Genomic DNA, 72,089 nt, shown 5'->3' with positions numbered 1-72,089 from the left:
TAATAACACCCAACTCACAGTGTTGTTGTGAAGATAAAATTTGATATTTTGTTTGAAGAAAGAAATTGAAATAACATTTGACTATTTTGTGGTCTCACAGCCAGAAAGTGCCCGAGTCAGGTTCTGACGTTTGAAGTCAGCTCTTGAATATTGAACCAACACCAAATGACACTGTCTAATATACCTAGAATATTTATAAAGTTTGGAATACAGTGTACTCTTGTATGCCAGATCTCCTCTGGGATCATGAAAGGCAATCATCAAGATTTGGAATGATGACAATCTCTTACTGGACTTCCCCACTTCCCCATCATTTGTCACTATTGCAATTCATTATGACATGTGTGGGGGCATATAGACTATAAAAGACTGTAAAACAGTTTCAGTTGATCGTTAAACGATTTTGTAGTTTCCTCAAGGCAAAAACTACCCTGCTACAATCCCTAGAGATATTATTCTGAAGAGGTCTTTGAAGGTTATCTAGCCCAACTCTCATTTTGTAGATGAGAAAACTATGAACCAGACAAATTAAGGTCTTGGAAGTAGTAAATGCTAGGGGCAGGATTTGAACCAGATTCTTTACTCATACTTTATTGATAACTACAACCTTTTAAAAAAGTAAAATAAAATGTATTGATAACTTTTTCCCCATCACCTTAATTTCCCTTTGTCTCCCTCCCTTCTGCCTTTCTTACACCATAACACCTTTTAACAAAGAGGGAAATAAGTAGTTCAGCAAAACTGACAAATATAATTGTCATTACATTACTATTTCATTCATAATCTCTTATTTCTGAGAAGCTAAAATATGCGTGCTTACTACACTGGGAGGAGGAATTTGGGGAGGATAAAGGAAAGGGGAGGACCAAAAAGAGAGAGGAATTTATAAAAAGTATGTAAGTTAATACAAACTTCTTAAAATATGAACATGATTGCAAAAGAGGAAAGACATTCCCAGGTGTGATAAATGGGAAGAGACTTACAGAATAACCCTCTGAATACCCTTCTCCACTCCCCTCACCTTTTGAATGAAAGGTTTAGGGGAATTAGGAGCACCTCCTTCATCTGGGTGGTTCTCATCTGAAAATTCCTTTGGGAGTGACTGAGGCTTAGAGGAAAGCTGGTTCATCTCCAAAGTGTTCTTCACTACTGGGTTTTCATTTGTTTCCAGGAAGACCTTCATGTGTGACGTGGTACTGAGTTCCACAATGTGGTCTCTCTTTTCCATCACTCTTTCCTTGGCTTAAATAGAAAAACATACAAATGAAAGGTAAATAGTTGAGCTTCAGAACAAGCCCCTTTCAGAGTTTATATGATAATTTGCTAGAAAAGCAAAGACTCACTCAAACATGGGAATAGATCTTTAGAGCTGGCAGGGACCTACACTCCATTCTACATCCTCCAAACCCATCTTGGTCTTAAGGTCTCTCCCAATCTTGGAATCCTACCCAACAATGATATAGGAGATATACGATTCCACTGACAAGTTCTAGAGTACATCATTTAATTTGTCCTACAAAATGAAGTAATTATAAGAGAGGAGCAGATTATGGGATATGCCATTGGAAGAGATAACAATAGAATGCAAAACAACAGATATGGAAAAAATAAAGATTTTTACTTTTAGGATGGGGTCAAAAGAGGCTCTGCAAAGGGTCCAAGTTGGGGTTAATGCCCCTAAGTTATGTCTCTTTCTCCCATGGAAGAGTTATAAGAAACTAGAGATTGAGTTGAGTTAGAGAAACTTATGTTCCTGGTATAACCTAAATCAGATTATTTGTCATGTAGGAAGCAGAGGGGAAGAAGAGAGTCTAGATTGCAAAATACCAGAAAAATTGTTTTGACATGTAATTGAAAATTTTTTAAGCATTTTATGTTCCCTCCAAAAGATTATAGACTTAAAGCTACAAGGGACATTAGAGATCAGCTAGTCCAATTCATTCATTTTACAGAAGAGAAAATTGAGGTCCACAGAATGAACCTTTTCTAAATTCTTTTTTTAATTAAAAAAATTTTTTTTAACTCTTACCTTCGATCTTGGAATCAATATTGTCAATATTGTGTATTGGTCCCAAGGCAAAAGGGTGGTAAGGGCTAGGCAAAGGGGGTTAAGTGGCTTGCCCAGGGCCACACAGCTGGGAAGTGTCTGAGGTCAGATTTGAACCTAGGACCTCCTATCTCTAGGCCTAGCTCTCAATCCACTGAGCTACCCAGCTGCCCCCTCTAAATTCTTTTTGACAGAAATACAAACTGGAATGAGATTTGAATAAGACAGTTAACATAGGCTTAGTTGAATAAATTAACTCAGATTTTGGGATGAAATTATGTAAAGCATGTCTTATTTTGCTTATCTTTAGGTCAGTGTTTCTTATTCTGTTTACATAAACTTTAACATAACTGTTCCACTATTAGTAATGCTATAAAACAAATAAGCCATTTTGCTGAAAGTAGGAATCTATCATCCTTTTAGAGAACTACCAGTTCCTCCCTGAATCGGCTTTCAGTTTTGCAGTTTGATCTTTTTTTATCAGTAGGTGATCTGGAATTATGCCCAGAGAGTTATAAAACTACATATACCCTTAGACCCAGCAATAACATTGTTTGGTCTATTTCCCAAGGGTATCAGGATAAAGGAAAAGAACCTCAATGTTCCAAAAATATTTATAGCAGCTTTCTATATGATGTCAAAGAACTGGAAACCAAGCGGGTGTCCATCAATTGGGGAACGGCTAACTAAACTGTGGCATATGATTGTGAAGGAATATTACTGCATCATAAGAAATGATGAACAGGTTAGTTTTTTAAAACTGGAAAGACCAGTGAACAAATTAAAAATCCCCAGATGAAAACTAAATTAGAGAACCTAAAAATTAAAGGAAAAATTAATAAAATCAAAAGTAAAAGAACTACTGAATTAAAAAATAAGACTAGAATCTGGTACTTTGAAAAAACAAATAAAATGGACAAAGAACTGGTCTATTTAATAAAAAAAAAGAAAGAAGAAAATCAAATTAACAATATCAAAGATGAAAAGGGAGACCTCACCTCTAATGAAGAAGAAATCAAAGCAATCATTAGAAGCTATTTTGCCCAATTATATGGCAATAAGAATAGTAATCTAGATGATATGGATGAACATTTACAAAAATATAATGTCTAGGTTAACAGCAGAAGAAATAGAATACTTAAATAATCTAATATCAGAAAAAGAAATTGAACAAGCCATCAAAGTACTCCCTAAGAAAAAATCACCAGGGCCTGATGGATTCACAAATGAATTCTATCAGACATTCAAAGAACAACTAATCCCAATAATATACAAACTATTTGACATAATAAGCAAAGAAGGAGTCCTACCAAATTCCTTTTATGACACAAATATGGTACTGATTCCAAAGCCAGGGAGATCAAAAACAGAGAAAGAAAACTACAGACCAATCTCCTTAATGAACATAGATGCAAAAATCTTAAATAAAATACTATCAAAAAGACTCCAGCAAGTGATCACGAGGGTTATTCACTATGATCAGGTGGGATTTATACCAGGAATGCAAGGATGGTTCAGCATAAGGAAAACCATCCATATAATTGACCATATGAAGAAGCTAACAAACAAAAATCACATGATTATCTCAATAGATGCTGAAAAAGCCTTTGACAAAATACAACACCCATTCCTATTGAAAACACTAGAAAGTATAGGAATGGAAGGACCTTTCCTAAAAATAATAAACAGTATATATCTAAAACCATCAACAAGCAGCATATGCAATGGGGATAAATTAGAAGCCTTTTCAATAAGATCAGGCATGAAACAAGGATGCCCATTATCACCTCTATTATTTAACATTGTACTAGAAACACTAGCAGTAGCAATTAGAGAAGAAAAAGAAATTGAAGGTATTAAAATAGGCATTGAGGAGACCAATCTATCACCCTTAGCAGATGATGTGATAATCTACCTAAAAAATCCTAGAGCATCATCTAAGAAGCTTGTAGAAATAATCAACAACTTTAGCAAAGTTGCAGGATACAAAATAAATGAACAGAAATCATCAGCATTTCTATATATTTCCAACACATCACAGCAGCAAGCATTAGAAAGAGAAATACTATTTAAAATCACCCTAGACAATATAAAATACTTAGGAATCTATTTGCCAAGACAAACACAGGAACTATATGAACACAATTACAAAACAATTACCGCAAAATTAAAACTAGTCCTAAATAATTGGAAAAACATTAATTGCTCATGGTAGGACAAGCTAACATATTAAAAATGGCAATCCTACCCAAACTAATTTACTTATTTAGTGCCATACCCATCAAACTACCAAGAAACTTTTTTACCGAATTAGAAAAAACAATAACAAAGTTCATTTGGAAGAACAAAAGATCAATAATATTAAGGGAAATAATGAAAAAATATGTGGAGGAAGGTGGCCTCACGGTACCAGATCTTAAACTGTACTATAAAGAAGTAGTCATCAAAACAATATGGTACTAGCTAAGAGACAGAAGGGAGGATCAGTGGAGAAGACTTAGGGTAAGTGATCTCAGCAAGGTAGTGTATGATAAACCTAAAGATCCCAGCTTTTAGGACAAAAATCCACTATTTGACAAAAACTGCTGGGAAAACTGGAAAATAGTATGGGAGAGATTAGATTTAGATCAACACCTCACATCCTACACCAAGATAAACTTAGAATGCGTGAATGACTTGAATATAAAGAAGGAAACTATAAATTAGGTGAACACAGAATAGTATGCTTGTCTGATCTTTGGGAAAAGAAAGATTTTATGACAAAGCAAGAGTTAGAAAAAATTTAAAAATATAAAATAAATAATTTTGATTACATTAAATTAAGAAGGTTTCGTACAAACAAAAGCGATGCAACCAAAATTAGAAGGGAAGCAACAAATTGGGAAAAAAATCTTTAAAACAAAAACCTCTGACAAAGGTCTAATTACTCAAATTTATAAGGACCTAAGTCAATTGTACAAAAAAATCAAGCCATTCCCCAATCGATAAATGGACAAGGCACATGAATAGGCAATTTTCAGATAAAGAAATCAAAACTATAAATAAACACATGAGAAAGTGTTCTAAATCTCTAATAATTAGAGAAATGCAAATCAAAACAGCTCTGAGGTACCACTTCACAGCTAGCAGATTGGTTAACATGATAGCAAAGGAAAGTCATGAATGTTGGAGGAGATGTGGCAAAATTGGAACATTAATGCATTGCTGGTAGAGTTGTGAATTGATCCAACCATTCTGAATGGCAATTTGGAACTATGCCCAAAGGGCTTTAAAAGACTGCCTGCCCCTTGATCCAGCCATACCACTGCTTGGATTACACCCCAAAGAGATCATAAAGAAAAAGACTTGTACAAAAATATTTATAGCCGGACTCTTCGTGGTGGCAAAAAATTGGAAAATGAGGGGATGCCCTTCTATTGGGGAATGGCTGAACATACTGTGGTATCTGTTGGTGATGGAATACTATTGTGCTCAAAGGAATAATGAACTGTAGGAATTCCATGTGAACTGGAACGACCTCCAGGAATTGATGCAGAACAAAAGGAGCAGAACCAGGAGAACCTTATACACAGAGACTGATACACATGTAATGGACTTCTCTACTAGCAGCAATGCAATGATCCAGGAAAATTCTGAGTACTTATGAGAAAGAACGCTATCCACATTCAGAGGAAGAACTGTGGGAATAGAACACAGAAGAAAGACAACTGCTTGATCACATGGATTGATGGGGATATGATTGGGGATGTAGACTCTAAACAATCACCCTAGTGTAAATATCAATAATATAAAAATAGGTCTGGATAATTGACACAAGTAAAACCCAGTGGAATTGTACATCAGTTATGGGAGGGAGGTAGGGATAGGGAGGGAAAGAACATGAATCTTGTAATCATGGAAAAATGTCCTAAATTAATTAATTAAATAAAGTTTTAAAAAACTGGAAAGACCTACATGAAATTATAAAAAGCAAAACAAGTAGAACCTAGGTAATATTATGTACAGCTATAGAACTAATGTTTGGATAATTTGTGAATGTCTACCTCCAGAAAAAGAAATGATAAATAAAAACATGAAAGACATAATACATATGCACATATTTTTTCTGTTGACTAATGCCTTCTCTAGTTAAGGGGGAAAAACACTAGGTAAGATATTTGATATACAAAGGTATTCCATATAAGCCCAGAGGCCCTTATTTATAAACTCCCTTCAACACAAATGAGTCTCAGGTCCCAGAGGGAGGCTGCATCTCCTTCTTCCAAGTTCTAAAGGTACTGCTGAGGAATCAGGGCTGTCTCTAATACCATTAGCCCCTGGCGTCTGCCCATGTGCTCTGCAAGATGATCAGTGAGAATCATAGTCAGACCTAAGAGGTATTTACTACAGTGATACAGTAAAAACATCTGGTATAAAACATCCCTTCCCTAACCCCAGAGAGATGTAACATACATCCCATGATTACACAGAGGCTAGGGGAAATGAGTACAAGTTTAGAGAACACCATGTGAGGTAAAGGGATCCCTTGTAAAGCTATAAATCTGTGTTGATTTTGTCTTTGGCTCCCAATGTAGATGCTACCTTCACCTAATTTGGAAGTAAATGCCTATAGGACACCAATGGGAAGACTGGAAAACCAGCATCCTTCTGAAACCTCTTCAAAGTTCTTCCACCACCCAAGGGAGGGGTGAGGGTGAAAGGATGATGACCTAGGCTAACCCCAAAGTCAAGGACTCACTTTCCCCCTAAGCAGTTTTCTCAGGAGTTAGCTTTAGTTTAATACTCACTAGCTAACTCTTTTTTATGAGCTTTTATGGAGGACTCAGAGGACATGATAAGACTAGGATTATTTCAATTCAGTGGATTTCAAAGATTTAAAATTTTTTTAAATTTATTTTGTAAATTAAAGACCAAAAAAGTATTATTTTCCTATACACAGAACAAAAAAATGATGAAATTGGTAATCTATATCATTTCACTTATTTTAAGTATATATTGAATTCTACTCATTACTTTCAAAATCATCCTGCTTATCTCTACTTTCTGAACTTCTTTCCATTCATTTCATTGTATTTAAAAAGGTCAGAATACCATTTTTTTTATCATGATTCTTAACTATCCCCAAATAAAAAACAAACTAAAAGAAAGAGGAGGAAATCCTGAAAAAGCATAATCAAGGGGACAGCTGGGTAGCTCAGTGGATTGATAGCCAGGCCCAGAGATGGGAGGTCCTGGGCTCAAATCCTGCCTCAGGCACTTCCTAGCTGTGTGACCCTGGGCAAGTCATTTAATCCCCATTTGCCTAGCCCTTACCACTCTTCTGCCTTGGAACCAATACTCAGTACTGATTTCTAAGATAGAAGGTAAGAGCTTTTTTAAAAAACATAATTAAGGAAAATTAATCTACTCAGTGGCCATGTCCAAAAACGTCTATCTCTTCTGCACTTTAAGAACATCACCTCTCTGCCAGAAGGTAAATATGTTTTACCATATGTCCTCTAGGGACAAGGTTGATCATTGCACAAATCTGATTTTTAAGTCTTTCAAAGCTGTTTTTCTTCATAATGTTGCTGTCCTTTTATAATGTGTTCTGATTCTATTTAGTTCCTGCTTCTTCAATCTATCCTAAGATTCTCTGAAAACACCTCTTTCATTATTTCATATAGTGCAATTAACATTTCATTTTACTCATATAGCACAATTTGTTTAGTCATTCCTCAATTGAAGAGCATTCCCTCAGATTCTATTTCTTTGTATTCCTTTTTCCACCTTTTAATCCCAACCCCAAATCATGATCAGAAAGTTTGCTGAGTTTGAGATAAATCTATATTTATATCTATATCTATATATACATATATATACACACATTGAGTTCTTTGCGTATACATACGCATGTGTTCAACCCTTTTATTTGTTTCAAATAAGACTGAGACTGATTTTATGCCCATGTTGCCAAATCCTTCTACTTTCCTATATTCTTCTCACCCCAATTTTGGCAAAAAAAAAAAATAAGTTCCATTCCCTTCTTTCTTTCTATACTTTCTACACTATACTTCCTCTACTATATATTCCTTTTACTCTTCTTTCTTTTAGAATATTCAGAACAGAACGAATCTACTTTCAGAGCCTCTTTTTAAAAATTTTTGTCATTTATTTTATTTATTTTTATCTCTAATATTTTATTTATTTTATTCTATTTATCAACACTCTAAAGACATTAAGATTCTGAAAAGACACTTGCTTCTCGACTCCTATTAGAATGTTGTCACTGCATCATTTCTAAGTTTCTCTGAACATTTGAGTTTGTATTTCAAAGTGCCTACTTGGCTCTAAGTCTTTTCATCAGAAATGCTTGAAAGTCTTCTTTCCCATTAAAGATCCATTCTTTCCTGGGTAGTATTATATTCCGTTTTGGAGGACAGATTATTTTTGGTTGCAGGCTATCTCTCTTGCCTTGTGAAAAATTGCATCCTAAATTATCATTTATGTTAGAATCTCTCAGGCCTTGTATGATCCTGACTGTGATCCCTTGGTACTTGAATTACTGCTTTATGGATGCTTCTTTGTTTTTTGTTTGTTTGTTTGTTTTTTAATGTGGGAGTTCTGGATTTGGACTGTAACGTTCCTCAAACTTTTTGTTTTGAGGTTCCTTTCAGGAAGTGAGAAGTGAGTTCTTTGTATCTTCACTTTCCCCTTTCATTCTAATAGATCCGAGTAATTGTCTTTTATGGTATCTTGCAAGTAGTGGCCAGGGCTTTTTTGGCTGGTTGGTTGTTTTCAACCAGATCTTCCAGATTGCAGATACAAAGCTCTAACCACTCTGCCAATAGTGAACTATTTGCTCAGTTTCCTCTTTAAAACGAGGAGATTGGACTAAATGTCCTTTCCGACTCTTTAGGGATTTTGATGCCCTTCCAATGACAAAAAGTTGTCCGCTTCTGCTTCAGGGACACAGCGTGGACACTGGCAAGGAAGGAGGGAGTGAAGTAGGATAGAATTAAAAGTGGGAGGAGGAGAACCAATCAGTTCCTTTCTTAGCACTGTGGATAGAGCTTTAAGCCTGGAGTTAGGGAGATCCGAGTTCAAATGTGATCTCAGATCCCACTAGATGTGGGATCCTGAGCAAGTTAAATAATCTCTGCCTGGCTCAGTTTCTTTAACTGTAAAATGGGGATAACAATAGCATCTACCTTACAGGAATGTTGGGAAGATTAAATGAAACAATATCTGTAGAGTTTAGCATATCTGGCACGTAGGATTTACGTAAATGCAAGCTATTATTATTAACTCCAAACCCCGTTTCCCAGAGTCCCTTCTCCAACTCTGTTTCAGCTGGCTTCCATCTGGACGCCCTCTCCCAGTTCATCCCATCTCCCAGCCTCCGCCTTTCCTCGCCGGCTGCTCTCTATCCAGCCCCTCCTCCTCACCTTGGCTTTCCAAAAACTCTACCCAGTAAGTGCCTTCGCTAGGGCCGGCTTTGACCGTGCACTCGCCTCCCCCGGACTTCTTCAAGCTCTGGAAATACTTTTGTAACTTCTTCTCCAGGCCAGAACGGTTCTCGGCCACCCGGACCAGGACCCGCCACGGCGGGCCGTCGGCAGAGCCACCAGTGGCCATCAGGACAGGGTCAGGATTCGCGAGCGAAGGGGCAGGCGCTGCGACGTTTGTTCGCTGGGCTTTCGAAGGGGGAACTGGGGAGCAGAGAGAGGAGAGAGAAGGGATCAGTCGGTTTTCTAGCCCCACCTCTAGAGGTGGCCTGAAAACTTTCGGTTTCGCTTCCTGGAAAAGCCTTGCCTGTTCCCAGCTTCGGGCGGCCTGAGGAGTTTAGGGTGGAGAAAAGAAAGAAGACAAGTCGACCTCTCTTTCGCCATCTCCTGCCCCCCCGCTCTGCTTGGAGACCCAGCTAACTGTCTAAGCAGGGGCGACAAGGAAGGGGCTTGAGAGATTATATCTCCTCATATTTTCGGTCAGTCAGATGGAGGGCTGTAACATTTCCAGAAAACTTGAAGCCAAGAAAAGCACCAAATTTTCTTTGTCTCCCTTTAAAAAAGACATCTGGGAATCAAGTTATAACACTTATAATAAGCCAGTGAAATTGCTTGTCAGCTCCGGGAGGGGGTAGGGAAGAGAGAGGGAGAGAACATGAAAGATGTAACCAAGGAAAAAATATTTTAAAATTTAAGAAATTGTAATAAAAAAAATAATAAAATAGACATCCAGATGTCTTCAGAGCACACTTGAAACCAGGAAATAGTTGTCTTCAAATGATCCTAGAGCACTTTTCAAGCTCAGAGCCTTGAGTTTCATAGACTTGCTTAAATTTAAAAATCCGAAATGACCTTTGAGATGATCTGTTCTAAGAATTCTTAACTTAGTGTTCAGAGGTAGTTCCGTGGACAGATTGGGGGGCAAAATTTGAGTTTTTGGAAAAAAATACATTTTTGGTATAACTATTTCAACATAATTGGCGTCCTTTGTATTTTATGTGATGTAATTCCAAGAAGGGGTCCACATAGGTTTTAGTGTCTGCCAAAGACTATTAAACTATTCCAACATCCTAATTTACAAAGTAGGAAACTGAACCCTATATAGACTAAATAACTTGTTCGAGGTTCAAAAGGGAGGAAGGAGCACAGCTAGGATGCCTCATTTTAGCCAGGTAGTGGAGACAGCTGAAATTGTCCATGATCGTTAAATATGCAGGTAGTGTATTTAAACCTCAGAAAGCAAAATCTGCAAACACTACAGAAGAGAACTAGATTTCTTCTTTAGCTGATTGTCTAGGCTTAAGAATATGATGCAGAAAATGTTAATAATGCAGATGAAACTTAAAAGTTTGTACTGCTTTTGTGGCAGCCAGGATTTAATCCTCTTTCTGCTTTACAAGGGGGTAACTGTGTGCCACAGTGGATAGAGTGTTGGGCCTGGAGCTAGGAAAGCTCATCTTCCCTAGTTGAGATCTGGCCTTAGATACTTATTAGCTGTGTGACCTTGAGAAAGTCATTTAACCTTGTTTGTCTCAGCTTCTTCATCTGTTAGATGAACTGGAGAAGGAAATGGCAAACTACTCCAGTTATCTTTGCCAAGAAAACTTCTAATGAGATCACACTGACAGGCCTGATCAATGACTATACAACTAGGCCTGTGAACTTGGGTGTGGGGGGATTTCTGTAAGAGTAACAGGAAATTTATGTAAATTCTCTGGTTAATTTTCTTGACCAGATTTCATCTGGTCAAGAGGGAAAGTATATATCCACCAACACTTAGGAAAGGCTGCAAATTACAAGAGCTAGCATTTCTGCTCTGCTTGAAGATTAGCAAAGCGCCTTACAAATATTTCAATTTATTCTCACAGCAACTCTGGTAGGCACATGCTTTTAATATTCTTATTTCACAGATGAGGAAATTGAGGCAGAAAGAGGCTAAGTGACTTGCCCAGGTAAGTAAATGTTTGTGGGAGTATTTGAAATCAGATCTTCCTGATTCTAGGTCCTTGTGTCATCTGGCTCCCTGACTTTTCATGTAGTTTTCATGTAGAGTGTTAAATTTTCTCTCTTTTTGTTTTCCAGGTCAGTTCATATATACTCCTATCCAAAAATATATACATATACACAAATACATGCATGTTACATGCATGTGTCATTATGTGTCCACATTCAGGTGTGTGCATATCCATATGTATGCACATGTGTGTATGTGTGTATTTATGTGCATAAATATGTGTACACATATATAAATATATGAGGAAGCTTACATTTTAATTTTTTCTATCTTTGGACTTGTTTTACTATTTCTTATTGTCTGAGAAAATCATTAACTTCTATTTAGTCTATTCTAATTTGCAGGGAATCTGTTACTTGGATACATTTTGTTGTTGTTAAAAGCCTTAGCTTCCATCTTAGAATTAATACTGTGTATTGGTTCCAAGGCAGAAGAGTGGTAAGGGCTAGACAATGGGAGTTAAGTGACTTGCCCAGGGTCACACAGCTAGGTCCTCCTTTCTCTAGAACTGGCTCTTAATCCACTGAACCATCCAGCTCACCCCCTTGGATACATTTATAAATCTGTTGTGATAAGCTATTAATCTTTATTCTAAGACTTTCTTCCATGGCTGTCATTCATTTCCCAGTTCTTTTTTATTATCCACATTTCATTTATAATGTCATTTAGAACTTCCTGTATCATTTCCCCCAGAAATTCCAATTCATGTGGTTTTCTCTGAAATTTTGTTAATGGGAGTTTTGGAATTATTCTCTTCCAGGTTTGTGTTTTGGAGATGATTGGTATCATACCAACTTTTTGTCTTCTACTGCTTAACTCATTCTTCAGGATCAAGACTGCTTTGAGTTCTGCCTCCACATTTAAGGGACAACTGTCAGATTCCCTTATACTCCAGGGATTGGAATTCCTATTCCTGAATGCATGTTCTTTATCTGGTTCTAAATCTCAGGGACCATTCCAAGATTCCAGTCCTCACCTAGAAGTTCCAGATCTTCCTTCCTCTTGTAACACTTGAAAATTCTTTAGAGACAGTATTTCTTCATTTTAAAATAATTTATTAACTGACCAGAAAGACATCCAAACTGGCTGGCTGACTCTCTCCATGATCCAAAGGTACGAAAGAGTAGGGCAAAAGATGTCCAACTCCTCTCACAAAAGCCAGTATATACCCTCTGAGGAGCTTATCACTCACCCTCCCCTGGACCTTTCAAGACATCTTTGATGGTAAATAGCCACTGAAGAGATGGACTTAGAGACCCCCAACTCCTCCCTCATACTTCATCACAGGAAAAGGCAAGCCTTTGTCCATAAAAGAAGGATGCCAACCCATTCTTTCCTCCCTTCCATGTGGCTAATCAGGATTCACCATGGCTGGTCAGCCCTACCCTTAATTCTTTTATCCTTAGCAAAGCAAACAATCTCAACCTATTTTCATAGCTTTGGGAAGAAACCGGTTCATCCTGACCCTAGAATCAGATTGTCCTTTGAGGGAGGATGCTAAAGGGAAGATTATTTCACAATTCATTATAAATTTTCTTCAGTTAGAAATGAGATCAGACTGCTGCCAAGGTCCTGTTTCTTGCCTAGGAGTTACTCAAAGTTGGGGACCTAGACAGGGTCAATACTACTTTGATGCCCTCCAGGAACAGGATCAGACCCAAGGACTTCTTCCTGAGGCCAGATCTTTGCCTGGATGTTGTATTCCAGATCTCTTCTCCTTAGGGGAATAGGATAGGAGCAACCTCACTGAGAGTCTTTTCTTCTTCCCAGGGGACTGAGCCAAACATTGTCTTGACTTGCAAGGATGCCAGTGACAGAGTTTCAGAATCTTTGCCAGAGACTGAGTCCTGTAACATTGGGGGCTAAATAGTATGGTGGTCATAGAGTTGCACTATTTCACTCCCCTCTACTCTGCGATCTTGGTATCTATTTAAATATGTTGTTGTGACCTTTTTGCTAATGCTTATTTAATATTGATATCTATATTCATCAAAGACATGAGTCTTTTTTCCTCCTTCTGTCTCTCTCTGGCATATTTGTATGATCAATAGAATTTAATAATATTCCTTTATTTACTATTCTTGCAAACAGTTTGTATAATTTGGGAGAGAATTCTTCTTTGAATGTTTGCTAGAATTCACTTAGAAATCCACCTGATCTTGAGTTATTTTTAGTTTAGGAGTTCATTTACAACTTCAACCCTTTCTTTTATTTAAGTGGATTATTAAATAATATATTGTTCCATTGATCTGGTTTTTTATATTTTTGTAGATATTTATTCATTTCAACCAAGTTATTGATTTTATTGGCATATAATTAACCAAAATTTTTTAAAATTATTTCTTTATTTCATTTTTGATTCTGGCAATATGGTTCACCTCTCTCTTTTATATTAGATTCAATAGTCATTTTATCATTTTTCTTTTTCAGTAATAAGCTTTTAAATCACTTATTATATCAATAGTTTTTTCTTTTGTTTTTCACAATCTTGTTTGATTTTCAGAATTTTATTTAGATGTTTAGTTGGATTCTGTGATTTGTTGTTTTTCTTCTTAAATTACATGTCCAATTCATTGGTTTGTTAAAAAAAAAAAGACACAAGAAAATAGAGGGAAATTTTCAGAGGGGCATAAATAAGCAAGACAACTTTGAAGCCTAATGCTGGGTTTGTTCTATGCTTTATAAAAATTGAGAAAGCTCATTTAAAGTAGATTCACAGTTTCATAATGCAATCTCTTTTTTTCTGTTGTTTTTGTATGTAAGAATACCCATATTTATTAGTGTTATACACAGAATAGTGAAAAAGAATTAAAGATTGTTTAAAACAAAAAAGTTACATAATTCTTCAAGTTTGTTAAGGTTTTTTTTTTGTTTTGTTTGGTATATACCTAGGAATTCATCACAACAGGTCACCTATGCAGCTTTCCAACTTCTCTATGGTTAGAGTATTCCTTAAAGACACTAAGAGGTTAAGTAACTTGACCAAGGACACACAACTGATGTGTATGTGTGTATAAGAGCATGTGTGAGAGCATATCTGAGTGTGTATGTGTATGAATGTGTGTGTATGTGAGGGAGAGGAGAGAGAGAAAGAGAGAGAGCATGAGAGAGAGGGAGGGAGAGAGAGGGAGGGAGAGAGAGAGAGAGAGAGAGAGAGAGAGAGAGAGAGAGAGAGAGAGAGAGAGAGAGAGAGAGAGAGAGAGAGAGAGAGAAAGAGATTTGAATTACCCATAGGTAATTCACATTGTACAACTGACCTTCTATCTATTAGTCCAAGTTACTTATTAGCTCTTATCTCATTTGATCCTCAGAAATACTCCTATAAGCACAAGTATTATCCCTACTTTAAAAATGAGGAAATTAAAGATCCTCAACTTTTTTTTTTAACCTCTTTGCAGCCGTGGAGACAGCCAATCACCCTCATCTCTTCTCTGTAGGCTTTTGTGATATTGCTCTCTCCTGAGTCTCCTCCTTGTCTGATTGTCCAACTAATTCTTCTCTTTCTCTTTTGTTGGATGTTCATACAGGTCATGTGCACTAACCATGAGTGTCCCCCAAGGATTTGTCCTGGGGCCTCTTCTCTTCTCCATTAATACGCTTTCACTTGATTTTATCAGTTCCCATGGTTTCATTTATCCTTTCTATGCAGATGACTCACTGATCCACTTGTCCATCCCTAACATCTCTTTCCCTTTCTCCAGTTGTGTTATCTCCAGTAGTCTTTTAAGCTTCTCAAACTGTTGGTCCTCTAGACATCTTAAACTCAATATATTCCAAAACCACTCATATCCCTCCCACCCCCACCATTCTTCTCTTTCTAACTTCCCTCTTATTGTCAGGGACACTACCATCTTCCCAGTCACCTAGGCTCACAACCCAGGTGCCATCTTCCACTCCTTACTTTCTCTCACTCCTCACATACTAGTTAGTTGTCAAGTTCTGTAATTTCTTCTTTTATAGCATCTCTCCCTTATGCTCTCTACTCTGACACTGCTGCCACCTTGGTGAGGGACCTCATCACCATATATCTGCAGTACTGCCATAGCCTATTGCTTGGTCTTCCTGCCTCAAGTCTCTCTTCATTCATCTGTTTCCCACTCAGCTATCAAATTGAACTTTGTAAAATGAAGATATGACCACATCATAAATTTAATAAACTCCATTGTCTCCCTATTACCTCCAGAATATAATATAGAATTCTATTTGTCTTTTTTCCCTAAGCATTTTTTAACTTTTACTTTCATTCCTAGTATTAGTACTTAAAAAAAATCCTTACCTTCCATTTTAGAATCCCCATGCATTGGTACTAAGGGAGAAGAGTGGTAAGGGCTAGACAATTGGAGTTAAGTGACTTGCACAGTGTCATACAGTTAGAAAGTGCCTGAAGTCAGATTTGGACCCAGGTCCTCCCAACTCCAGGCCTGGAGCTCTATCCACTGTGCTGCCTTGCTGCCCCTTCTGTTTGGCTTTTAAAGTGCTTCATAACCTGACTCTTTTAGACTTTTAAAGTCATCTTGCATCTTATTCCCTTTCACATACTCTGCCTCTGTTATTCTTCATACAAGACATCCCATCCCATGACAGTATTTTCACTGGCTATCCTCTTTGCCTAGAATTCTCAATCTTCTTATCTCAGTCTCAGGCCTCCAAGATTTCCTTCAAGCCTTTGTTGAAGTGTCTTCCCTCTGTTGGATTATTCCCAGTTTATCCTTCATATAACTCTGATCATAGTAATTTGCAAGTTATCTCTCCCATTGGACTTTGAGCTCCTTAAGGGCAGGGACTGTCTTTCACCTTTCTTTGCATTCCCAGGGCTTAGCACATGGTATATATTTAATACATGCTTATCACTGACACACTGACCTTCAAGATGGTTACAGAAAGTTAGACTAGCAGTAGCAGTGAAAGCAGTGTCTAGGGCTTACTTAATTTCACAGGAAGGGACTTGTTTTGAAGTTACACCTTCCTCCAAGATGTATACCCCGGCTTCCCTTCAAGCCCAGAGTATGCTGGTTCTTTCCCTCTTCTTCCCTCTCTTGATAACTAACTGACCAATTATACTAATAAGTCTGTTGAAACAACAAAAGGGTTTATTATCTTTAAAGGTTGATGTGTCAGGAAAGTGGTTCAAAGGAAGCCCTAACAGTTGTCTCAGGAACCTCAGGTGGGGGAAAGGAGGCAGAGATGGAGTCTGAGTAAGGACCAGCCTTTAACTCAGCTTACAAAATGCTATTGTTATCTAAAGGGAATAAATGATGATTGACTAGTTTCTCTATATCTAATATTGGCAAATAACAATTAACCCTTCACAGATTTTGATCTCCTCTCTAATTACTCTCCTTATTAACTCCACAGACATATAAGGTAAGGGAGGGCAGGTAGGAAATAATATTATGGAAGGAAGATATAAAAGGTTTATCCAAAATAATAATTTCTTAAATAAATATATCAAAGCTAGGATAAATTTCAATACTACAGCTAGGTAAGGAGGCAGCTCGGGTGATCAGCCAACCTCCCTCCACGGGAGACCCTCATCAACTGTCTTTTCCTCAAGATTCCAAACTCCCAACTGCTTTTTGGAACTCAGCCAAAGCTTGAAAAAACCATATGACCCCCTCTCTCTATACTACAGCTATGACTTAAGTACCCATTCCAATATATTCTCCTCAAATCTCTCTCTCTCTCTCTCTCTCTCTCTCTCTCTCTATATATATATATATATATATATATGCACACATTTATATACATATTTATTTATTTGTTTGTTTCTTTATAGAACTAGATTTGGACCTTAAGAATGCAAATTATTTATGACAAGAGATTATATAGATTTTATAAATTTTTACATTTGAAAATTTGCTTGTCTATTCAAAATGCCTAAAAGGTCATGTTCTTCTCTTCCCACCAGATAAGATTTATTTGTAAAAGTATTTGTTTGATACCTAATTCATAGATATCTTCTAACTACCTTTTTTGAGTAGGCAGTGCCACTTAAAGAACACAAAATATAGCTTCTAAATAATTTCTGGGAACTTATAAACTGAATGTTTATTGACTAGTTATCAAACCATGATAGAGGATATCTTTATTATACTATATTTAAAAATGAATTGGGGAAGGACAGCTATGTGACTTAGTGGATAGAGAGCCAAGCCTGGAGATGGGAGTTCCTGGGTTCAAATCTGGCCTCAGATATGTCCTAGTTATGTGCCCCTAGGCAAATCACTTAAACCCAGTTGCCCAGCCCTTACCTCTCTTCTTCCTTGGAACCAATACTTACTCTCAATTCTAAGATAGAAGATAAGGGTTTTAAAAAAAAATTAATTGAGAGATGTGTTCTCTAGAAACTTGAATCTGTGTTTTGCTACAGTCATTTTCATATCATAGCACCTACAGGCATTGATGGCAGCCATAAAGATAATTGCATTCTGCTTATTGTAAGCATTGGGACTGAGTGTGCCAGATTCAGTATCTTGGGAGTATAAATTTGACCTGCTCATTTCTTTGGTCCTGGTAAAAGTGTTGATGTTGACAGATTACCAATTCACCATGCCAGAGAGAAATCCAATGGCTGCTACTGGAAAATGTTATAGGACACCCAAAGTAAACTGGTTGCAGAGGGAATGTTGATCACTGGGAAGGTCAGATTGATAGTCCTTCAAAGACAATGATGGAATTACCCTAACTTAATTTTCCACCTGTACTGCTTCTTCCCTTTGAAGAGATATTTACCACTTTTTAGACTGCAAGTCTAGCTATTGCATATCTTAAATAATGTAAAATTATGATGTATAAATCAGTAATTCTGAAATAATTTCTCACTTCATCTAAGAGTCTTGTCCCTATATACCTATGAAAGGTCAGTTTTATTATCTTCAGCATGAATAGTTTAATGCTGCACCAACAGCATCTTTCTCCTCTCCACCTTTACAGTAAAACTCTGTGACCAATGCAGGGTCATGAGTTCAACAACACCCTGCAGCCTGAATCTATATTGAGACAGATTAAGGAATTAAGTAAAATTTTTGTAAACATCCTGAGGGTGATCCAGGCTAAACCACAATGACTTACCTTATGAAATATATGCATCAGGCAGGATATGGGATAAGTTCCTTTGGCACCTGAGGTCATACCTCTTCTTATTCCCTCCCTAAGGGAGTTTCCTCTCTAAGCTAAGCAGCAATTAGGATACTGCTACTAGGCACAATCTAGTCCCCAGAAACTGAAAGATACTTGGAGAACAGCAGGTTATTTTTATTTATGGTACATGGTTTCATTCAGTCTTACTACTCTACCTTCCAGCAATGCATGGCATGCACAAACAAAATGGGGGTGAGAGAATAGTTAAAAGTGTTTTTTTTTCCAGAATTTTTCCTTGTAGTCTCAAGTCTATAATATGAGAAAGCCTAAAAAAAGCAAAGAAGACAACTCAACTCTAACCATGAGGAATAGACTGATTTTATTGAAATAACTAAATCGTGTTCCTGTGGAAGAATTTACACACACACACACACACACACACACACACACACACACACACACACACTTTACTTCTATAGTCTATGAAAATGAGAAGGCTAACATTCCCAACTACAATTATATAATATATATATATAATATATATCATACACATGATATATATCCAAATTTATCATGTATGTTTATATATTTATGTTTATTCAATCTATATGGGAGAACACCCATCTGAGAAAAAATTCTCTAACAGTCAGACAATATTTAGAATCCCATGCCCATTAATGGTACACTTTACAGGACAGACTAAAACAAGTCTGCAAGGCACTGCAGATCCAGCATCGCCTTCATTGCCCAAACAAGGGCCATTATTCTAGGACAGGTGTATAAAGCAGTAAAAATTTGTGATGAATCTAAACTTAAATGTTAGATGTTATGTCCACTTTTGAGTACTATGGCTATCAACAGGAAACCTGGATTTATTCATAATAAAATTTTAATATGCAGCCAATTCTCTGCCATTGATTGATGATTTACTTCAATAATTTGCTCATGAAATGTATCAGAATCTTCCAATGAACCAGAGGAACCTCAGCAACATTTGAGATATATGAATATCCATTAGCTAGTCAGCCAGGTACTAGACCTTAGTCAGGAAGACCCATATTCAAATCCAGGCTCACATACTTATTAACTATGTGACCCTAGACAAGCCCCTTAACCTCTGTCTGCCTCAGTTCTCACTCATCTGTAAAATGAGGATAATGATAGCACATATCTCCCAAAGATATACAGATAAAATGAGATAATTTTTTTTTTTGCAAAAAAAATCTCTGTACCTATTAAACTATTACTATAAAGACCCTAGTGTGAGAGTCTGGACCAAATTTTCCTCACAAATATTCCTAAAGTTCCAGGCCTTCCTTGCCATATGGATCTTCAACTTACACTGCTATTCTATTTCCATTCTTGGCAATCCACTTGGCCTATCATTACTCTTGGTACATAGCACGAAAGATCTTTGGGTTCTTGGGATGACAATACCATTATTGCTTAAATTCACTATTATTTTTTTTAGACCTTCTGCCTTAGAACTGATTCTAACAATTGGTTCTAAGACAGAAGAATGATAAGGATTGGGCAATTGGTATTAAGTGACCTGCCTAGGCACACAGCTAGGAAGAGTCTGAGACCAGATTTTAATCTCCTATCTTCAAGTCTTGCTTTCTGTCTATTGAGGCACCATTCCCCAATTGTTAAAGACCTACTCTTGAATATCTTCTAGAAGTGTAAGGTCTAAACCATTGGAGAATCCTTTTTCACACCATATCCCTTTAACATTTAACACATTCAACAGATTAGATGTCCTAATCAGTCTGGAGTCTATGATATAATAATAGGATTTCTTTGCTATACCTATATTCTGACTTTCCTAACATCCTTGGAGATGGTCATGATGATCTCAAACCAAGGGGATACTTTATTCAAGCTAGATCTCAGGAAGCTTGAAAGGTGGAAAGAATCTTCATGTCCTTGCTTCTGTCATTATTTTAGTTATTAAGGATTTATCTGGTCATTGCCACCTCTCCTATGCTACTGCCTGCAAAATAACCACATTTAACATCCCCCAAAGACACTAGGTATAGCACTATACATACTTGTACATAGCTGGGAATTTTAGCATCCTCATACTCATAGATTGTAGGGAAGATCTTCATATCTGGGATGATTTCTTGTGCTCTAGAAACACACACACACACACACACACACACACACACACACACACACACACACGCACATGCANCACACACACACACACACACACACACACACACACACACACACACACACTCAAATGGGGAATGTGGAATCAGGATCCTGGACCTGTCTTGCTTGGTGTGCTACTAGAGAACTTACCATTACTGTAAAGATTTATGGTTTAACTAGTTATTACTAATATGAAGAAGCTGATGGAAAACTCCTTCCCCTAGGTGGAAAAATGAAAGGCTCATTCTACTTTCTTATGGAGCTTTTGATAATCTATTATCTCTTAATATTTTATCTGAATATTCTTTTCATTTATTTTTATTTGTTTCATCAAAATATTCAGGTAACTCTCCTTTTCTCCCCTCCCTTCACATTAGATGAAAAGATATATGATTATATAAAAGTATGTCTTGCTTATTCCTATTTCTCAATTCTTTTACTAGAGGTAGATATTCATAAGCCATTCAAATATTATTTCTGTTGCTGTCTACAATGTGTCCTGGTTCTGGAGGAATGCTACTAAGCCCCAGTGGAATACCTTTTGCTGTCTGTCCAGTGATTTTATGAATAGTAATTCTGATTCGTTAATTTCCTAAAATTCTATGTACCACCCCTTCTATCATTTGATTCTATTCCTTCCATGATTTGATTCTGTTTTCCGAAGATTATAAAGTTTTACTTTGCTCCACCTTTTGAGAGATTTTACTGTCTAGGACAGACTTAAATTTGTGGTGGATCTCTCCCACATGTCACATGTTAATCAATAAGAGAATAAATCATGACTACACTCTAGTAAAAGACATATGGCTATTTATTCAGCGTGGGATGAGTGCAGTAGAACAGTGTTTCTTGGCTCATGCTGCAACCCTATTATCTATATTTCCTTCACCAGAAGGATTCCTCAATAATGCACATTCTGGAGGAGAGAGAGGTCTTCCCCATACCTGGAAGACAAAAGCATATGATGCAGGATAAATTTACATTTTGTCAGTTCTCTGAAATTTCTATAGCTGCTCGCACAGTTCAGGGGAAAGGATGAAGAAAGATGGTTAAGAAACTTTTTTTTAAACCCTCACCTTCTTTCTTAGAATCAAATTGTGCATTGGTTCCGAGGTAGAAGAGTGATAAGAGCTAGGCAATGGGGGTTAAGTGACTTGCTCCGGGTCACACAGCTAGGAAGTGTCTGAGGCCAGATTTGAACCCATGACCTCTCATCTCTGAGCCTGGATCTTTTTTTTTTTTTTTTAACTCTTACCTTCCATCTTGGAATCAATACTAGATATTGGTTCCAAGGCAGAAGAGTGGTAAGTACTAAGCAATGGGGGTTATGTGACTTGCTCAGGGTCACACAGTTAGGAAGTTGAGCCTGGATCTTATCCACTGAGCCACCTACCTGCTTCCTAGAAGCTTTCTTTAGTGTCTTCACCTCTGGTTGGTATTGATGGAGATGGGTTGGGGAAGGGGAAAGTTGAAAAAGGAGATTGGACTTTTGAGTGATTTATGTTTCTGTATTTGTTCCTGGGCTCAAGTGAATCCTTTGAGTTTTGTACATTTTCTGTGAGGAAAGGAACAAAGACTGTCTCATGCCCAGTGCCAATATTGTATACTGAGTGCCTGTGTGGAATTGAGAATTGTATGACCTACTTTTGAAAAAGCCTAGACAAAGTCATACCTAAGCTTTAATTAGATTTTCCTAGATTAACTCTAGGTAGGATGAAAAAAAAATCAAGAGAAGCTAAACCCTGAAGGAACAGAAACTCCAGGCCATGTAAGTCTAGAGTCATTGGAACAATGGTGTGATATCTCTAATGAAGAAACATCAAAGCCTTTCCCACTAATAGCAAAAAAACCTTTTCTGGCTATTTTTGCCAAAAGAGAAAAAAAGAACTAGGCAAAGGTCCAAGAAAAACTGACTTTTGTGAGAGCTACAGGTCACAAAATCCAAGGTCTACAGACACATCCAGAATGGTCTGAAACCCCGAGTCTTAGGTCCTTCAGATTTCATAAGTGACTCAATACTGTTCATTCAGAATGTTCTAACAGAAGTTCTAAAAAGGGCTTATGATCAGGGTACCACCCCTCCCTGCCTTTCACCTTCCCTGTCATGGGTGACTTAGTCATGAAACCATAGAGCTTGGGGTCCAGTTTCCTTATGTCACAACCTCGAGAATATGTGGCAGTGTAAGGAGAAATATAACAAGCACTTTGAGCATTTCAGAGGCTTTTAATATTATTCCTATTATATCTTATTTCTAACATTGTTAGGAGCCAAGACTATAAAATAAAAATAGTAACTCTTTGAGAACGATATGGATTATGAGCCCCGCTTGGGCGGGGGCATAGTTGCAAAACCTCCTCCAGACTTTCCACATAACTGCGTGTTCTTTTTCCATGTTCCTGCCTCGTAATTACTTGTCCTTTTCTCTCTTCATCCCTACCGCCAACCCCCTCACCCTGAACATATATATTCTTGTTCTATACCAGCAATAAACGGGCCATGTTCCATTAGACTTCCTTGCCTTCTTGCATGCATGGTTCCCCTCCCTCCCCCTATGGTCTCTCAGGTGGCTGTTTCCCGAACACCCCATAGTTGAATCCGGCTGGTTCCGGATAATTGGCGCCCAACGTGTGGGGCTCAGAGAAAACAGCTTAACCGGACAACTGAGGAGCACACGTCGCGGCCGCGGAATTAAAGTAACGGGTAGAGGTTGACCGGACAACCTTGAGGCAGGGTAAGTTGTCCCATCACCATAGGCATTAAACGGAGAAGTGTCGGATCTGGGTAATGTGTGTGTGTGTGTGTGTGTGTGTGTGTGTGTGTGTGTGTGTGTGTAAAGAGATTCTGTGTGGAGATAGTCTGCGATTTGAATACTGTGTAGTAGGGTGCTTGCCTGAAGGCAAGATCCTGACGGGGGATTATACCGTCCACCTAAGCACAAGCAACGGCAAGAACGTGGGGAACTGCAAGTGTGTGAATGATGGGTAAGACACTCTCGAAGGAAGCGTTATTTGTTAAGGAGTTAAAGAGTAGTCTCAGGGAGAGAGGTATTAGAATTAAGAAGAAAAAAATCTATTCCGGTTCTTTTGCTTTATAGAAACTAGTCTCGCACCTCCTCAGCTGGGCTGAGGACGCTATCTTGGAATCTAAAATTAAAACTGAAGAAATGAGCTCAATTGAGGAACAGAGTTCGCCCTTTAAAAAGAATGAGTGCCCCTCGTCTCTTTTAGACGAACTTATCAAAAACCCCTCTCTCGAGGAACCCCTAGTCCCCACAAAAACAAAGCCACACCTTTATCCAGTTCTATATACAGACCCTCCTCAAGAAAGCACACTTAATCCTGCCTACCAAAAAGAATTGGAGGAGGAGGCAGCCCGTTACCATAACAATGGCCCCCTCGGGCAAAATTAAGCATTAGGGCACTGGGCCCTTCTTAGAAGAACACCAGGAAAAGTGTATTTTTCTCTAGTACTAAACGGCAAATTTAAAAGTGACCAGAAATTTTCCTCTTTGCCCCCCTTTTTAGAAGCGGCTGGCTACTTTGCTTCAGCTAGAAAAACCAGTTTTGTCATAGTTTTTTTTTCTTTCTCCCCTGGAAGGAGTCTAATCGGTAATAGCTACAGACAATGTAAAAAGTTTTAACAATTTTTACTTAGCTAAACCAGTCTTTCCAGTAATGTGGCATACCTGGAATTATTCAGGCAGGTATCAGAATCCCACTTCATAGAAAAATGAAAAAGCAAAAGTGTATTTATTTTAGGATACTTATTGAAGCATGAAGAAAGGTAATTAAGAAACAAAATTTATTATATGTCAGCTAGCTCCTTGTTAAGAATTAACCCTTTTTTGACTCATTCTTTTTCGCAGAATTCTTTAGTCATGGAGATATGAATTGTAATAATTGATCTTTTGCTAGGATGAAAAGAAAAATCTAGCTTATATAATTTATGTTTTATATTTGTCAGAGTGTGTGTGATATGCCCGGGAAATGTGTCCTCGATCAGTCTGTGTGTTATATGTTGTTTGTCTGTGATCACAATGGGAGGGTTACAGGTTGGAAAAAATAAATCTCTCTCTCTTCTTCATTCATTCCGGAGGAATGGAGAAGACAGACAGAAGCGTTAGAGAAATTCAGAAAATAACATTGTAATTTCTGGATGTTTTAAACTCTAAGATAATTTAATTGGTTAAAAGAAATCTTATTCTCTGCTCTTAATAAGGCAAGAGTTAAATAAACTAATCTGTCAAGCGTTTCTCCTTCCATTTCTCACTGGCCATGAGAAAGGGAACATAGAAATCAAAAGACAGAAAAAGGGACAAATTTGATCCCATCACTAAATTTTATCAACAGGTTAAGTACTGAGACATATATCTAATGAAAATTACAAAAGATTCTAAAAATGCAATCTAAGAAAAACTTATTCAGAGAGGAAGCAATGATTCTTAGTTGTGTACGGAAGTACAGAAGTGCAGCTTAACTTTCCTAGCTAGCAAAAAAATAAATAAAAACCATCAGTCTTGCTCAGTGCTTAACCAAGAGTGAAAAAGCTTCTTTAAACAACCATGAATTCAACCTAACATTAATTAAACTGATGTTAGTGAAAAATTTAACTTAAAGATTATTTGAACAATGCAATTGGCTTACATTTCAAAATTAGATCCCTTTAGATAGAGACTGGTCCATGAGAAAATTATTTGTTGAGAGCGAATCATTCACGCCGCCCCAGTTTAGCAGGAAGTAGCTATGAGAAGCTAAAAATCGTCGCCCATTCTCCCCCAAACTCATGGACCTTTCTCCACCCATTAGAGTATATATTTGCTAAGGAACTGAATAGGTACTGATGGTATTGTGTAAATTCATTGACTACTAGTTAAAAATGGAATTTCTGTTAAATTTAAGAATGCACAAAACTTATATTGAAAAGCTATCTATTAGGATTTGCACTGTAGGAATGATCAGACTTATCAAAAATGCTTATTGAACTGAATTTAGGGAAAACACATGAACATGTAAAATTGTTACTCTAAGATCTGTACCATCATATTAAGTAATAGGTAAAAATATAATTAACATTAGGGTTTCAAAATTTGGTAATTCAAAAATAATATTTTGCATTAGGAATCTAGTATATTATGAATATAAAAAATTTGGACAGCATTGTAATTTATTAGGATATAAAATTATTTTAAAAGCATGTGCAATGTATTAGAAGAAATTCACGACCTAAGGAATAACATGCAATTTGTTTAAAGAAAAAATATTATTATGGGTAAGAACAAACAGGTAGAATAGCTTCATGTGAACAGACTCAGAGAGGTACAGTGACCAATCAAGTGTGACTTGCCAGTTTAGCTCTGTAAAGTGAAAAAATGAACAGGACGCTAATAGCAACTTTATAACATCAATAATGATTGTGCAAAAATTCAGGTTTCCCTAATTCACCACAATTGGAGCATAAATTTAAAATAAAAAGGGAAATTGCAGATATTATAGAGAATAAAAGACAGTTAATACAAAGGAAATATGGTTTGGAAATTTATAAAAAGCAAATAACATATATTGTGACAACTTAAAACTAAGCCGTAAGACAAAAGGGTTCAGCAAAATTGTCATTGATATTAAGGATTGCTTTTTCTCAATTCCTCTTGATTTCTCCGACAGCCCTCGTTTTGCATTCTCCATTCCCATAGTCAATTACATAGGGCCTAACCCTTGATTTCAGTGGTGTGTACTTCCATAGGGAATGGCTAATATCCTACACTATGTCAAAAATTTGTTGCTCAATCTATTGACCCCATTGGGACTCATTATCCCTTAGCCTATCTCATTCATTACATGGATGATCTCCTCATTGCTGCCCCTTTCCCCTCATTGACACAGACTATAGCCCAGGCTATCGTTAGCGCGCTCCAAGCCCGTGGCTTTAGCATTGCCCCAGACAAAATTCAAACTCAATACCCCTTCACCTTTTTAGGATTTCGACTTGAACCCGACCGGCTGTTTTCTAATAAAGTTGAGCTTAAACGCTCTTCTCTTAAGACTCTTAATGACTTTCAGAAGCTTCTAGGGGATATTAATTGGCTACGTCCCTACCTGCAACTTTCTAGGTAGACGTCCGTCCTCTGGAGGATATCCTGCGAGGGGATGCTGACCCTTCCTCCCCTCGTTTTTTGACCCTGGCAGGTGAAGTTTTTCTCAAAAAGGTAGAACAGGCTATAGCCACCCAGAATATTGGATACTTCTCCCCAGAATTGTCCTTATACCTCCTTATTTTTCCCACTGAATTTTCTCCCACTGGACTTCTATGGCAAGATCCTTCTCCCCTCATTTGGATACATCTCCCCATGCACAATCGGAAGATTCTTGCTTCTTACCCCGATTTGATTGCTCGTATAGCTATGATAGGCATTCGCCTTCCACACGCCATTTCGGCCGTCCCCCTGACCACATAGTATCCCCTTACAGCAGAGAACAGCTCGACTGGCTTAAATCTCAGAATGATAATTGGGCTATACTCATTTCCATGTTTCAGGGCATATTAGACAATCACATGCCCAGTAACAAATTGCTACAGTTTTTTAATTTTACTCCCTTCATACTCACACGCCATACCCGATTCTCCCCCATTTCACGGGCACCCACAATCTTTGTGGATGGTTCCAAAACTGGCCTTGCTGCCATAGTCATGAACAATCACCCTCGTTCTATCCGAACTCCTTATGAGTCTGCGCAGCTGGTGGAACTTTATGCTGCTTTAACAGTTTTTCATTCTCTGCCTGATACTCCATTCAATCTCTACTCGGATAGCAGATATGTTGTTCAATCCCTACTCCGACTTGAAATTGTTCCTGCGGTTCAGCCAACGACCGCTACCTTTTCTCTTTTTTCCAACTCCAGCAGGCCATTCGATCACGGTCCTGTCCTTTTTTTGTGGGCCACATACGTGCCCACTCCGGCCTTCCAGGCCCCTTATCTTTTGGGAACGATCTCGCAGATCAACACACTCGCTTAACTGCCTCAGCATCTACGTCTACCCCTCCTGCCCTCTCGCCTGATCCTGTTTCCCTCGCTACAGAGGCACACAGGCTTCACCACCTTAACTTTCAATCCCTTCGCCTAGCCTACAAAATTTCCAGGGAACAGGCCAGGTCAATCCCCCCATTTGGGGATTAACCCCCGTGGCCTTCTTCCCGGCCATCTATGGCAAATGGACGTCACCCACGTCCCCTCTTTTGCTAAACTCAAGTATGTTCATGTTTCCATTGATACGTTTGGAGGCTTTCTTTTGCATCTGCACAATCCGGGGAAGCCACTAAACATGTTATCAAACATATGTTCCTTGCTATGTCTATGATGGGGAAACCTCTCTCCATCAAAACAGACAATGGCCCTGGCTATACCAGCCAAGCTTTTAAACAATTTTGCTCCCAATTAGGCATAAAACATGTTACAGGCATACCTTATAACCCACAAGGGCAAGGTATTGTCGAACGAGCAAACCAAACTCTTAAAAATACACTTTTTAAACTCAAGGCTCAAGAGACCCTTTACCCGTTAAATGGTAATCAGACTCTGCTTCTTGCTCACGCCCTATTTGTTCTTAATTTCCTTCCGCTGGATGCTGAAGGGCGTTCTGCTGCTGATCGCCACTGGCATCCGCATACTTCATCTAATTTGGCCACAGTCCTTTGTCGTGACCCCCTCACTGGCCTCTGGTGCGGCCCTGACCCTGTCCTTACCTGGGGAAAAGGTTCCGCCTGCATCTTTGATAAAACAGCGAATAATGCCCGCTGGGTCCCGTCTAGACTGATCAAAACCTTTACCCTGGACACTAATCTTGATGGCCCAGGGCATACCCCTGAGAAGCCTTCTTTTCTTTCCGCAGGAAGATGACCTCTCCTTGGAATTGCCTCCTCTACATCTTCCAGTTATTCCTTGCCTGCCACGGTCGGAGCCCTCACTTCCCTGCCAGACAAACCTGGGAAATCATTAACCCGATCAACCAAAGAATTCTTTCGCGGGTCACTTCACAGAACATGCCTCCTCTCACTTGGTTCCCCGAGCTTTTTATTGACTTTTGTCAGCTAGGAAACCCTTCTTCCTCTTCGCTTCACTACTGTTCACCTGCCACTCCACCTCCGCCGGGGACGAAAATGATACCTATATTCCCCATCTACGGTTGTCCAGGATTCTCCCAACCTGACTTTTGCGGTGGTCTTTCTGAAGGACTCTGTGCCATCTGGGGGTGTGAGACTATCGGTACTGTACATTGGGTCCCAAAAAACCGGGATCTTATCTAAATTACGAGCGGACTTCGACCGCCTTCTTGTATTTTGAATAATCCCCCCAAGATCCCTAATTGTAATCCCCTTAATATCTCTTTTACTAACACCGGGAAATTGGATTCCCGATGGACCGATGGCCTCACCTGGGGATTGCGCCTTTATAAGACAGGCCCAGATGATGTTGTTCTTATGACTATCCGCCTCCGAATCAAAACCATCACAGTTTCGGTTGGCCCTAATACTATTCTCACTGAGCGACAACCCCCACTCCCCCCCCTTCTGCCAGTACGGTTCCCTTCTGTCACCCACATTCCCCTTGATAACTCCAGACCCCATTTAATCTCTGCTAAGTCTAGACCTCACCTGATCCCAAACCCAATCCCTTACCTCCCTCCTGCTTCTACTTCTCAGCGTCTCCTTAATCTTATCTTCGGTGCATATACGGCCCTAAATTTCTCTCAACCCGATAAGACTAGAGACTGTTGGTTATGCCTCCCTGCTGCCCCTCCTTACTATGAAGCTTTTGCTTTAAACCTCGATCCTGATTACTATATCCAGCCCCCTGAACATTGTTTTCACGAACCCCCCAAGCTTACTATTTCTGATCTCTCCGGGTCTGCTCTCTGCCTGGGGAAACCACCCTCTCCTTATGAGTCTTTATGTAATTCCACTCTGCAGAAGCATCTAGGTAGTTTCTACCTGATTGCACCCAATAATACCTTTTGGGCATGTAACACCGGCCTCACTAAATGTATTATAGGGACCCGTTTCAATTTTTCCTCTGATTTCTGTATCCTTATATCCCTTTGGCCCCATATTACTTATCATTATGGCCCCTATGCTTTAACAACAATTGACTCCTCTGCCTTACGGTATAAACGAGAAGTTCTTTCTCTTTCTATTATTACCCTCCTAGGCCTCGGAGGAATAGCCGCCGGCATTAGTACCGAGACCGTAGCCCTTGTGGAAACACGCTATCTCCAATCTCTCCATACAGCACTTGTTGCAGACCTTAGGATATTGAAAAATCAGTTACAGCCCTAGAAAAATCTCTCACCTCCCTTTCGGAGGTTGTTTTACAGAATAGACGGGGACTTGACCTTTTATTCCTAAAAGAGGGCGGGTTATGTGCTGCGCTAAAAGAAGAGTGCTGCTTTTACGCAGACCATACCGGTATTGCCCGAGAATCCATGGCAAAATTACGAGAGCGATTAGCTCAGAAGAAGAGGGAGGCCAAGGCACGAGAAGGATGGTTTAATACACTCCTTAAAAACTCCCCTTGGCTATCTACTCTGATCCCTACTATTATTACACCACTTCTCATTCTTATATTAGCTCTTACTTTTGGCCCTTGGGTTTTCCAACGTCTAACCAAATTCATTAAATCAAACGTCGACTCAGCCCTTGATAAGTTTCCTACGGTTCAATACCATCGTATTGAGATAACGGACGCGGAACAACATCACGATACTCGTCTACATTCCAACAGGGCGGTAACCCAATGACGGGAATAACACAGGTCCTCGACCCTTGATGGTCGAGTAACTCCCCCTGTGTAGCCTAAGACAGGGGCCGTCGCTGTGAATATCATCTATGGATCATTTGGGAAACATAAGGTGCTTTGAGAAATGGTATAAGACTTGGAGGAAACAACGGTCAAAAGGAGCGCACTTAATTATTATGCCCTTCATTTAAAAATAAAGAAAGGGGGGCAGCTGGGTAGCTCAGTGGAGTGAGAGTCAGGCCTAGAGACAGGAGGTCCTAGGTTCAAACCCGGCCTCAGCCACTTCCCAGCTGTGTGACCCTGGGCAGGTCACTTGACCCCCATTGCCCACCCTTACCACTCTTCCACCTATTAGACAATACACCGAAAGCACAAGGGTTTAAAAAAAAAATTATTAAAATAAAATAAAAATAAAAATAAAGAAAGAGGGAATTGTTAGGAGCCAAGACTATAAAATAAAAATAGTAACTCTTCGAGAACGATATGGATTATGAGCCCCGCTTGGGCGGGGGCATAGTTGCAAAACCTCCTCCAGACTTTCCACATAACTGCGTGTTCTTTTTCCATGTTCCTGCCTCGTAATTACTTGTCCTTTTCTCTCTTCATCCCGACCGCCAACCCCCTCACCCTGAACATATATATTCTTGTTCTATACCAGCAATAAACGGGCCATGTTCCATTAGACTTCCTTGTCTTCTTGCGTGCATGGTTCCCCTCCCTCCCCCTATGGTCTCTCAGGTGGCTGTTTCCCGAACACCCCATAGTTGAATCCGGCTGGTTCTGGATATAACATCATACTATATCTATTTGTATCTTCTCTTATGGTTAATATGTCATATACACAGTTATTCACATAACCAAGTCTAGCTCTTACTATAAATCATATAGTGACAACTTATCAAACTATTATAAAAGAATTCATGATTAAAGGCTACTTAATTAAATTTTTTTCTTACATATTGGACATATTTTTAGGAATTAGTATTCATATTAATAAGGTACTAAAAATGGAAATAAAAATATGAATAAGCAGAAAAAAGATGTAAGATGTTTATATATGAAGTTGACAATTTTTTAGAAAACCTAGGGGATTCAACAAAAATATTAATCAAGATAATAGCTTCAGCAAGATAAAATAATGCAAGAATTACACAAAAATAAACACCATTAATCACTTATTAATCCAAAAAATTATAGGTAAGATCACATTTTATAAATGGGAAAAAATGTGTTAAATATTTTGGTATTAAACTACCAAGAAGACCATGGGACTTATCTAAAGAGAACTGTAAACTCTAAAACCATCTTAATAGGAAAAAGAGTAGAATTAACATAATTGGAGAGACAATCAATACACTTTGGCTTGGTTGAACCATGCAAATATAAGAATAATGTAAAGATAACAATATTTCTCAAAATTAATTTTATTATATTTTATGTAATGCCAATTAGTTACTAGTTTGAAGAATTAGAAAAAGATATAAAATGCATATGAAAGGGCCAGACATGAATAATATGGGGGAATTATGAAAGGAGAGAAGAGCCAAAGTAGTACTTGCCCTGCCAATTCTCAAATTACACATTAAATAACTCAGAAATAGAACAAAAATGTATCAATAAACTAGTGTTTAAGATATGTGAGATATCAAAATATTAGTGAAGAAAGATACAATTCGATTAAAAACTTCTGTAAGTGATAGCAGTAGAGTGAAAATGGAATTAGAAAAATCTCACAATATATGTAATATAGTTCAAATGAATCAATGAGTTAAAAATAATGTTCATTGGCATATATAGATATATATAGTACTAAAAGGTTTGTAAAGCACTTTATATACATTATCTCATTTGGCTTCACAACAACTCTTTGAAGCTTATTATATTTCTTAATATGCTAGAGAAGGATGTGTATGTAGCCCTTCTCTGGCTGGTAAACTCTGATTCATTTGAAAGTAGGATATGTTGGTGTTCTTCTTATTTAGGTAAAGATCTCCCTCTCCTATGATGAAGTAATGAAGGATGAGTTGAGGTCTCTTAAGTCCTCTAAGAAAGAGGACTCAACTTCCTATAAAAGCGAGCCAGGACTCATTGAGTCTCTGTCAAATAAGAGACCAATGGAAGAGATCTGTTAATGGGATTCATGCTTCCATTAATAAAGTATGTTTTCTTAGAGAAATTGCCTCATATTCTTTATTGGTTATGATTCTACGTGCTACAATCTTTCAATTATTTACTTCTTAAGGTACTATTAAAGAATTTTTAGGACCAACACCTTGAACCATCATTGGAAGCCACCAAATGAGATTCCTTGATCTAGTCTAACTAGTTTTTGAAGAGAAATCTCTACACATCCCTGACAAGTGATCATGCATCCTCTTCTGAAAGGTCTCCACTGAGAGAGAATTTCACTACCATGACAGCCTATTTTACTTTTGGACAGCTCTAATGGATAAGGGCTTTCCTTTTACCTAGCTGAAATCATATGATAGAAAAAAAAATTATTCCAGTAAAGGGAAAAGAAAAAAAAAACTCATTTCTCAGAGGCTGGAGGGAAGGGATACTCTGTAGAAGGCATTAAGTTGCAGGTAGGTGGCATAGTGAATACCCAAGTTCAAATCCTGCCTCATACTCTGACTAGTTTGTGTTCCTGAAAAAGTCACTTAACTATTCTGTGCTCAGAACAACCCAGGGAGATAAGTGTTATTATTTTCTGTGAAATGGTTATAATAACAGCATCTACTTCCTAGCATTGTTGTGAGGATCAAATGAGATAATATTTGTCAAGTGCTTTGCCATCCTTAAAGCACACCAAAGATGCTAGCCTTTTACAGAAAAGGGAAATAGAAAAAGTAGATGTTTCCTCTCAGAAGTTTATTTCTTGTTGACAAATTTTGCTAAGACCCTCGCTTTCATCAATATGATATGCAAAAGAAACTGACAAAAAAGTAGTATGTATTTTAAAAAATTCAAATCAGATGAATATGAAAGCAAATATATTTTAGGAAGAATAGTGAAAAACATTTCAAAGGAAAATCGATCGACATATCAAAAGGAGAAACTTTGTTAAGTAAAAGTGATCAAAACAAAAGATTTTTTTAAAACTGTTTTTCTTTCAGAGACCATTTCCATCTCTTCCAGGAAGGTTTTATGGTACTACTCCAATTCCTCTTTTTATTTTTATAAAGAGGTTGAAGCAGAGTTGAAAGGCACTAGTACATAGTAAGTCAGTTTTCCTGTCTTGCCTTATTTATCTTTTAGGCAAGTTGCTTGGGAGACTTTTCTACATAACTATATCATTATTTGGGGAAACTTATGGCATGACTTTAGACAGAGCTGCCCTTTGATGACTTATTCTGAGTGTCTATTTGGGAGGAATTACTCTTTTTCAACACACAGGTATACAAAAACTGTGGCAGAGCCTGTGTGCTATCAAAAATGACAAAAGTCTCTGGATTATTGACATCGTCAACAACACTGTCATAGGCATCCATGGTTCTTGTACCCAGTGGAGGAGGAGAAATGTAGGCTGCATTGCCTCTACAATAGGCACCTACAGCCACTTCAGCCTCGAATATGTAAATCAAGCAGTCAGAGTCAGGGGTCCTCCTGATATTGTCTACCAAGTTTCCCAGGCTCTTGTTGAAGTAGATGCCATCTCCATAGTGGGCATCTGATGAAAGAAAATAAACAAATAAACCAGTGAGAGCTGGGGAGGTGAGTTTCAACTGAAAAATTGCATTTCTTATTTGAATACCAAATGTACACCACTATTAGCAATCCAATGACCCACCTCCCACCAACTTCCATTCTCTGTTTCTGTCTTCAGTCAAATATACTCCCACAAAGTGAAACAGAGCTTGACAGAGAGAAAGGAAAGAACAAAATAACTTAAGTTCAAGTTTGATATGAATCCCAGGTAGGTGGGTCTACTATTTGCTGGATGTTTAAAGAAAAAATGAGGGCTTAAAGTAGTGTAATGTGTAATATTAAGAAGATTCTGAAAAAAAAAAGATCTGTATAATCTAAATTGTTGGGTTTACAAATGAAAATGTGAAAATATTATTTTGGTATTGAAATTGATGTTTCTTTTCAATTTCAAATGAAATTGAAGTTCCAAAATTGAAATTTTCACTATTGAAGTGAGCATCAAGTGAAAATGTAATGATCACTGGGAATGAGAAGTTTTACATTTTGTAAAATTGAGATGGAACTTGTACTAAGAGTTTGGAATATTGTTAAAAACAATTTCTGGATTTTTTACTAAATTGTGATATATTGATTGTTACCAAAATATATACTTTGTGAATGTGTGTTTAGATGCAATTTGTTAGAATTTGATTCTATTTACTCACAGATGATTTATGATTTGTACTATAAACTAAATATTTGTGGTGAATTGGTTATGCCAATGTACAAAAGATATTATATGTGAAAAATCTAATTGTTAATAAGATGTAATATAATTGCTAATAATAGCAGTCTTCCAACTGGTTCAGTACTAGGAAAACTATAAACATATTTGACCACATTAATAATAAAAATAACAAAAATCATGGTTATAGCAATAGGCTCAAAGACAGCTTTTAACAGGTTACAATACCAATTCCTATTAAAAAAAACCATAAGAAATAAATAGGAAATAATTATCAACTTCAGCAAAGTTGCAGAATATAAAATAAACCTAAGCAAATAATCAACATTTCTGTCCATTATATATAAAACCCAGCAGGAAGTGATAGAGAAATTCTCCTTAAAACAACTACATATAGCATAAAATACTTGGGATTCTACTTGCCAAGACATATACAAAAACTATATGAACATAATTACAAAGTTCTCTTCACTCAAATAAAAGCAGATCCAAAATAATTAGAGAAATAGTAATTGCTCATTGGTAGACAAAGCAACATATTATCGAAATTGATTTACTTATTTAGGGTCGTATCAATCTACCAAAGAAATATCAAAGAGCAAGGGAAAAAAAATTCATCGAACAAAGGGTCAACACTATGAAAGGGAAGAAAGAAGGCCTAACAGTACTAGATTTCAGGATATATTATAAAACTATAATCATCAAAATGTTTTGGCACTAGGTAAAAAATAGAGAGGTTAATCAGCATAACAGATGAGGTGCAAAATATACAAAAGCAAGATGAGCAGAGTTGCTTCATATTTAATAAACTCAAAGATCTCAGCTAATGGAGCAAAACTCACAAATCTACAAAATCTTGTGAGAAAATTAAAAAGTAGTCTGGTAGAAACTAGATATGAACCAACATCTCATACCATACTAGAAAAGTTCCAAAATGAGTATATGATTTAGATAGTAAGGGTGACATCATAAACAAATTAGAATGGCATGAAAGAAATTGCCTATAAGCTCTATGGATAAGGGAAGAGTTTGTGACCAAACAAGAGAGAGAAAAGTTTATAGGAGATAAAATGGACACTTTTTGCTTACATAATATTGAAAAGTTTTTGCACCAAAAAAAGCAAGCTAAAATTAGAAGAGAAGCAGAAAATGGGGGAAGAGGGGTGAGTTTTTGTGGTAAGTTTCTCTTGCCATATGTTCTCCTTTTTAAGATATATCAGGAATTGATCCAAATTTACAAGAATTAGAGATGTTCTCTAGTTGATAAATGATCAGAGGATATTTTCAGAGGAAAAAATCCAAGCTATAAATAGTCATATTAAAAAATGCTTCAAATCACTAATAATCAGATTATTAAACAATTTAAACAATTATTAACAAATTAAAACAACCCTGAGGTACCACCTCACACCAATCAATCTGGAAATGTTGATGAAACAAGAAAATAATATGCCAAAGGGGTTCTGGGAAAACATATTTAATAATGCCCTGTTACTGGAGCTGTGAATGGGGTGGTCATTCTGGAAAGCAATTGGTATTGGGCCTCAAAACTCTTAATCTGGGTGTACCTTCTGATTCACCAATACTGTTGCTAAATCTATAACTCAAAGAGATCAAAGAAAGAGGGAAAGGACTCATCTGTACAATAATATTTGAAGCCACTCTTTTCATGGTATCAAAGAATTGAAAACTGAGGGGATGCCCATTAACTGGGAAATTTCTGAACAAGTTATGGTATATGAATGTGATGGAATACTATTGTACTATAAAAAATATAGATAGGATAGTTTCAGAAAAACCTGGAAAGATTTGTATGAAGCAATATAAAGTAAAGTGAGCAGAACCTTGGACAACAATTTATAAAATGACTATATGGTAATGACGAAATTGAAACAATCAGTTTTAAAAGTCTCTGGAAGTCTTATCAAAACAGTGATCCATCAGGTTTCAGAGGCTTCTACCTTGAGATAGAGCAGTAATGGATTCAGAAAAAGACTGAAGCAAATTGGGGGAAGGGTAGCATGACTACCACTTTTGTCTGTTTTGAATTTGTTTTGTTTGACAACATATTTTTAATGGCTTTTGTTTCTCACTAGGTAAGGAAGGAAAAGGTGAAAGGGAGGGAATTTAGAACTAAAAATAAAATGAAATTGTATTTTTAAAAAGCTTTTATTATTATTATTAATTTTTTTAAATCTTTCTTTGGAGGAATAAAAACTGTCCCAGAGAGCTTAATTTTTTTACTTTTCTAGTTGCTCTGAGAAGTATTCATCCTACTTGGGGATAGGAAAGGAAAATAGAATCAAATGTCTGAAGTTTTTCTTGCTTATGTTCTAAGTTTAAGAAAAAAAGGAAGAAAGTAAATGAAATTACAGTTTTTAAGGCTGTCAGCAAAAGAAAAAAAATGCTGATACAATTTATCAAGTGACTTTACATCCAATCTTCCAAAGTCCCTTTGCAACAGTTGGATCAAAAGGGCCCTGAACAAGAGAGTCAAATCTACCTAAGTGTTGATATCTCTCTAGCTGCTGTCTGCTTGCTAGTTCCCAACCAGTGGACAGGATCAGTGTCATAAAGAAGGGCCGACAGATCGAATTGCTTGCCAGTTCGAGGAGCGAGGAGGAAAGGGAGGAAAGGAAACAATTTGGATCCTATAACTTCAGAAAACATATGTGGAAATTTGTTGTTACATGTAATTGGTTAAAAAATAACATATCTTACAATATTAAAAGAAATAGTCAAAAACCAAATCGGGGCTGAGACCTACCAGGAGGCATGGAGTATATGCTCTGAAAGCCAATTCTCTTTATGAGTTTGCAGAATTGATACGGAACTTCCTGGTATAGTGTGAGGCTCACGTTCCCATTTCCTCTTCTACTTTGAATCATCTTCTTCCTATCTTTATAGGTAGCCTCAAGAATAAGATTGCTGATTGACTTAACCTGTCAAAAAATGAACAAACTGTCAAAAGTGGTGGATGGAGAGAAGGATTGCAGGTTTTAACTTGCCTACTTCAAAAAGAAATAGCTAATAGGCATGCTATTTTTCACCTCAGTTGCATTTAATGTCAAAATGTTCCTTCAGTCACTGGTAAAGCATTAGCCCAGCTTCCAATAGGATCTAAGTTCCTTGAGGACAGCAACTATTATTCTGTCTCTATTTCCCAAGTACCTGGTATAGTACCTGGCATATAGTTATAAATACTTGTTGAATAATAAGTATTTGTTGAATTAAGTTATTGAATTCAAATCCTGTCTCTGATACATACTGGTTGTATGACTAAGTTGTTTAATTTATCAGAGCTGTAGACAATGTCCTACTACTAGAAATTGCAGAGTAGATGCTAACCTGCATTGTTGGAAGGAGTATTCTCACCTAGGAGATCATTGAACCAATGAAATCAGTGATTCAATCCATATCCATTATAATTTCTTTTTTAAATTTAATTTAATTTTTAAAACCCATACCTTCTGTCTTAGTATCAATCAGTTTTCTCTCCTTCATCAAGCTCTATTTCATTTCTAATCATTGGAAAGGACTAAAGGAATAGTTCAGATCACATTTAAATAGCTAATCCACCAGAAAACTGCTTGCAGTTTTCTTTGGATCAGAGGAGGGATAATGTGGGTGAAAAATTCCCTACCCCCTTATATGAGGATTAGATTTTAATATTAGCAGTAGTTTTGAGTTAATCATAATTGTAATTCTAAAATAGTTAAATAATGTTAGCATAAGTGATGATTTTAGTAGGCTTTTTGTGATTATTTTAGTATAAGTATTAAGGTTTTGAATTAAGTAAATAACTGCTTTAGCATAGGCCTTAGTGTCAGCTACACCCTTCAAAGCTGCTATATCATGCACCCTCAGCAATAATTATGGTCTTGAACTTGTGATCTGGTATACATCACTAGGCCTGACCCAGGATTCAAAGCCTGGTACCACACACTCTTATCTTTGCGTCACTAGTCCAGGCTTCATTTTTTCATAAAGTGACTTCTAAGTCATCATCAAGTGACTTCTATCAATGAGAAGTATGTCCTGACCTATTTTTAACATGGTATTTTTAACTTGGTATATAAGTTGTGATATTCTTAGGGGTATATAGGAAAGTCTCTCACAGTGCTCGGGGTCTTTTGGTCTTGACCAGAAGTCCGGCTTTGTTGGGAGACTGGCCCTCTCCAAAGAAACCTATTTCTTTATAGCTTGGAGTCTTTGATTTGTGTTCTTGTGGTTAGAAATTACTCAACACAGCTTAGTTCCAACCTTTGCTGTTTCAGCCTACAATTTTAATTCTCCACTCTCCGTCCAATTCCTAATCCCACAAACACACACACACACACACACACACACACACACACACACACACACACACACTCGTATAGACACACGCTCACACAAAACAACAACTCTCAAGCTCTTCATTTATCCACATCCCCAAAGCTTGAAAAAGAAGTAAACAAATTAAATTAAATGAATATTAGTGAGAGTCTCCTCTAGATCATCTTCATTATGTTATGGTTGTTACCTTTTGCACTTCCAAACCAGCTTTTTCAAATACTTTCTTTTTTTTCTGGAGCATCTCTTCCTTCAAAAAGTCTGACATATGCACATTTCCTTCTTGTGGCTTGATAGAGGATGAATAATTTAGACCTACAAAAAACAAAACCTGAAACACTGACTGTTCTACAAGATGAATAAATCAAATTCCAGATCTTACTGGGTAACCATAGCCTAAATTGCAACCCTCTCCATTTGAACTGTATAGTAAGAGAATTCCAGGCTAAGATGGCCACAGAGTAGAAGCAAGGGTCTTCTTCTACTCACCACCAACTGATATAAAGCACCTCAAAAGGACAAAAATCAAAATCAGATGAGTGAAGGGGCTCTGTAGGTCCCGGCCTTGAAAGTAGGCAGGGTTTGGGCATTTCCATGCTATAAGGAGGTAAAATTACTCCTACCAAAGCTCAAGCTGATCACTTATACCCCATTCCACCTATGGCACCAGAGTCAGAGCAAACATGGGACAATCTCTAGGATCTTGGGGGTGGGGCTGGCTGAGGACACCTCAGACTTACCCCTGAGAGCAGCAAGACTTGGGACCCCAGGAGGCTGAGGAACAAGAAGCTTGGGCACAGAGATAAGGCAGAGAGGGGCTGCCCACAGCAGATGGGGTGGAGACTGAAAATAGCCTCAGGGCTCAATACACAGAGACCTGCCTACCCTCCTCACTCAGACTTCTGACTGGGAAGGGAAGAAAAAGCTCACACAGCAATGGCCACCAACACCCAAGAACTACAATCTACAACTACCAAAAAAGAAAATGAGAAAAAACTTTGACCCTGGATAACTTCTATGAAGAAAAACAGCACACTACAAGAGGAGATAGCACAGAGTGAGAAACAAGCAAACATCCAAACTTTCAAAAAAAAAAAAAAAAAAAAGGAAATTGGTCACAAGCTTTCCAGGAACTCAAATTGGAGGCCAAGAACCAAGTAATAAAGATACAAGAAACTTGGCAAGAAAAGTGGGAAATAGTTCAAAAAGAAAATAACAGTTTAAAAGACAGAATTTCCCACTTGGAAAAAAAGTCCAGAAATCAAATGAAATGATAAGCAAATTGGAGACCAGAATTGAACTGTTGGAAGCCATGAACTGCATAGTGAGTTCCATGATTTTTTTCAACCCTTACCTTCCATCTTGGAATTAATACTATGTATTTTTCCAAGCCATTCAATCTTTTAGGGATAGACACTTTGGAGATTAAGTGACTTTCCCAGAGTTATATAGCTATGAAGTGTCTGAGGCCAGATTTAAAGCCAGGACTTTCTATTTCGGCAACTCATCATCACCTGATGTTTTGAAAGGTACCATTGGGTAGTGGACAGAGAAATGGTAGTCAAAAATGGAAGGGAAAAAACTTAAATATTCAAAACAGCATTTCTTGTTGGTAGCAAAAAACTGGAAATAAAGCAGATGCCTATCAACTAGGGAATAGCAAAACAAATTGTATATGAATGTAATGTAGTCTTCGGAATTGCTGAAAACCATTGAAAAGGAGGCCTGAAGAGAAACAGCTTTAGCATAAAAAGGGCTGTACTTGTTGAGGTGTTTTAATTATACTATGTATATGTTTTTGTTGATCATAAAAATTTACTCCTGCACTGTGATTTCTTGCAGCCCATCCAAACTATCAACAGAAAAAGGACAGAGCTATTGATAACATGAGTTATTTAATAGCTGAGTGATATTGCAGCAAAGTGAATAAAGCATTGACCTCAAAGCCAGGAAGACCCAAGTTCAAGTTCTACTTCTGATAGGTAATGGCTATGTGACCTTAAACTTCTCAGTTGTCCAGGTAATTAATTCTCCAAGACTAAAAGTTGCAAAGAATGTGCCAACCTGCACAGGTAAAGGGGATTTCCTCACCTGGGAATTCCCTCTACCAATAAAATCCTAAGACAAAATATTCTCTCTTTATTTAGCATCTAAGGAGGTGCTCAGTGGTGTATTACTTAGTCAACTGAATGTAAATTGATTAGGAAAATCAGTGTTTAATCACAAAATGAAACCAAGCTCTAGGTCATTCTAATGGTCTACATTGGGTAAGTCATTGAACTCCCAAAGCCTAGTCCTTGCTGCTCTTCTGCCTTAGAACTAATTCATGGTATTAAGTCTAAGAGAAGGTAAGGATTTAAAAAAAAGAGAGAGAAAGAGAGACCATGATGGGGGCAGCACAGTGTATTGAGACACAACTCAAGTGTGTCACAGATGCTTGTGATAAGAATGTCTAGTTATCTTGACCAAATGATTATATAGGTCAAGATGTCCTATAGTTATAATCACTCAAGAAGAAACCAGAGAAATCTGACTGCAGTCTCACCAGGAAAGTCACTTGCCTCTCTGAATTTTGGTCCTTTATATGTAAATTGAGGGGATTGAACTAGATGACCTTTATGTCATTCACAGAACCACATCTATGTTCCTATTATGAAAGCTACAAGGCTAAAACTGAGATTAAAAAAACAACCATGAATCCTAGAGTCTGAGAGGCAATAAATAAGAGGCTGGTTTCCATTTCTGGATCTAGGTTCCTTTGTATTTAGACACGATGGTCAGGACAGAGATGTCAAACTTGTTGGCCATGCCCCACAAAACTCCCAAGTGCAGCCTGACCCATATCAAATTGTAATTGGGAAATGTTTACCCAAACAAATAAAAATTTAATGAAACGTAGAGAATAATAATTTGTGGTTTTCTAAAAGGATAGTGTAGTAGACTTGAAAGTAGGAAAACTTGTTTGGATCCAAGATATATACTACTATTACTAATGATGCCAATAATAATAATAATAATAATAATAATAATAATAATAACAATAGCTACTGTTTACATAGGACTCTGTGCTTGGCAAAGTATTTTCTTTTAATATTCCATTTGCTCCTTACAATCTTTTGAGGTAGATTGCTACTAGTGACCCTATTTTACAGGTGAAGCAACAGATGCTGAGAAAAGTTAAGTGACTTGCTTAGAATTATATCACAAAGTATTTATGTGAGGCAAGATACGAAGTCAAGACTTCCTGAATCCAAGCCCAGAACTCTATTCAACACACAGTGACCCTGGGCAAGTTACTAGTTTCCTTTCTTTGCCTCTGGTTCTTCATCAATAAGAGAGGAGCTCATGGGATTATTGTGTTGATTAGATGAGATCCTTATGTATGCAAACCTTTAAACTCTATAGATTTCACTTATGTCATAAGTGAAAAGGTAGAAAGAACCACCACACCTCTCAGAGATCATTGAGTAGCTCAGAACATAAAGCTGAAATTAACATTCTAATTTTAAATTTCAGCATTTTTAAGGCCATGAAAAAAAATTGGTCTTTTTTGAGAAAACAAAAATATTAATAAAAAAAGTTATGATAAGGTCAAAGAGATGTTGGGGTCTGACCCGGGGAGAAAGAAGCCACAAATAATTTTCACAGAGCCGCCTCTGTGTTCTGCTAAAGGCCACAGCAAAGCTGTTACACAAGCAGCAGGTGGGATATCTGGGAATGAACTCTGGTCCCTTGAATTGCTTGGGTTTACAGAGAAGCCTTAAAAAATGTTTTGGGTCATGCTTTTACATAAACAATATTCTGTGGGAAAGAAATGCCTTCTAAATATGATATAATGCTTAGCACTCTACTCTCTATAAAAATCTTTCTCTAATGTGTAATAAAGGGGAACTTTTGTGAAGTTGCCCCTGTTCATTCTTCAGCATTCAGACATTAACAAGCCCAGAAGATGACAAAGTTACTGTATGGTTCCCTCTTAGAATCGATACCGTGTATTGGTTTCAAGGCAGAAGAAGGTTAAGGACAAGGCAATGGGGGTTAAGGAACTGGAAGGAGTATGGTGGCTTCTCTCACTGGCTCTGAATCATAAGACACTTACTTATTAGCCACTTGAGGATTTTATCGAACCAATCCATCTGCACACGCCACAGCAGAATTTCAATATTCAGCATCATAGGAATGATATTCTTCAGTCTTCCTGTAATCTCTAATGTTGCCTTCCCAGGCCTGATATCCTCTCTAATGGAGACCTCAAACTTGTTCTTTAAATGAGTCAACAGGTCATGCTCCTCTTTGCCAAAGTAGAAGATGTGATTGTTTTCAATCACCCGGCACTCCTGGGCCTGCAACAGCTTGTGGACCCACTTTTTAGCAGCATCCAGGTGTTCTTCCTTGTTCCCTTTGAGATGGATAGAAGGTGATCTGGCTTTTTCAAGGTCAGCTTCTTTTTGCCATTCTCTGGAGATGTGTGGAACTGAAAGGATTACCACAAACAAATATCATATGGGCTTAGAAACAAAATAGTCACATCCCACAGGTAAAATTTGCACCAAAGTGATCTCTATTTCTCCTTTCCTTCTCTCTTGTCTCAAAGGAGAAGATGATGCTTATTTCTTCTAAAGCTCCCCACCTCCCCACATACCCATGATCTCATCTATTTAGTCTCTTCTGCAGCCTTGCTCTCTGTCTCATGTATCTTCATTCTCTTTTTCCTGGGTTTTTTACTTTAGCTTATAAATATGTAAGGTTGGGCAGCGAGGTGACACAGTGGATAAAGTGTAAGGACTAGAGTCAGGAAAACCCAAGTTAAAATTCAGTCTCAGACATTTAGTAAATGTGTGACCCTGGGCAAGTCACTTAACCCTGTGTGCCTCAGTTTCCTAATCTGTCAAATTAGCTAGAGAAGGAAATAGCAAACTACTCCAGGATCTTTGCCAAGGAAACCCTAGATGGGGTCAAGAAAAGTCAGACATGACTGAAATGACTGAACAACAACAAAATGGAAATAATACTTGCATTATCTGCTTCTGAGAGACATTCAAGAGGAACCTTAAAATACTATTTGCATGTTATTATTATTGATTTTTAACTACTTAATTGGTCTTTAGCCTCAAAAATATGTCCATCCCAATACATCTTCTATGCCACTTCCCAAGTCATCTTGCCTCTTCATTGTCTAACCCACTAGAAAGAGTTTGTACTTTCTGTTTCAACTTTCTCACATCTACTCATCCCAAATCTGGTTTCTGATGCTACTATTTTACTGAAATGGCTACCTCTGAGATTACCAAAGACCTCTGCATTGCCCAAACCAAGAATCTCTTTTTCCTGTCCTCATCTCTGAACTTCCATGACGGTACAATGTCTTTGTTCTCTGACCTATCTGCTTGTCCAGGCTTTGTTGACTCTTCATCCTGCTCCTTTCCTTTACATGAATGTGTATTCCCAAGTTCTGTCCTAGATGCTCTGTCTGTATCTGTCTCTACCTCTGCTATTGTCTCTCTTTCTCTGTCTCTGACTCTCTCTGTATCTCTCTCTTTCTTTGTCTCTGTTTTTGTCTATCTCTTGCAGAAGGGAGAGAAGGAGGGAGGAAGAAAGGAAGGAAAGAAGGAAGGAAGGAAGGAAGGAAGGAAGGAAGGAAGGAAGGAAGGAAGGAAGGAAGGATGGATTATATGGCCTGAGATTAGAAGTAGGCAGGATGAACCCCAAGTCTTGCAAACTCTGAGGCAAGGGTTACAGACAAAGAAAAGAGTTCTGTCATTTATTAGATAAATGTTTCTTCTTAGTTGTCTCTGTCCTACTTGACCCTTCTTACTGATTCCTAGAGAGTGGAACTGGACCCGTCATTTGGTTTCCTTATGGATGAGGGAACTCTATGAATGAGGGCAATGTCTTCTCTGTAATTAATTGAAGCCAAACTTCAACTCAGGTCTTCCTGTCATTAAGGCTGGATCGATCTCAATTGACTTTGCCTCTCACCTGAATTAATTTAGTTAATATAGTCATGAAATAGCAGCACAGATAAATGGCCCAAACCATCTCTCTGACACTTAATTCTATAGGCAAGGGCCAATAATGAATTTCTCAAACCTCAAGCAACACTTTGGGACTAAAGGGTAGGGATAGGTTGTCATCTATAGCGAGTGGGCCAACAATCACTTTTTTCTTTAAAAAAAATTAAAACCCTTATCTTCTATCTTAAAATCAATACTGTATATTGGTTCCAAGGCAGAAGAGCAGTAAGGGCTAGGTAATAGGGATTAAGTGACTTGTCCAGGGTCACACAGTTAGGAAGTGTCTGAGGTCAAATTTAAACCCAGGACCTACCATCTCTAGGCCTGCCTCTGAATCCACTGAATCACCTAGCTATCTTCTCCCCCTTTCTAATGGAAGAGACTACATGCAAACACATTTAAACACAAGATATAGAGTGTAAATGGAAGATAAAAGGAGTTGCCACACTGAGTATTTAGAAATAAGTAATTTGTCTTCATTTACAAGTTATCAGATTTTTAAATTTTAGGACATGTGAACGTTATTTACCTATTTCTGATAGTATCGGATTATAAGGCAAAGAGAACTGAAAACAGATCAAATTTATCAGAAAACCTAAGGAGTAAAGGAAAACACTTGCCTAGAATTTGTGAGATTTCACATTGTGAAGATTTCCCCTTCAACCTCTTGAAATTTTACTAATAACATTGTTTCAAACTTCTTTTTTTTTTTTAAACCCTTATCTTCTGTCTTGGAGACAATACTGTGTGTGTATTGACTCCAAGGCAGAAGATTGGTAAGGGTTAGGCAATGGGGGTTAAGTGACTTGCCCAGGGTCACACAGCTAGGAATTGTCTGAGGGCAGATTTGAACCTAGGACCTCCTATCTCTAGGTCTGGCTCTCAATCCACTGAGCCACCCAACTGTCCCCCAAACTTCTAAACTCCCTTCCTCCTCAATAGTTTGTATTAATTTCACCAACCAGGTCTTTTTCAGAATTGATGTTGATGAATAGACTTTAGTAAACTTGGTAACAAAACCAAAATATAGTAACAACTAAAACTTATATTAAACTTTAAAGTTTGGAAAACACTTTATAAGAGATGGAGACAGGATTCAAATCCAAGTCTTCCTCATTCCAAGTCCACCACTCTTATCCAATTGAGACACAAAGGACAATGATTGTCCTAGTAAAGGTAGTTGAAGAGCAATCTTTTCTTGGAAAGAAATACAGTTATCCCTTGATTATTAGTGAGTTGATTATTCACCTTGCTATTGTATATGTGATGTGATTCAGTCTCTCCCACTACTTCTATAAGTCATTTAACTTGTGCTTGTTGAATTGAATTGATGTAAGAGTTGGGCTAAATTTGGAAGGGTTCATGGCAGAATGAAGAGACACTAGAGTGAGATGATCGATACCATCAATCATCACAACACTTTAATCCACATCTTTATTCTTCATTAGATACTCTTAAGAGATTATTCCCTTAGTGACAATGAATGGCTGGCTGCTACCTTTGAATTTCTTACCACTTTTTTTATTTTTTTTATTTATGCTGGTTGCCATCTGTCCCATCTGCTGAGTCATCATTTTGTCCAACTCACTTTTGATAACCTATATGAAGTAGTAAATAAGAGAAAAGTGTCAACCAAGGCTATAGCTATTGTTAAGTGACCTACATATTGCTGACACACATAAGATTGGAGATTCAGGACTGTAAGGGACCTTATAGTCCATCCATTCACTTTACAAATCAGGAACTAGAACCCAAATATGGTTAAGGAGATTTCTGCTAAAAAGCATTAAAAAATATAGGGACAAATGGACCTTTCCTTATTATGGTAAGTAATATTTATTGAAACTAAGAATCAGTTTTACATGTAATGAGGATAAACTAAAGGAAAATGTAGACCTACTATCTAGAGGTCAGGGATATCCATTCTCACCACTGCTATTTGATATTATACTAGAAATTTTAGTTACCATAATAAGAAAAGAAACAGACATTTAAAAAATGAGCAAAGTGAAAACTAGAACTAAATTATCACTTTTTGCAGATAATATCATAGTTTACTAGTAGAACTCTACAATTAACTGCAACAAGAACTTCAATGAAGTTGCAGCATATAAGATCAATTCATATAAATTTTCTGCATATTAACAATAGAACCCAACAGGAAGACAAAGAGAAATTCCATTTAAAAATAGATTTGAAATGTACAAAAAAATTGAGAGTACAAATACCAAAACAAAAAATAGCTATATAAATGTAATTTCAAAACACTGTGGAAATGAAAACAGGCCCAACTAATAGAGGGACATTAATTGGTTGTGGGTAGGCCAAAAAAACCCCAAAAACGCAATATTACCTAAATTAACTTACTGATTCAGTATCATACTAATTAAACTACCAAAAGATTCCTTTATAGAACTAGAAAAAATAACAATTTGTTTGGTGGAAGAAAAGTTATAGAATCGCTAGGGAAATAATGAAAAAAGAAGTAGGAAGGAAAGAGGGAAAGCAGTATTAGATCTAAATAATATCATAAGAATTTGGTATATGTATAAAAATAATTACAGCTTTTTTTTGTCATGGCAAAGAAGTGGAAATTATAGGGGTGTTTCAATTGGTGAATGGCTAATAAACTAATTATGGCATATAAATATAATGTAATGTTATTGTGCCATAAAAATGATAAAGGGAAGGGTTCAGAGAAACTTGGGAAAATCTTTATGAATTGATGCAGAGCTGAGTGAGCAGAACTTCAAGAAATATTTATATAATAAATACAATATTATAAAGAAAGCAAGTTTGAAAAAATTGAGATTTTTGATCTATATAATGGTCTTTCATTATGCTAGAGCTCTGATCTATCTATATCAGTGATGGCAAACCTATGGCACAGGTGCCAAAGATGGCACACAGAGCACTCTCTGTGGGCATATGCGCTATACTTCCCCTGAGTTCCTTCCTGCTCCAGAGCTCATTACTAGAAAGGCAGAGGGACTTGGGCAGAGCTTCTCTCTTCCCCTCTCCACTGTGCCTGATGACATCTTTTCACATCACTTGCCCCTCTGCCCAGCAGCCCAATGGGAGCGCACTTTCTCCTTCCCCTGTATGGGCTAATGGCAGGGTTTGGGGGGGCACATGCCCAGGACTCAGTGTGGGGGAGCATGGCATGTGGGCTCTAAAATGTTTACCATAGCTGATCTATATTCTGACAGAGAGTCAATGGATTTATGTTGCAGAATGAAAGATATGTTTTTGGACATGGCTAATGTGTTTTGCATGACTTTTGCATATATGCTACAAGTCTTATGTCTTTTCATTTTTCTTTTAAACTGCAGAGTGAGGTAAACAAAAGATAAAGTAAATGCCTATAAATGGAAAAATAAAATAGAATTTTTAGAAAGAAAATTTTTAAAATGTGGAACTGGAGCAGAGTTCAGCAAAGTGGAGAGGAGAAAGAGATTTAGCAATTGTTGTTATAAAAGCCAGGATTGGAACATGGAAAATGGATGTGCTCTCTGAAGGAATCTGTGTAGAAAGAGATTAGTGAAAGGAAAAAAATAATATGGAAGAATGTCTACAGTTAAGGAGTGGGAAGGAGAAGAAGAGCTAACAATAGAAACAAAGCAGGAACAACAGTTATGCAAACCACCTGTTCCAAGAATTGGAATGGATCTTAAAGATCATCTTCTCCAACATGAGCTGAAGCCTAGATAAGTGAACTTGGCTAAGATCACATGGCTTGTTAGTAATCAACACAAGACTTGAATCTTCTCATTTTAAATCTAGTGGGTTTTGCACTAAACCACTGTGTCTACACATACTAACCATGAGATCATGGGAATCAAGTCATTTAACTTCTCAGTGCTCTAAGCAATACTGTAAGACCAGAAGTTACAGAAAAGCAAAGAACTTTAATTAGTAGAGGGAATTTCCTAAACCAGGAGGTCACTATAAACAAAGAAATCACAAGTCCTATATCTGTCTCTCTTAAAGGAAGACAACACAAGCAAATGCTAAATTGTACAACATTGTCCAAGTGGAATCAATTATATATCTTGCCTGATACAGTTCGTAGTCATTTGGATAGACAACAAAATTCACAAGAAGTTTTTTTTGGGGGTGGTTCTTGGAAAACTGGAAAATTTCCTTTAACATAATAGGAATTGCTTCTTCTTTTGGGAGGCCAATATTCCCAGTTCCAAGAGCAGGGAAGGATATCGAATTCATATTTTCCTGACAGGATTTTTCCAAACACCGCTTCACTGCCTCTCTCAGCGTCTGTAAGGAAGCAAAAGTTTATTTCTTTTTATTATAATCCTAATACTTCAACAACCTCAACTATATGCCCTGTCCCTCACTTAGGAAATGTTAGGGGGAAAGAGTGGAGTAAGGTAGTAGTCATTCTTTACCTGGGACTAAAGTTTGATTTTACCACATGGTTTGCTTTGCTTACTCTGTGAGATCCATATTGCTGAGAGGGGTTCAAGCTGCAGAGATGGGTATAAGCTGCAACATAGAATTCCATATGGATTCCACAGAATTCTGTGTTGCAGCTTGCACCCATCTCTGCAGCTTGAACCCCTCTCAGCAATATGGATCTCACAACTCCCACCTCCCTCACACTGCTTCAGTCAGTCTCAAGGATTGTGATGGAGAATAAAGCAGCTGCCCCAATGAATTAGTGGCCTCTTTTATCAGAAATTTTTTCCAACCATCATTCCTCCTAACCATTCAGTTGCTTTAAAAAAAACACTACCACTCTCATACTGATTAATTTGTGCTTTTCCAGCCCAATAAACCTCTTGAAATCTCTAGGATGGTATCACCATCTGTCAAAGAGAAAACTACTTTCTCATGATACCTTTTTCCTAGTATCATCCCTATTCAATTCTATTCCACTCCTCCCTGGTTCCTATCACCCTATGTACTCCTTTTCAATCTATGGTTAATAGTCCCCCTTTGTCCTAAATCCCTTTCTCCACATTTTATCTTCTGGAACTCCTTAGCTGTATCTGGATTCACTCAGGTAGCAATCATTATCTCAGATAAAAGAAAATAAAAAATAAACCTAATTAAAAGAGATAAGCAGGGAAACTACATATTGCTTAAAAGAGCCATAGTCAGTAAAGAAATATCAATATTCAACACATGTATATGCCAAAAGGCATAGCATCAAAATCTTAAAGGAAAGGTTAAATGGGTTACTGAAGGAAACAGACAGTAAAACTATGCTAGTGGGGGACATAAACATTCCCTTTTCAGAGCTAGATAAATAAAACTATAAAATAAATAAGAAAGAAGTTAAGGAGATGAATAGAATTTTAGAAAAGTTAGATATGATAAACTTCTGGAAAAAAGTGAATGGGTATAGAAAGAATTATACTTTTTCCTCAACTGTATATAGTACTTTCATAAAAAGTGACCACTACAAAAAAGCTTAAAATCCTCAAAAACAAGTAATGTAATAAAAATTATATTCAATAAAGAAAGGTCCATGGAAGAATAGATTAAAAATTAATTTAAAACTAAGTAACCTAATACTAAAGAAGGAATGAGTGAAAAACAATCAATAATGTCACTAAAGATAATGATGACAATAAGACAACATACCAAAATTTGTGGGACATAGCCAAAGCAGTACTCAGAGGAAAACTTATATCTCTAAATTCATACATCAATAAAAGAGAAAAGGAGCAGATCAATAAATTGGGCATGTAACCAAAATAAACTAGAAAAATAACAAATTCAATACTCCAAAATGGAAATTCTGAAAATCGAAGAAGTTAATAAAAATTTAAGTAAAAAATCCAATTCAACTAATAACTAAAATTATTATCTGGTTTAATGTGGAGGGGAACCAAACAAAATCAATAAGCTATTGGTTAATAGAAAAAAGAAAATCAAATTATCAGTGACAAAAATGAAAAGAGTGACTGCAGCAGTAAAGAAGAGGTAGCGACTAGGAGCAGGGATGGGATCATTGCACCTGTCTGCAGACAGACCCAGCTATATTCCAGTCCAATCCTCCATAAGGTTCTTGAGCAACTTTCCCCAGTTTCCCCTGACACAAGCTTTTCACCTTTAAGTAGCAGAGCTAAAATTGAAAACCAGGTCCTCAGAATGAAATACAGTGTTCTTGCTATTGGGGTCAGTCAAAGAATTCAGCTGCCAGGACTCAATATGAACAAGAGCTGCAATAATGGTTACTTTTAATGATTACATATTTTTGAATATATATATATATGTATGCACATATATATATTTCTAATGTGTGAAAAATGAATGCATCTCTAATGAAGGTGTAATTAAAGCAATTCTTAGGAGCTATTTTGCCCACTTACATGCTAGTAAAACTGATAATTTGGGGAAAATAGATTTATAAGAATATAAATGTTCCAGGTTAACCAAAGAGGAAATAGAATACTTAAGCAACACTGTTTTAGATAAATAAATTGAATAAGCCATGAATGAGCTCCCCAAGAAAAAAAAATCACTAAGACCAGATGGATTTGCAAAGGAATTCTTCCAAACATTTAAGGAATAATGAATGCTAATACTATATAAACTACATGGAAAAAGTAGGTAAAGGAGTCCTATGAAATTCCTTTCATGATACAAACTGTTATCAAGAAGTAAATAAGGTAATCTGAGTGGGTTAATGAGGCAATTTGGGTGTGAGGAAGGATAAAGGGGATATTAGGTGATTATAAGGTGATTGGAGGAGGAATGAAGGTAAGGGAAGGTATATAGGAGATAAAGGAAATGGGGTATGTAGGAGAGGGTAGCTCAAACAGGTTTATTTCCCAGAGGCTTGTGACAGAGGATACAGGGAGGAAACTAGGGCCAGTAAGAAATGTTTAGGTTTTGGCTGGAGGGTTTCTCTTGTTAGTTTCTAAAGTCTCTTGAGGGAGGAGTCGAGAGGGCCCCTTCCTGCTAGTCAAACTGATGGCTGGAGGAAGTCCCGGGTAGGTACTTCCTGCCAAGGTGGATGCCCCTAGTTCTCTCAAGAAATAAAAAGAAGTAAGAGCATAAATCATGTAACCATGTTAACTTTTCTAAAAAATAAATATTAAAAAATGTTTAAAGAAAAAAAGTCAATGTAACCAATGCAGGTTAAAGTAAAAGGAACCAGAAAAACAAAACAAAACAAAAAAGAAATAAAAAGAAAATGATTCCTTCACTTTTTAGTCCTTGTCTCAATTTTAGATACAGTGATTCACCAGAGGCTTTGAGTAGGTAACAAGAGGATTTATTAATCTCAGGTTAGTCAGAGGGAAAGAGGTTCAGGATTTTCTAACTGCTGCTAGGGAGGGGAGTGATGGTGGGGGATGGGTTCGTGGAGAGGTTTAGACTGAGAGACCTTGCTCTCCCAGTTGGGAGATTTGACTGCCTTTTAAGTAAAGTCCTTATTAAATCACCAAAACTAGAGGTAACTTATTTTGAGTATTGAATATTGAGGATACTCTACTTGTCTGTAGAAACTAAAACCCACAATATTCAATCACGAAGCCCTCCCTTCCACCCAGGGCCCAAAGGAATTCAGGGGAAGAGAGGGGAATGTAGATGGAGAGATCAGGGAGAGGTCCAGAGAAATGAGATAGGTTTAAATTTCCCCAAGACAAATAAGCACAGGCCAAGGCTGAAGCAATTAGGCCAAAGTCAAGCTGAAAGGCCGCAGCTAACAGGCTAAGCCAAAGCAAAACCTCCAGCCACAGCGAAAGCCAGAAGGCAAAAGCATTGTCAGTTGGAACTTCACCTCTATTTATAGCTTTAAGTTCTAATTGACTTTCTAAAGATTCTAAGACTTCTAACTGACTTTTTGTGACCATTAGAAATTACAGAAGCAAAAAGTTTCTGTTAGCCACCTTGCATTACAAAACATAATTTTGATACTTAAACCAGGGAGAGCAAAAAGAGAGTAAGAAAACTATAGATAATTGCCTTAATGAATATTGATGCAAAAAGTTTAAATAAAACACTAGTAAGGAGATTACCATAATAGATCCCTAAAATCATACATTATAACCAAATGAGATTTATTCCAGATATGGTAGGACTGGTTCAATATTAGGAAAACTATCAGCATAATTGACCATATCAATAACCAAACCAGCAGAAACCATATAAGTATCTCAATAGATGCAGGAAAAGCTTTTGACAAAATAATACCTATTCCTATTAAAACACTAGAAAGCGGAGGAATAAATGAAGCCTTTCTTAAAATGATAAATAATACATATTTAAAACCAAGAGAAAGCATAATCTATAATACAGATGAGCTAGAAGCCTTGCCAATAAGATTAAGAATAAAATAAAGATGTCCATTATGACCACTATTATTCAATATTGTGTTAGAAATGCTATTTATGGCAGTAAGACAAGAAAAAGAAATTGAAGGAATTAGAACTGGCAATAAGGAAACAAACCCACCACTCTTTGGAAATGATATGATCTTATGCTTAAAGAACCCTAGAGAATCAACTAAAAAAACTAGAGGAACAATTGACAACATTGGCAAGGTTGCAGGACAGAAAATAAACTCACATAAATCAACAGTATTTCTATATATAGTTATCAACAACACCAAGCAGAAAAGAGATAGGATGAAAAATTCCATTTAAAATAACTGCAGAATTGGCTAACATGACAGCAAAGGAAAGTAATAAATGTTGGAGGGGATGTGGCAAAATTGGAACATTAATGTATTGCTGGTGGTGTTGTGAATTGATCCAACCATTCTGTAAGATAATTTGGAATAATTTAGTGCCCAAAGAGCACTAAAAGACTCTCTGCCCTTTAATCCAGCCATACCACTGCTGGGTTTATACCCCAAAAAGATCATAAGGAAAAACACTTGTACAAAAATATTTGTAGCCACACTCTTTATGGTGGAAAAAAATTGGAAAATGAGGGGATGCCCTTCAATTGAGGAATGGCTGAACAAATTGTGGTATCTGCTGGTGATGGAATACTATTATGCTCAAAGGAATAATGAACTGAGGAATTCCATGTGAACTGGAATAACCTCCAGGAATTGATGCAGAGTGAAAAGAGCAGAACTAGAAGAACATTGTACACAGAGATGGATAAACTATGGTAAAATTGAATATAATGGACTTCTGTACTGGCAGTAATGCAATGATCCAGGACAACTCTGTGGGATTTATGAGAAAGAAAGCTATCCACATTCAGAGGAAGAACTGCAGGAGTGGAAACACAGAAGAAAAATAACTGCTTGATTACATGGGTTGATGAGGATATGATCGGGGATATAGATTTTAAACAAGCACCCTAGTGCAAATATCAATAATATGAAAACAGGTCTCCATCAATGAAAATGTAAAATGCAGTGGAATTGTGCATCAACTATGGGGGTGGGGGTGGGAGGGAGGGACAGAACACGAATCCTGTAACAATGGAAAAATGCCCTAAATTAATTAATTAAATAAAAAAATAACTGCAGACATTATAAAATACTTGGGACTCTATCTGCTAAGATAATCCCATACAATTACAAAACACTTTTTATACAAAGTCCTATCTAAAGCTGGAGAAATATTCATTGCTCATGGGTAGGCCAAGTTATATAATAAAATTGACAATTCTGTCTAAATTAATTTACCTATTCTTGAAAACAATATATTACTGGCTAAGAAATAGAATGGTGGATCAGTGGAATAGATTATAAATACAATACACAGTAATAAATGGCCATAGTAGTTTAGTGTTTGATAAATCCAAAGATCCAAGCTTTGGGGGCAAGAATTCACCATTTTACAAAAATTGCTAGGAAAAATGGAGAGCAGTTTAGCAGGAACTAGGCATAGGCCAACATCTCATACCATATATATACCAGATAAAGTCAAAAGTGGTACACGATTTAGAAATAAAATAATGTCATCAAATTAGAGGAGTATGAAAAATTTTACCAGTCAAAACTATGGATAAGCAAAGAGCTTATGACCAAACAAGAGATAGAGAGGATCATGGGAAGTATGATAAACTATTTTAATTACATGAAATGAAAAAGATTTTGCACAAACAAAATCAATTCTGTCATGTTTAGAAGGAAAGCAAGAAACTGGGGGGGGGGGTAAATTTTTACAGGAAGTTTTTCTGATAAGTGTCTCATTTCTCAAATATATAGGGAACTAAGTTAAATTTATAAAAAATAAGAGCCATTCCTGAATTGATAAATCATCAAAGGATATGAACAGTTAGTTTAAAGAAGAAATCAAATCTACAAATAGTTACATGAAAAAAAATGCTCTGAATCACTATTAATCAAAGAAATGCATATTAAAACAACCGAGGTACCACCTCACACCTATCAGATGGGCTAACATGACAGAAAAGGAAAATGACAAATGGTGGAGGGGATATGAAAAAATTGAGAATCTAGGGGAAGTTAGGTGGCTCAGTCAAAAGTGCCAGGCTTGAAGTTGAGAGGACCTGTCCTCAGACACTTCCTAGCTGTATAATCTTGGCCAAGTCACTTAATCCCATTTACCTACCCCTTACTGCACTTCTGCTTTGGAATCAATAGTTGTATTGATTCTAAGACAGAAGGAAAAGAATTAAAAAAAATAGGACATTACTGCATTTTAGTAGAATTATGAACCAATCCAACCATACTAGAGAACTGTTGAAACTATGCCTGAAGGGCTATCAAATTGTTATCCAACTTTAATTATTAGTCCCAATTTAATTTGGCGATTAGAGGTGGTATATACTGTAATGTAAAGGCAAAAGAAATTAAAAAATTGTATTTTATAAATAGTGAGATAAATATTTAAACACAAACAAACAAATAAATTTAAAAGCTTCTTTGGTTCCTATAGCCTGTAAGGCAAAATACATTCCTCTGGGGGCATATGAAGTCCCCTATAATCTCCCTCCAAACTATATTTCTAAACTGCTATCACTTTACTTTCCACATATACCCTGGCCATTCTAATCCAAATGGTTCTCTCTGCCTTTGCAAAAGCTGCTCTTCAAGCCTAGAATATCTCTTTTTTGGAATCTCTCTCCCTGTTTATGTCTCATTCTAGGTGATTCCTTCTATTTAACACCTTTCATGTACCCTTCCAGTTTTTAGTGTTCATTCCCATGCCCCCAAAATGCCTATGTAAATTTTCTTTTTACTTATCTCTATATGTGTGCCCATTCTCTACCTAATCCACCTCTAGATATGAGTTCCTTGAGAACAGGGACTGTTTTCATGTCTGTCCAAGACAAAAGTCTTTGTATCTCAGGTCGTAACATAGCTACATGGCACATAATAAGCACTTCATAAATTTACCTTCTTTGTATGATGATTGGAAGGCCATACTACATGGTACACATATTTACAGGCTAAATTGAATCCTTTTGTGACTACTACCAACTTAGAACCTTTAGACATTTCATATGTTTTAAAAAATTCTTTCTCGATTTCAGTGCCTGCGTGGCTAAGAATTGCATTTGACACGTTTCCCATTTCAAAAGAATTTGTAGCCGATACGGAATTCACAATTACGTCCACCTGAAAAAGAAAAAAAAATAACTATATACTAGATTTGACATTACATATTGACATTACTACTTCAAAGAGATTCTCATTTCTACTTCCCAGAGTCACTGCCATTAGCTCCAACATATACTCCTAGACTCTAGTCTCCTGTCACTCCTCCAAACCAACTTCCACAACACTAAAAGAGCCATTTTCCTGAGAGATCAGAGAGTGTCATTTCTCTTTCCTGGACTGATCCTACCTGATTTTATATCACAGTTTCTGAGGTTTCATGTCCTACAAATTCACATGTTCCAATAGGTCAAGAGCCATGTCTTTATGCATCCATTAATTCTTAGCAATATATTCTGAACATGGCCTATCTATAAGAAACTTTAATGAACTTAAAAAAAAGTGTTTTGTCTACATCTGTGATTTTATCAGTCTAGGGAGCTCCCAATGTGGAAACTTTCTGCAAAAAGAAAAAATGTAGACTCGTAGTTTCTCCACAATGTAGAATTAAATTGTCAGGGATGCTGAGAATGCTTTGCCCAAAGGTAAACAGGTAGCAGGTCTTCCTAACTTGAAGCTCAACTCTCTCCACTATATCACACTTTCTATTGAATTATACATATAAAAAACATAATCATCTCTTTCTCAAATGTAAATTAGAACATAAAATTTCTTGAGAAGTCTCAAAAAACATCATATGCAGGTACAGCAAGATATTTGGACAATAGTTTATCAATGCAGTTTTCATAAAATGGCAATTAAAAACGTTTGATTTTAAAATCACCCAAATGCAACTATGTGGTCTAAAAAGAAATGGTGAGGAGAAATACGCAGATAGCATAATTGCTCTCAAATACAGTCACCACATCCTCTTCGAATGGAAAACATACTATCTCTGGAGTTCAAAACTTATGACCTAAAACCACAGGCCTCCTGGGCCTTATTGATGTGACTTTGGGCAAGGCAGTTTCCTCATCTGTAAAATGAATGGGTTAAATGCAGTGATTTGTAACATCTCATCCAGAACCATTATCCTTGGATGGTGTCTCCTTTGAGCATTTTACAAATCCAACGATGCATGGGAATAATTCTGTCTCTTCTTGCCTAGTGTCCACCCTTTCAAATAGCCCAACTTAGTGGTCACACTCCAGCCATATGGTAAGAGAAACTGGAAGGGTCTCATGTGCCTACATTTTGTATACACAGGGAAATTTATCCTGTGTGTCATCTAGTCGTTCCTAGTTACTCAAGTGTTGTTCCCCCCTGCCCCATTAGACTGTGAGCAACTTGGGAGTTTACCTTTCCTGGTCTCCTCAGCACTTTATACTGTGCCTGATGTATAATAGGAGATCAGTAAATATCTCTAGTGACTTTTAGTTGACTAGTGCCTAGAGACATCAAATGTAATGCCTAAGACAACGGACACTTAGCTTCCATTTGCCAGGACAGTTGGATTTAAGCCACCTTTCCTATTTTATACTGCATCTAGTTTAGGGTCATTTGTTGATCAGACATTATTGCATAAATGAAATACCATTTGAAAGTAATAATTCCCAATTTTGTTCCTCCACTCTAGCCAATCTGATCCCTCCCACACTGTGTGTTTATTCCTCCTTGCTCTCTGTCATGGTATTCTATCCATCTGTGGTGGTCTTCCTCTTGTCAATCCACACCCACCCCTTTGTTCAAGATTTAAGGTAAAGACACTTTTCTGAGACTTCCTTGATTAACTGTCCTCAACTATGATCCTTTTAAAAAATATGCCTTTAATATACACATATTAAGCTGACATTTTCTATTTCTTGGGCACTATTCTCTTGCCTTTTCATATGAATATGCTTTGTTTCCCCAACTGTATCTATCTTGTATACCATAAGCATCTCTATTGAGGAACTGATTCTTCAGTTTCCTTTGTATTTTCTCCAGTTTCATATAGGTTTTACAAATAGGTTTTAAAAAATGCTTGCTAGCTAACAGCCCATAAATAAGGTTATTGAGTCTGAGGATCCCCAGATTTACCTGCTGCTTCTCAATGAATCCCTCTATAATCTGGAGATTTATGTTGTTGAAGGCAATGGAAATGAAAGGTGGGAGTATTGATAGATTTTGATATGGCAGATTTTCACAGTATCTTTTAAATGCAGCCACAGTAGGTTCCTCATTGCTCACTAGGTGGATTTCTTTTAAGACTTTGTTGCTTTGAAGAAAAGGAAATCTTACAATGGTGTTTATAATGATTTCCACACACAGATCCAGAGGGAAGCCAAAAATCCCAGAACTCAGTGCAGGAATTGCCACCGTCTTTATGCCACGAGAATCATTGGTTACATAGTGCAGAATATTTGCAATGGCTCTTTCAAGTTCCTGACAACATTGTTGTGCCTTCCTTTCACTCCACTGTGGTCCAACAGCATGGATAATGCATGAACATGGAAGCAGGCCTCCTGTTGTTATAGCTATTTCACTAGTTGGCACTTTCCATTGACGCATGATTATGTCTCTACTCTCCTTTTCAATAAGAGGCCCTCCTGCTCTCACCAGGGCCAAGGCAAGGCCTCCTATATGAGCAAGCTGTTCATTGGCAGCATTAACCACAGCATCAGCAGTATGTCTGGTGAGATCATCTTTCCAGACAGACAACTCTATCTGGGAAGACAGCATCATTTTGAAGACCTTGGCAGAATCCATAGGACTCTCCAGGTTAGAGGTACATTTAAACTTCTTTTCCATAACATCTTTGAACAGAGATTCATAGCTTTTCAAGATTTCGAGGTTTTCACTGTCAATGGAAACTTGTAAACTCTTCTGCTCCATGAGGCTTTCCATCCTAAGGAATGGATAAAACAGGAAATGAACTGGCAACTCAGTCTTTCAGTGGACATAAGGTAATGTGAAGCATGAATCTTCTTTCAAACTAGAAACGTGTCCCTCCTTGTAGAGGGAGATGACCCTCTTATAAGCCCAAGATCCCTCTCTTTACCCCTGCAAATGAGATGATCAACTGACTCACCTTGGTAGCCACACTCCAGAGGCATAGTGACAGCCACCAGAAAAGGTGCTAGTTAAACATAATTTGTGCACAGAGAAAGCTTTACATAATGCCTTAGACAAGAGGAAAGTATAGAAAAATCTTTGATCTAGGCATTATCACTCCTGGCTACTGCTTAACAGGAGTTTTTCAAATTCACACCCATTAAGCATTTGTGGGAAAAAATCTATCTCCCTACTTCTCTGCAGTGGAGACAGTTGAACAAATAGCTTTTTAAAAAGATACCATTTTACCTAATTTGAATTGTAAAAAACTGCTTTGGAACACTGTATGACAAACAAATGTAGGGGGGGAAAAAGAAAAGTTGACCAAAAAAAGAATGACCATAAATCAGTAACGTTTATGAACAATAAGAATGCAATCAAATTCATACATTTACTAAGCATCTTATGTGTCAATTATCCTGCTGGAGGCAAAGCCAAGATGGTGGAATAAAGGAAACACTACAACTGACATCTCCTAACATCCCCTTCCAAAGCATTGAATTTAATTCTGAAGTGGCATATTCCAAAAAAAGATCAGGGTGAGGTATTTTTCCAACCCCAAACAACTAAGGATATTAGATGGAGAGGTAACACTGAGGTAAGACTGGTCTAGAATGTGCCCTGCAGCCATACCAACTGTGGACCTTGAAGGTGACAGCAGCACCATCATCAGCTTTCAGAGCTTTCAGCAAAAGGATCAGATAACTGGAATGGAACTGGGTATAGTCTGGCAACTCATTGCACATATCCAATTTCCCATTGCAATTTAATGGCAGAAAGAGCACTAGCATTTCTGAAAGCAAGGGAGTAGGGGTGTTCCTAGATAAAGACAGAGAGTGCAGAGCAAAAGGGAAAAGATCACATCTTTCCCTGAATCCTACCACTGTGGAAATCCTGAAAATTCACAAAAACCCAGAACTAGCTGTGAAAACAGCTTTAAAAAGCCTGAGCCTTGGGCCAGTGTCCCCCTAAATGAGCAGAGCCCAACTTTAACATGAAGTTCTAATGCAAGAAATAGGCTGTAAAAATGGGCAAAAAATATCAGAAAAGGAACCTGACTATAAAAATCTACAATGGTAACAGGAAAGTTCAAGACACAAACTCAGAAAAAGACAATGATGTGGAAACAGCTACAAGGAAAGTCTCAAAGAAAAATGCAGATTGAACAAAACCCCAAAAAAGCATTCCTAGAAGAGCTAGAGCCAAAAATGATTTTAAAAATGAAATAAGAGAAGTCAAGAAAAAATTGGGAAAAGAAAAGAGACATGCCCAAGAAAATTATGAAAAGACAATTAATATCTTGGTTAAAAAAATAAAGAGGCACAAAAATAATGAAGAAAATAATGTCATAAAAATCAGAATTAGGCAAGTGGAATCAAATGACTCCATGAGACATCAAGAAACAATAAAAACAAAATCAAAAGAATGAAAAATATTAGAAAATGTGAACTATCTTATCAGACATGGAAAAAATATTGAGACAATTTAAGCATTAATGAACTACCTGAAAGCCGTGAGCAAAGAAAGAACCTAGTCATCATATTTCAAGAAATTATAAAAGACAACTGCCCTGATGTCTTAATACCAGAGGGTAAAACAGAAACTGAAAGAATCTACTGATCATCTTCTGATTACCTTCTAGATGAAAACTCCCAGGAATATTATAACCAAATTCCAGAGCTCCCAGGTCAAGGAGAAAATATTGCAAGTGGTTAGAAAGAAATCACTGAAACACCATGTAACTTCAGTCAGGATCACATAATTTTTAACATCTATCATGTTAAGGAGTAGAGTACTTAAAAGATGATATTCTAAAATGCAAAGGAGCTCAAATTACAATCAAGAATCACCTACTCAGTAAAACTGAGTTAAAAACTTGGGGGGGGGAGGGGGGAATGTATATTTAATGATATAGATGACTTTGAGGTATTCCTGATGGAAAGACCAGAAATGAATAGAAAACATGGCATTCAAACCCAAGACTTAAGAGAAGCATAAAAATGTGAACATGAAAGAAAAATCATAAGGGACTTAAGATTAAACTGTATATATTCCTATATGGGAAGATATATATAATTCCCTAAAACTTTATCATACTTAGGATAGTTAGGAGTCTACATAAGCTGAGAAAGGATGGAGAGAGGAAGGAAACAGTGAACATAGAGCACTTAGAAAATAGTACTTAATATTATGACAAGAGTAAAAGATAGGATCACAGAATTTCAATCTACTTTCATGACTGCTTATTACATTCTCTTAGGGTTCTGATTATAATATTCAAATATTTCATTTGGGAAATGAGAGCATTTCCTCAAAGGAATTTTTTTCTATCAATTATCAAGAAGTAAAAGAGGAGTTCCCTCAGTTGGATAACAGTACTGCTTCAATAAAGACCTTCTTCAGAAATGGCATGAACTGTGCCAACCAGACAGTAAAGGCTAACCTACTTGAAAATACCTGTTAGGTATTGCTCTTAGGGGTGGGGGCAGCTAGGTGGTACAGTGGATACAATGCCAGGAGTACAATCAATAAGACTCCTTTTCCTGAGTTCAAATCTGGCCTCAGATATACATATTAGCTGTGTGACTCTGGGCAAGTCACTTAAGCTGTGTGCCTCAATTTTTTCATCTGTAAAATGAGCTGGAGAAGAAAATGACAAACAACCTCAGTATCTTTTCCAAGAAAACCCCAAATGGAGACACAAAATATTGGGCATGACTGATACAAATGAACAACAAAATAAGTGTTACCGTGGTCTCTGCAAAGACAATAAGATATTAATTGTCTTATATCTCGATGAAACCATACAGCCCAAACTCAGAAATCTATGCCCTTTCACCCTGGCCTTGATAACTTGACAATCCAAAAGTGCCCTTTCAGAAATAGGTAGCCTGTAGTCTGATGTTGCAGCCCAGGAATTCCAGCTGAGGACTCTCCGAGACACCACCAGCTTTAAAGTGAAAAGGTTCACCTTAAAATGCCAATTGAGCAGTATCCATGTTTTATGGCTATAACTCTCCAATGCCACAAAAGAGGACTTTTTTAAGTTGCTCCAGAGGTGATATCATTTTTTGCACTGCAATCACTTTTTAAGGTCCTGATCAATGTTTCTGGAATTTAAAAGTCCACTTGTTACTCACTACATAAGAAACCTAAATAAGAATTAATGACTTGAGTACACTGGCATATTGGGAGAATGAGTGAAAAAATTTAGGTTCTAATTTCTACTGATGGAAGAGAATTTAAAACTCTCCATCTTGTAATAAGGAAAAAAGACTTGTACAAAAATATGTATAGCTGCACTCTTTCTGGTGGCAAAAAAAAAAAAGGAAAATGAGGGGATGTCCTTTGATTGGGGAATGGCTGAACAAATTGTGGTATCTGTTGGTGATGGAATACTATTGTGCTCAAAGGAATAATGAACTGGAGGGATTCCAGTGAACTAGAATGACCTCCAGGAACTGATGCAGAGTGAAAGGAGCAGAACCAGGAGAACCTTATACACAGAGACGGATATACAGTGGCACAATGGAATGGAATGGACTTCTCCACTAGCAGCAATGCAATGATCCAGGATTCTGAGGGACTTATGAGAAAGAACACTATCCACAACCAGGAAAAGAACTGTGGGAGCAGAAACACAGAAGAAAAACAATTGCTTGATCACATGGGTTGATGGGGATATGATTGGGGATGTAGACGCTAAACAATCACTCTAGTGCAAATATTAATAATATGGAAATAGGTCTTGATTAATGACTCACGTAAAACCCAATGGAACTGCTCTTTGGCTATGGGGGAAGGGGGAAGTGAGGAGGGGAAGAGGGGAGGGAAAGAACATGAATCATGTAACCATGGAAAGATATTCTAAATCAATTAATTAAATAAAAAAATTTAAAAACCCTCCATTTTGGTGAACATCAAGAATTAGAATGAAAATGTTATATTACCTAGAAAAACCATTCGGCTTTATTTAGAGTTTGCTGATTAGGTCATAATCTTCTTAACTGATCCTTTTGCATATACTACAAGTTCTAATCATCAAAATAATTTTAAAAAAGAAACTTTCTTAGATTAACAACATGGATGTCAGATGAGACTGACAGATGTCTTATTATCACTGGGCACTCTTACCTGTGGATCCACACTCATAGTTTATATAAATTTAGAACTGCTACCATGTAACTACTCTAATAATTCAGTCTTTTGTGTGCTTTTTTTAGGTTGGCAATCCTTTATAGCTCTAAGGTCTTTGATCTTATGATCTAGCCCTGGTTAGGAAGACAGGCTTTTTGAGGAGTATTAGAGGGTAAGTAATCAAAAATAATGAGTGAATTTAGGCAGAAAATGCTTAGTGCTGGCCACCTGATAGGAAAATAACAAGATCTGGTAAAGAATCAATGAGGATTTATTGAATTCTTAAAATGGCCTAGATGGTCAAGAAGTACAAGATAATTTTTATGGACAACCTGAATTTGGGATTAATAGCAGGACATTCTGTGAAAATGTTCAGTCCATGTGACTGGACCTCAGTTAGGCCATCAGGGTTAATGATATAGATTTGGAATTTACCCACCTAGAAAAAAGAAGTGAGGATGTTCCTCTGGGGAGAGAATATAATGGGAAATGATTGTGATATAAAAATGGCAGAAGCAGATTAAAAATCTATTGAAAATAATTATAGGGAATAATTTGAATAGAAGTATGCCTGTAAGCATTTCATAATACTGGCTTTAGAGACCAGCTATGCTATTTCTACTTGGTGTGATGTTACTTATAGTACCTTGGTGACCTTTGTCACTAATTGCAGAGATCCTTACAATACCAGCGTCACAGGAGGAAGAAGTAGCAAAATACTTCTCTCAGCTTTAGCAGATCTCACAGATTCTGGATATCCCAAAGGAGACAAGTCCATAAGACTTCCCTAATTAAAAAAAAAAAAAGGAAAAGAAAAAGAAAGTCAAATAATTTTTGAAATTTTGAACAAGTAAGTACTGACTCAAAGTGGATTCTATGCTGGGATTTCAAAAGAAAACAATATTTTAAAGGTTGTTTTGATCATTAATTTTGTAAATTAATTTTGTAAACCTGGAGCTGGGAGAGAAGAGGACAAAGAGTATGGCGCATTTATATGATGAAAATCCACTTTGCAAAAATAGGTCTGGCTTGATTTTTCAAATTCATTTATTCTAATTCAGGATTTTTTCTGGTTAACAACTAAAAAACATAAATAGTCTGGGGGAAGGGGCACACAGGATAAACAAAGAAATGTAAATATTTCTTTTTCTACCCCCAAAAATGGGGGAGGGGAAGAAAAGAGGAAAACGGGGAATATTTGGGTGTTAGGTGTCACACAAGGGACATATGAAAGGGAGACAATCTCAAATCAGAGATGAAGTTATATTCTGGATTTGCCACTTTTTCACCATATAACCTTCCTCCATCTTCTCTGAAATGATTGTACAACAACAACAGCTGGCTACCAGTCTACCTGAAGGAGTTTGGGGAGCTTGCTGATGATATTGTCTTCAAGGAGTCTCCAAATCCACCCTTTTCCAGACTCTTTCCCAGAGTGTAAAATAAAAGAACTTTATAGACATAGATTAAATTAACTAGGAATTGGGTTTGCCTCTTTCCCAGAGACTGAGTTTAAAGAAGACAATCAACCCTAGCCAGGACCTAGCTAAAATAATAAAATCTTAAGTACCTTTCAATCACCCTAGCCTATGGCCATTGTATCTTTCCCAAGCTTCAGTGAAATTATGTAATCATCTGTTGCTCCTTCCCCTAATTAAGAGAAAACTGTTTATGCACCCCTCTTTCTATAATTATAACTGTGTCTTTAATTGAGTCAAGGAGATTATAATCAAGAAAAACTATATAGAGCCATCACTCTGGGATCTAATAACCTCAGGAACTTCAGGGAATGCTCTACCTAAGAATTTCTTCTATTGTAGGATGATAGATCAAAGTGAGGTTATGAGGCCTATCTTGACTGGTAAATAAAAACCAACCCAAGCCAGCAGCAGAACAGAGTGCTTAACTTTTGATTGAGGTAAATGGAGAATGTCACACTTAACTGGTTGGATCCTATTCATAGATATCAGGCATGAGATAGTCCATCATCATTCAAGGAATTGGGGAGAGACTGAGAAGATGATAGAGCCCCTCTTCATTAGCTATTCACCAATTGGAGATGTCTTGGGATGTCTAAGAGAAGGCTAAATAGGTGGGCTTCCAAAATTGCATTCAAGGATCCATGCAGCAGAGTTTCAGGATCTATGGTTACCGAAGGAATCATTTGACCAAATTAATTTATATTGACTTGTCTATTAATAAATTAGTTTAACATATAGAACTCTGCCTCTTGGCATTTTTGATTGTCACACCAGGTACTTGGGCAAAGTCTCTAGAACTTCTAGGGCTTAACTCCCAGGAAAGGTAGGCCTGTGATGACACTGTAATTCTATTGTGGGGTTACAACCAGATGTTGTGGGGTACAATGGTGAACCCCTGGGTTCAGGAAGGATACCTTTTGCAAGAATGCAAGACTCTGAAACTTAGCTTAAAAGTAAAAAGAGAGATTTATTAGTAAGGTAGAATTATTGGCAAGACAGCATGAGTGGAACAACCCTGTGGGGGTTGCTCCCAAAATGCTTCAGTTCAGGGGGTTTTATACTCTTTACAACAGTGAGTACGTGATGTTGTATCACGGTGTGGACATGACTCTAGAGTGGTAAGCACTTAGGCATTCAGTGGGGTGTTTGGTCATCTGACCAGGGTCTGCCTGGAGACTCTCATGGTTTAGGGAACAGATGGATGCCTGAGACAGTCCAATGGTATCAAGGTGTAGCCTGGAGGTGCATCTCTTTGTCCATCTCAGCCTAAACGATGACCCAAGGATGATAGTAATCTCAGGGTCTTATAGTAGCTATCAGATGTTCTTGAGTTAGGAGTCACAAGGACAGAAAGGAGCAAGGGAATTTCCATGTTTAAAGTTTGCCTGAGTTAAGGGGTACAGTGTCCATGCCATCTCTGTACAATGCCCATGCCATCTCCCCACCATGCCCATGCCAATTCTGGTCTAGCTGTCGTCTGTGTATGAAGCAAGTACTATGAGATTGTTCTCTACCTCAACGCCAATTTAGAGCAACTCAAGGGCAGACACTTTGTCCTTAGTCCTTAGACCTTAACCCCTACCACAGTTATTAAATAAATAACTGATGAATTGAATTCAATTTTGTTGAAACTTATGTTTTCACCCTGGGGTCTAATGAAAATGGTGACTAAGATATGTTAACAAATCTCTTGACTTTTGATGCTGACAAAATTTTCTGCTCTATTTTATTCTTTTTTAAAAAATTAAGAGTTAAAATTTTTTTTAAATTGTCACTCAATATGCTTTTTTTTTAATAGGAGAGGGAGCGGGTCTCAAAGTGGCTGGAACACCTGGATTCCTGGTGAGTAAGAGTCTTTGAAGTGAACAAACAGGTACCTTGTAGTATTCAAAGATTGTCTGCTTTGGCTCAGAATAAGTTACCTGCCATATTTAGTTAAAAATTGGACATCACATTATTGATCAAAATGACTGACAGCTTCTAACTCATTATTCACACAGAGATCAAACCTATACCCTTGGTGATGATAGCATCAAGGTTGATCTACATGACTGAGATAATTATCCAACAGGTTTGTCAAAAACAATGCTGGTGTCCTTAATTCTTGGGAGATTCTGTGCCTAAAGAGCAATAGGTATATTAATGGTCCAGAAGAGTCTTCCTCCCAGGCAAAGTGATCTGAAAACAAAAACTTAAAAACTTCAGCCCTATACAACTGTGGTAATTCTTATGCAGTTAGATAGTGAAATAGATGATAAAATAGTGAAATGCTGAACCTGGAAGTCAGGAAGACATCTCCTCCCTAAGTTCAAATCTGAGCTCAGAGACTTTCTACCCTGGGCAAATCACTTCAACCTGTTGACCTGGATTCCTCATCAAAAAATGAGCTGGAGAAGGAAATGGCAATTCACTCTAGTATCTCTGCCAAGAAAATCCCAAATGGGTTGCAAAGAGCTGGACATGTCTGAAAACAACTAAATGTCAACAATGTATATACGATACAAACAATATATTGACATTTGTATTGAGTCAGGCCGACTTATTTCCATTATTTTCAGTCTTGTTTATCTTCCAGGTATGTGTCAAAGAGTGTTTGAAGAGATAGCATGTATGGAGGTAGTTAGGCAGCACAGTGGATAAAGCACTAGACCTGGAGCCAGGAGGACCTAGGTTCAAATCTGACATCAGATACTGTTCAGCTGTGTGACCCTGTGCAAGTCACTTAATCCCAATTGCCTAGCCTTTGCCTCTCTTCTCTCTTAGAATTGATACTGAAAGAAGGTAAGCATTTAAAACAAAACAAAAAAGACAGCAGATTCTTTGATCCCATCTCCTTAGTATTACCTCATTGTCAGCAGGTAGTCTAAAGTACTTTCATTCCTTCCCCTTTACCTTTAATCTTATTTTCCTATGATTTAGCAATGGGGGAGGAGCTGAGGCACAATGGCCCATCCTCTTTTGGAAATGTAGACCTATTAGGATTGTCTTGTTCCCATTACTAGTGGGTATTTTAAGATCACTGCCCAGTTGCTTTCCACACCTTGGCTTGAGATGATAAACTCCTTTCAATTTACCTGAGTTTGCTTCATCATTGAGGGAAAGGTTTGAATGTAAATAGTCTTTTAATAAACAATTGTTCATTAAGTGCCTCATATGTATAAGATACCATGCAAGGTGCTAGAGAGGAAAACAACTGATTCTCTTTACTCTATTTCTTTTTCTTCTGTTGATTCTTTGGATGCCTTTGTAAAAGGTCAGACTACATAATTCTAGTTGTCTCCTGGTAAGAAAAGAGGGCCTAGAGGACATGTTCAGGAAGGCATTTGGAGGTGAAATACCCCAAAATACTAACCAAGGGGAGTAGGCTGGCTACCTTGGAATGCTGGATACAATCAACCTCAGAATAATAGAATTCAACCAACATGTATTTAAAAGCTACTGTAGTCAAGCACTGTGCCAAGGGTACATAAACAAAAATGAGACAATCTTTGCTCTCAAGAAGGGTACAGCAGGCATCAGAAAGGGCAAGGCTGGAGATGGGGAAGAAATATGATATTCCAAACCTTCTTTGCTTCCCTCAAACTTCCCACAGCAACCCTCTCCTATTCTCTCAGTTGAAGACTTCTCCCTTTTCCTTCTTGGCATACCTCTAACATTATTCTTTCTTCCCATCTATCTCCTCCTACCTCCACTTCAGTTTCTGATGGAAAAATACCCTTCCCTTTACCAGGGTCAAACCCTCCACAAATACCCTTGATTCCATACAATCCCATCTTTTCCAAATGGTGACCCTGCCATCATCTGTCCTCTTTCTAGTTTTTGGTTTTCCTCTATTAGTTCTTTCCCTGCTACTGACAAACAAACTTATTATGCCCTCCTACCCCATCCTCAAAAAACCCTCATAAACCATTACTTTTAGGTGTCCCTCCTTTCTTTCTCTGCTAAATTCCTTGAGAAGATTATACATATACTAGATATATTCCCCTTCTTCCCTTGCTACTCTCTTGTTAACTGTGAAAATATGCCTTCTGATTTCATTGTTCAACTAAAATCGCTCTCTCCAAAGTTACCAAAGAGTTCTTCCTTAAAGACTCTATAGTCTTTAACCTTGACTTCTACAATCTTTGATAATGTTGATGAGCTTTTCTATTGGTTATTTTCTCCTCTCTGGAACTGTTATCACACTGCCATCTCTTAATTCTTCTCCTAACTGCCTAACTCTTCCTCAGTCTCCCCAATTGGACCTTTATTCTTGTCATACTCAATAGATTTTTGTCCCTCAAATCTCTATCTTGAATTCTCTACTCTCTTCTCTATGCTGCGTCACTGGATAGCATGCTCACCTCTCTTGGATCCAGTTATCTCTCATCTGCAGATGATTCACAAATTTTGTATGCAGAGCCTTGGTCTCTCTTTGGAGCTATTATTCCAAATCACCAACTTCATTTATACATCTCAGCCTAACTGTCTCAAAGGCATCTTAAATTCAATATGTCCAAAATGGAACTCATTATCTGTTTGATAAATCTATTTTTGCATAAAGAGAATTTACTTGAAACAGGATATATCTTATAAAGATTTATATGTGTTTATACTACTGCTGTTAATATATAGTCGAACTGTTTGGGACTTTTTGGGTAACCAGAATTGAGTGGTTTGCTATTTCCTTCTTCAGTTCGTTTTACAAATGAAGAAACTGAGGAAAATAACATTTAAGTGACTAGCCCCGAGTCACACAGCTACTAAGTATCTCAGGCTGAATTTGAACTCAAGTCTTCCTGACTCCAGGCCCAATATCCACTGCACCACCTAGCTGCCCAGTTAAATATGTGTGAACAATTACATAATACTGGTCTTTTTTTTCTTTTTCTCTTTTTTTTAGGGGATGTATGTGTGAGTTTGTGAGGAGTGTAGATTAGTGAATAATACCTTTGCCATGATCACATAGTGAGAAGGCTCAAATTTAAAATTGGGGAATTTTAGAAAACTTTCCCCTGAGACCTTTTTCATTTGTTTAAGATGCCCTTCATCAACTGAATTTGGGGAAAATATTAGAAATATTGAATCATGATGATATATTCAAAAACATTTATAGTAATTCTCTAAGAGGTGACAAAGAAATGGAAATTGAGGAGATGCCCATCAACTAGAGAATGGCTAAACAAGTAGTAGCATATGATTGTGATAGAATACCACTGTGCAGTAAGAAATGATGAGCAGGGGTTTTTTTTAAACCCTTACCTTCTGTCTAAGAATCAATACCATGTAGTGGTTCCAAGGCAGAAGAGTAGTAAGGGCTAGGCAATGGGACTTAAGTGACTTGCCCAGGGTCACACAGCTAGGAAGTGTCTGAGGCCAGATTTGAACCCAGGACCTTCTACCTGACTCTCAATCCACTGAGCCACCAGAGTTTGCTTTTTTATTGAAAAGACGTAAATGAAATTATGATAAGCAAAATGAGTAGAATGTAGAGAACATTATATACAGCAACAGAAATATTGTTTGAAGAATAACTGTGAATATCTACCTCCAGAAAATTATAAGTAGAAACATGCATGACATATGTATGCATGTAGTCAAACGATGCCTTCTCTAGTGCAGGGAGGGAAGGGAGGGAGTTATATGGGAAATTTAATGTAACAAATAAATTAAAATTTTTTAATAATATAAACAGGGGATTAAGGGCCAGCCTTGGAGGCAAGAAGACTTGGATTAAAGTCTTCCCTCAATCACATATTAGATGTATGCCAAGGCCAAGGAACCTCTCAGCATTCTAGGGACCTCTCTAGGATTATAAATTGTTTTGGGGTTGTTCAATCATGTCTGACTCTTTGTGATCTCATTTGGGATTTCCTTGGTAAAGATATTGGGATTGTTTGCCATTTCCTTCTCCAGTTCATTTTACTGATGAGGAAATTGAGGCAAACAAGGTTAAGTGGCTTGCCCAGGGTCTTTGTGATAAGAAGTATATCTGAGGCCAGATTTAAATTCAGGTCTTTCTGGCTCCAGCTAGCTCCTGTTTCCCTCATAGCTGACCCGTAGGATTATAAATTATAAATTGCATTCACTTATTTACATAGGTAGAATGAAATCATAGGACCAAACAGTGAAAAAAACCCACTTGAAGCAGTTTAAGTCATTAGCATAGATTGACTGGTCTGTGGCTTTTATTCTCCTCCCTCCTCCAAAGATTTGTATACAATACATGTAGAGTTTTATGTGAAACTATTTATGGTATTGCAACACTTTCCTGTATACAGAAGACAAGTGATACAACACAATACAAGAGCAAGGCATAGTTGAAACTCCTGGACATTTTCACAAGAGAAGAAAAAAATTGCTCTGGGCTTACTTTTGCCTTAAAAAAAAAGGGGGGGGGGATAGTCAATGGTTATATTCCTGTCTTCAACTAGTCTTTCAAGCACCAAGAGTAAACACTATTAGCAGTAGACCTTCATTTGTTCCTAGTCCTTGTTGCTATTGGACCTAGGAAACTTGCTCTAAGGCTGAGGATAGGGTGTGGCAAGAATAAGTGAGAATTGGGAGGAGGGGGTACAGTGCTGACTTTGAAATCCAGTGACCCTGGCTGGAAAATCCCTGCTCAGCTCCTTAGTCCCGAAGGAAGTTAGTTGGCACAGCC

At 37.3% G+C, this 72,089-nt stretch overlaps 2 protein-coding genes across 2 annotated transcripts in view; both read right to left on the bottom strand.

Annotated features, from left to right (window-relative positions):
* LOC123242360 (protein mono-ADP-ribosyltransferase PARP14-like) overlaps positions 1-9,735 on the bottom strand; it is a 119,876-nt gene extending 110,141 nt beyond the window's left edge. The window contains exon 1 of the mRNA XM_044670051.1: positions 9,475-9,735. Within this exon, the coding sequence (XP_044525986.1) occupies positions 9,475-9,664 (190 nt within the window). The 5' untranslated portion in view covers positions 9,665-9,735. The remainder of the gene's footprint in view (positions 1-9,474) is intronic.
* Positions 9,736-33,781: 24,046 nt separating this feature from the next.
* On the bottom strand, positions 33,782-59,612 carry PARP9 (poly(ADP-ribose) polymerase family member 9). The gene is made up of 8 exons (XM_044666736.1): positions 58,818-59,612; positions 56,598-56,819; positions 49,355-49,573; positions 46,812-46,896; positions 43,384-43,758; positions 39,475-39,599; positions 37,717-37,891; positions 33,782-34,247 (listed from the first exon to the last, which is right to left on the bottom strand). Exons 1-8 carry the CDS (start codon positions 59,610-59,612, stop codon positions 33,901-33,903), a joined length of 2,343 nt encoding a protein of 780 aa, XP_044522671.1. The 3' UTR covers positions 33,782-33,900.
* Between the last annotated feature and the right edge of the window lie 12,477 nt (positions 59,613-72,089).

The sequence above is a fragment of the Gracilinanus agilis genome, chromosome 3 (genome assembly GCF_016433145.1).
Source record: "Gracilinanus agilis isolate LMUSP501 chromosome 3, AgileGrace, whole genome shotgun sequence".
Classification (NCBI taxonomy): Eukaryota; Metazoa; Chordata; class Mammalia; order Didelphimorphia; family Didelphidae; genus Gracilinanus; species Gracilinanus agilis.
The sequence above is the reverse complement of the archived record's forward strand: the minus strand, read 5'-3'. Positions and strand labels throughout refer to the sequence as shown.

Excerpts from the sequence above, each read along its gene's own strand:
- PARP9 (XM_044666736.1), bottom strand. The coding sequence starts at position 59,612 with ATGGAGCAGAAGAGTTTACAAGTTTCCATTGACAGTGAAAACCTCGAA. Across the intron at positions 56,820-58,817 it reads GATTCATTGAGAAGCAGCAG|GTGGACGTAATTGTGAATTC; the intron begins GTAAATCTGGGG and ends TTTCTTTTTCAG. Across the intron at positions 34,248-37,716 it reads CATATACTCCATGCCTCCTG|ATGCCCACTATGGAGATGGC; the intron begins GTAGGTCTCAGC and ends TTCTTTCATCAG.